Source organism: Phascolarctos cinereus, unplaced genomic scaffold (assembly GCF_003287225.1).
Source record: "Phascolarctos cinereus isolate Bilbo 61053 unplaced genomic scaffold, phaCin_HiC Scaffold_726;HRSCAF=1367, whole genome shotgun sequence".
NCBI lineage: Eukaryota > Metazoa > Chordata > Mammalia > Diprotodontia > Phascolarctidae > Phascolarctos > Phascolarctos cinereus.
In genome coordinates, this window is record NW_027556098.1 from 349,348,010 (window position 1) to 349,408,957 (window position 60,948).

The following is a 60,948-nucleotide window of genomic DNA, read 5'->3' on the forward strand; positions in this document are numbered from 1 at the left end:
GTGACATGATCGATACAGCATTGAAGTGGATCAAAGGTGGTTAAGCAGATATCAAAGAGACTCTCCCGTCTGCTCTGCCATATCCAAAAGTACTGTGAATATTACATAGAAACTGTTATAAAGTTCAGTCCATTCTCCCTAGAGACAGAAGTAGTATGGGGGAAAGTGTTTCCCCTCAGATGCTGGGGAAAAACGTTTGTATACTTCTGTTCTTCCTATAACTTTTCAGTAAATATCTCTTTGTAAAAACTAGCTGTTGGTAGTTGATTATAGGAAACTGGAATGTTAATCACTAGCACTTGATATTGGGGAAAACATTGGAATGAGGGCTTGAGCCATTGTCATTAGAGAAGAATTACTCAGTCCTGCAGCCCAACCTTACTGATAATGGGAGAAAGGAGATACAGCCTTGCCAAGGACCCAACTAACCTTTGAAAGTGGAAGTTGAGATATGGATACCCAGAATTCATTAAGGGTATACTAACTGCTTCACATATAGGATAGTTTTTTCCAGGAAAGGATGAAGTCACAGGGATGTCAAATGGAGACACAAGGCAATGGAAGCCTTGACTTGGAGGAAGAGGTAGAAAATCAGGGTCAGAGTTAGCGCTGCTGAGATTTAGTGAGCCATCACTAATCAGCACAGCTTCAGGATAGAAGATAAGATTGGGATAGTGCATATCAGGAGGCATGAGCAATGCCCTGGAAAGACAGAATGGTTAGGTGGAGCTAAATGGTTAGCTCACCATTTAGCATGACCTCAGGGTTGTAGGTTGTATCGGGAGAATACAGTAGCAGGAGTGGATCCCTGTGTTGCATAGCAAGAAGATGAAGCAGTTGGATGTCTTCTTTTTGTCTTGAAATCTTACTAATCTTCTAGCATCTCACTTGATAAGGCAAATACCATGGAATGGGTTATCTTTAAAAATATATTCACTCACTCCCTAACTGGGGAGGTAGGGGGAAAATACCTGGAAAGTAGCTGGCATTTGTTCTGTCTCCGGTTTTATTTCATTTCAATAAAGACAAACTTTGCTTTTAATCAGACTATTCAGTGGTGTCTATATATCTGATTGGTATTTTTGAATGATAGTAAAGATTGAAGCTTTATCCTAAAGTTTCAGCACATCCCTTAGGAGATTGAAATATGTATTGAGTTTGAATCTTTTTTTGTTTGTTTGTTGGTGATTGTGAATTGAACAAAGGTATTCTTTTATGTCAAGGGGAACTCTTGCATAACATAGAAAAAAATGAAAATTCTTTGTTGATGAAAAAACATTCAGAAAGTTTTCTATCAATTCTGGTACACCACAATTAATAGAAGTTAACTTCAGTGACTCATCAGTACAATCCAGTGTGATCAGTTAAGTATCTACAAAATGGAAAGCAAAGTGGACAAAACTTCACATAGCTCGATCTAAACTTTATTGAATTAGTGCTGTATTAAGCATATCTCAGGCAGATGTTGAGGAAGGACAAAAAGCTAGTTGCTGACATGACTCTGAGATGAGACTCCATTGCTTTTGATAATATGCACATTGCTTTCTATGGTTCCAATTTTCTCTTTCTAGGAAAAAAATCATCTTTTCAATCATTCTTTGTTCTTGTTGACACTTCATGGTTGTGGATCATGGAATATAATATCTCAGAATTAAAATGGAAAACACAAAAGCCAATGAAAAAACTCAGAGTCTGTATATGCAAGCAGTACCATGTACCAATGATGACTCATGTTAGAATTGGCAAATGTGACATTATTGTGTATGTATTTGACTATAATAGAAGACAGCCTGGTAAGGCAGTAAAAGTGATTCACCTGTTAATCTCTTTTCTGTTACATAAGTAACTAGTAATTTCAGTGCCTGGAGCAAATATCACAGGATTAGCAAGTGAAGAAATAGAGACTGGCACACTATAAGTTTCTAACTGGGGTAGAAGTAGGTTAGACAGTTCATGGGAGGAGTTTACCTAGGGCTCTGGAAAGCCTTTGGATCCTACCTTACCTGGAATGTACCAACACTGATGGTTCTAAATGGTGACTTCTGAGCAAATACCTGACCTATACAATCCAATGTGGAAGGTTCTGTCCTGGGCATGGTAGTTGTGGTAGGTAAGTGGGTTATTCCTTGAGATTCAGGCCTGTGCTCTTAACCTCCTAATTCCTGGAAGATGTAGTATGAAGCAACAGTAGGCAAGGTAACATGAGCAGTGAGGAGAAGAGAAGTGTTCATCTCCTTTATCCCATGACATGACATAAATGTCCCACTGAAGCCTGCTTTTGGTTAGCTACCAGGCCCGGGGAGAGAGGGGCAGTGCCCTGGCAGGACAAGTGATTGTTGAGCCACAGATAGTGTTGTGTGTGCAAGGCTGGCAGTGGCCCTCAAAGTAGGGCAACATGCTGCAGGGGAAGAGAGTTTCACCCTTCTAAGCTTTAGTTCTTTGGACAAAAAATTCTGATCCCTCAGCCCTATTTATACTAATCAGTCAGTATACATTTATTAAACTCTTACTCTATGCCACAAACTGTGAAAAACATTGGTGATACAAAGAAAGGCAAAAGAAGTTGTTTTTTTCTAATCAACTCTCAGACCAATGGGGGAGACAACAGGCAAACAACTATGAAAAAAAGTTACAGGATAAATTGGAAATAATCAACAGAGGGAAGTCACTAGAATTAAGAAGGATCTGGAAAGGCTCCTTCCAGAAGGGTAGGTGGTAAATTGGTGCCCTTGAGATAAAATAATAAGAGAGAGGCCTTAAATGTACTGTCAGTCATCTATGGAGGATTTATGGGGAAAGAAACCACAAGTAAGATCCAACCAAATGAGAAGTTATGGAGTAACTGGAAGTTCAGGGTGTAGAGAGAATGCCCACACACCAATAAAATCATGATATCCTCAAAAATATTTAAATTAAAAGAAATAGCATTTAAAAGCATGTTAAGTGACAGGTTGTAAAACCCTAGGGGTGCTACTAAACATATCATTTCAAAGAGATCAATTGTATCCCAAATTCAACCTATTTAATAGGAAATTCCCAAGGTGGGTTACTGATTTCTGGAAAAGTTCTGGTTGAAAAAGTACAGTCTTAGGGATTCCACCTATGGGCATGCCAACACTTTGACTCTGAGCTACCTTTGCATTTTCTCTCCTCAGCTCTGTTCCAAAGAGAGGAAGAGGGAAGAAAACCCAGAGAGACAAATGTACCATTTTCTTGGAAGTTGTGAGATATGTTAGGATATGCCCTTTCCCTGCCTCACAGAAGGAAGGTATCAATGAGCTCTGGGAAAACAGGAGAAAGCAGACACTCCAAGGGAAAGGATCTGGAGTTGCATGCCTGATGTTGGGCTCTCAGCAGCCTTACTGTAAAGGCAATCAAAGTGCCAGTACAATGCAGATGAGTGAGTTTGACTCATCAAATGAAGAGCTAGTTGAAAATGAACAGGCACCATTTCAGGTGTCATGGCTACTCTTATCCCTTGTGAATTGTTCTCAGTTCTAGGTTGATGTTTTCTTCCAGGTTGTAAATTTAAATATGTTAGGAGAAATCTCCAAAAGGACATGGAAGAACTAAAGAACTATGGTACACAAGATATATTGTGTTCTATACGAGAGGAGAGCTGTCAAAATATCAGGTAACAAACCTCTTAGACTTCTATCAGAAGCATGGAATCATCATTCACTACCATCCCATCCCATATGGAGATACTCATGACATAGACCAATGCTGTGGAATCCTGCAGGAGCTTGGGAAAACCTTAGTACATTGTTATGGAGGAGTTGAGTGATGTTGTCTTGTGGCAGCTTGCTTCCTACTGATCCAGTATCTAATCCAGTATCACATCAGGCAATTGACAGCCTTGGGGATTTAAGAAGATTTGGGGCACACAGACCATAAAGCAATATATTTACTCCATGATTCCTGAGGCAAACTGACTGCACATCTATGAGCAAGACTCAGTATCGAGATCTGTATCTAGACAAAGATATCAATTTACTACACATAAATAAGATCCTTTTTGAAATTTGGTTTAGTCATCAGAAACGGCTACTAGTGTAATCAATTCAAATGAAAACATGCCTATGCAGATATATCCCTAAAGTCTTTTTTTTTGACAATTTTCATTTTGCATTCTTATTTGAGAGTATTAGATGCATAAAAACATTCTTCCTGCAACTGGCCATTTGTCTATTTTATGTTATACTGTATGTATGATTACAGTCAACATCATTTAGATTTTTGTCATGACCCCTATTTAGTGCTAATTAGTAAAAAGAATAGAAACTACCCTGGTCCTTGACATCACTATGTAGTGCTTGACTATGGGAAGACTGGAAATTCCTCTGGGTTCCTTAGTTCTTGATTTTTATTGACCCTGGTTTACTTGCTTTTAATGGTGTGCATCCTGACTGCTAAAGAATTCATCTGGTTTTTTTTTTTTTTGTATGTACTGCCTCATCTGAATTCCTTTCACTTACTTTTATATTTTTAACCTTTAAAATTATATGGATATCAGTTTTCTTTAAAAATCTTAACTCTAATTGCCTATTGTGGATTTTAACAACTGTGATTCAATCTCATACATGAAGACTCAACTAAATTAAGAAAATCTAACCTAATTTAACATCCCTTCTTAAACCAATGTATTAAAGTGGTAACCTGTTTTCAATCATGCTCCTGGGAATACCAAAAACTCTCACATGAACTTTAGATGAGGAAGGCAGCAATATTTAAGATCATTTATATTTATTTGGCTATAGGCAGTGATACCATACTGTATAGGGTATTTATGTGTCTCCAAAGCATAATTAGTTTCCATTGTACTTTACCACTGAGAAACTCCAAAAGAAATCTTTGTCTATCAAATAGTTCAACTACTAAAGCACATCTTGCTATTGGAATAATTGTAGTACTTTAAAAAATTGCTTCACAATGATTATCAGTATTTTCAAGAACAATAAACCACAGAACCTGTTCCATGACACAAAACACATTATATTAATGTCATTTTAGTTAAATAGAAAGTTAACTTATAATAGTAATAAGGAATATATAAAATAATTTGTATCCCATTAATATCCAAGCACAAAGTCTTGGGAACTTATATATCTCAAATCATAAATGCCAATACACATTACTAAAAGCAAGGGCATTTTTGAACAGTGAAGTTCAGGAGTACTCAAATAGTGCAGAAATTTCATGAGAAATCATATTCTGCAATTTTAATAAAAGCAGAACCTAAAAAAATTCTAACATCAAACAGTTATAAATCTTGATTTTGCTTTCACATGTTAGAAATTACGCTGTCACCTCTTCTACCATTGGGTAACCAAAGTTACCTAAATATTCACTGTTATATCTAACTTTCCATTTGAATGCCATTTTTATACTTATTAACACGTAAAAGCCACTTAACTAAATTATTTTAAACAGCAAGGAAACATAATTTTCTGTATAATAGAAACACAAAACAGTGAAATTCACTGCTCCAAATACTGCAAGGAAATGTAGTTAGTGTATAACATGATAGTTGGAGAAATATTTTCTCTGCCTAATCTGGAGTGAAGAAGTTTATTATTAATGACACACCCCATGGTTGGGTAGGGATATGGGGAGAGAAGAGAAAATAACATGAAAGAGTTTGATAATCCACAAACAAAATAAGAAGTAGCTGTATTTTAAATTAATAGTTAATGTACCAACTTAGTATGACATTAACATAAATCACACAAACACAAATACTTTGTGATAGTTTTATTAAACATACAAATGCAGAATAAATCCATTAAGCTACAAGGAATATTTTAAAGTGTATTTTCTTTGATCACATATAAAATCTTGAAAGGTTAAAACTTGATAATTTTAGGGGCAGCTAGGTGGTATAGTGGATAGAACACCAGCCCTGAATTCAGAAGGACCTGAGTTCAAATCCGGCCTCAGACACATAGCACTTACTAGCTGTGTGACCCTGGGCAAGTCACTTAACCCCATTGCCTAGCCAAAAAAATAAAAAAAAACTTGATAATTTTAAGAAAACAAGCAAAATGCCAAAATAAACTGTATTTTGTTTGTCTTCTTAGTCTTAATGTCTAGATTTATCTCTTGTTACTTAATCATACCATTACTTCCAGTAGAGAGGACAAGAAAATTGTAACCAAGGAAAAGTAGATTGCATATAGAAAAAAATAACCTGACAATTTAAACTTAAAATCTGAAATGCCAATTCTGAAATACATCAAGATGTTTTCTAAATAGATGTACAGTTATACAATGAATATTACTAAAAACACTAGTGCTTCTGAAGTGACACCATTACTACATTATGGCAGCACAACATATATATTACTGTTTTCTAGCTCCCAACAAACCAAATGCAAGAGACAAAATTTGGTGATTAAAGCTATATCCTTAGTCTAACTAAAACAGTATCTTTTATAAGTACGGTCACCTCAGACAGTAATAGCTTTAAAAGCAGAAGAACCCTGCTTTTTCCTCAATGCAAGCTATTATTATTTACTGATTCACTGGAATTTATTGATACCAAAGTATTCTTTGCATAGTACTAAACAAGTACAATACTAATACTAAAGAGTTTCTTTCTGGTAAAAATAACAATACAAATTATTTCACTTTTAACAACTGATGTAAAAAAGTTGCAAAAAATAAGAATGATTATCTTACATACTAATGGTACAGTTATTAAGATTTTCTTCCCCACTGAAACGATTATTGCTATGTCAAAATGCAGTTCTTGTTCACCAGTGCTTCTGAATAACTTGTAGTTATACTGTACAATTTTTTGCCAGATGCACAATGTTTATGGAAAAGCTTATGAAAAGATCAGAGATACCACATAAATGCATTTGCATTTTGAAACATTTCTTGGTACAAAATGTCCAAACCAAGTGAAAATCTTCTACTGTATATAGGATTCTACTGTATATAGGTATACTCTAATGTTAACTTACATAAAAACTGATGCTCAACAAACACTGCATTTGCAGACAGCCAAAGGGGAAGGGATGATATTTTGTTTGCTCCAAGCCAACAGTACCTAAGTAGGGATTATATTTTTATATTTGTATTTCAATTTAATTGTATTTGATTGAAACATCAAAAATTTGACATTAAAAAAGAAGTTATGAGATGACAAATAAAGGTGCACTCCACTAGATTTTGAACCTGAGGTCATAAGGGATCCATGGGATAGATTTCAGGTGATCCATGTTATTGAAAAACTTTAGTCTGAGGAGTCTGTAGACTTGATCAGGCTGTCAAAGGAGTCCATAACACAAAAAAGTTAAGTGCCCTGCACTCGAGAGAGCTAGTTTACCAAGGCTAAAGGACACAGCTAGTGAGGGTTTTTTATGCCCAGCTAATCTGAAATAGTGTCCATACTGTAAAGATGGAGACAGTAATGCTCGTATTGTCAGTTTCATAGGGTTGCTGCATAGAAAATGTAAACATTAAAGCAACGTAGAAATGTTGAACTCTGATTATTATGATATTTGGGATAGTGTTTCCAATCTCTCTGAAAAGAAGTCTCCTAAGTGTTACTCAGTTTTGCCACATTCTTTCTCTCCATTCTTCTCCTTTCATTTCCCTCCTCTCCATTCTGGCTCAGCAATAGTCATGTTTTAGACCCAGCCATAACCCTTATCACTTTTTTCACTTGATAGAAAGGCTTTCACTTGATAGGTAGGCTCCCCTAATATCTTCTCCTATCTCCTCACTTCTCTGCTACATCTGCCAATAATCAATGCCCAAACTTCTGTGAACCTAGTTCCAGAATCACCAGATCTGTTTCAACCATCCCTCTCTTTCATTGAATTCAGTTTCATTTAATTGAATAAACATTTACTAAACACATGCTATATGCCAGCACTGTATACTAGGTATTGAGGATACAAAGAATAAAATAGTTTTTTTTTTCCCTCAATGAACCTTCATTCTATTGGAGGAGAGGTGGGAAATCACATGTACACCATCAATCAACCAATAAAGATTTATTAAGGACCTACTATGTGCCAGATACTGTGCTCAGCACAGGAGATTTAAAAAAGAGGTACAGGATAGTTCCTTCTCTCAAGGACGTTGCAATCTAATGGAAATGATACTTCATGGTTGTGAATTATGGAACACCATGATCTCAGAGCTAAAATGGAAAATCCAAAAGCCAATGAGACAACTCACAATCTGTATAAACAAGAATTACCATGTTACCAAGGATGATTTGTGTTAGAATTGGCAAATGCGACGTGCAAATATGTTATACACACATATGCAAACATATATATGTATGTACATATATACACACATGGCCCTGGAAGGACTTGAGTTCAATCTGGCCTCAGACACCTCCTAGATCTGTGACCCTGGGCAAGTCACTTAACCCTGTTTGCCTCAGTTCTTCATTGTATAATGAGCTGGAGGAAGAAATAACAAACCACTCCAGTATTTTTCTCAGGAAAGCCCCAAATGGAGTCACAGAGAGTCAAAAATGACTGAAAGGACCCCAACAACAATAACAAAGCAAGCACCATGCAGTAATTAACAGAGAGAAGGCACTAGAATCAAGAAAGGTTGGAAAGGTTTCCAGTAAACAACGAATTGTAGTCAGGACTTAAAAAAAGTTAGGGAAATCAGTAGGGTAGAGCATAAGATGGAAAGCATTCCAGATAAATGTACACAGTTGAATGTAACACCAATTTTAATACCTATTCCACTTCCTGAGATTATGGATACCATTACTATACATATTTATTTTTTGTTCTTTTTTAAAAAAAAATTATTTTCTTCAATTACAGTAAAAAAATTAAAATTTGTTTTTAAAACTTAGAATTCCAAATTCCCTCCTTCCTTCCCCACCCCCTTAATTAAGAAGGCAAGCAATTCAATATGTATTATACATGAATAGTCATGCAAAATATATCTCCATATTAGTCACACTGTGAAAGACAGCATAGACCAAAAAAACAAAACTTCAAGAAAAATAAAGTAAAAAAATATGTTTCAGTCTGTATTCAGACACCATCTATTCTTTGAGGATGGATAGCATTTTTCATTATAAGTTCTTCAGCATTGTCTTGGATCATTGTATTGTTGAGACTAGCAAGGACATTCACAGCTTACAATATTGCTGTTACTTTGTACAGAGTACATTTCACTTTGCATCAGCTCATGTGAGTCTTTGCAGATTTTTGTGAGAGCATACCGCTCATCATTTCTTATAGCATAATAATATATTCTATCACAATCACATAGCAGAATTTGTTTAGCCAATCCCAATTGATATGCAGCCTTCCAATTTCCAACTCCCTGCCAACAGAAAAGAACTGCTATAAATATATATTTTTTATAAATATAGTTCCCTTTCCTTTTTTTTTTTCCTTTTGGGATACAGACCTAGTAGTGGTATTGCTAGGTCTAATGGTATGCATGGTTTTATAGCCCTTTGGACATAGTTCCAAATTGCTCTAAAGAATGTTTGAATCAGTTCACAACTCCACCGACAGTGAATTAATGTCTCATTTTTCCCACATTCCCTCCAACATTTGCCATTCTTCTTTTCTGTCCTATAGGCCAATCTAATAGATATGAGGTAGTAACTCAGAGTTTTTAAAATTTGCATTCCTCCAATCAATAGCAATTTAGAGCAGCTTCTCACATGGCTATAGATGGCTTTGATTATTTCATCTGAAATTGTTCATATCTCTTGATCATTTACCAATTGAGTAATGGCTCCTATTTTTATAAATTTGACTCAGTTGCCAAATATTTGAGAAATGAGGCCTTTATCAAAGAAACTATCTTAATTTTTTTCACAATCACTATTGCTAATTGTATTTCCCTCCATGCTATTCTACCCCATTTGTTCTATTCTCTCTCTCCTTTCACCCTGTCCTTCCTCAAAAGTGTTCTGCTTCTGAACCCAATATGCCCTCCCTTCTATCACCCCCACTTCTCTTATCCCCTTCCCCATCCCCTTTCATGTAGGGTAAGATAGATTTCTGCACCCAGTTGAGTGATGCAAGTAAGGTTCACTCATCCCCTGCCACCTCCCTCATTTTCCCTTCCACTGTAGAAGATTTTTCTTGTGTCTTACGCCATTCTACCCTTCTCTTTCCCTTTCTTCCAGTACATTTCTGCTTCTCACCCCTTAATTTTACTTTTTTAGATATCATCCTTGCACATTCAACTCACCCCATGCCTTCTGTCTACATATACTCCTTCTAACTACCCTAATAATGAGAATGTTTTTATGAGTTACAAGTATCATCTTCCTATGTAGGAATGTAAACAATTTAACCTTATTAAGCCTCTTATGATTTTCCTTTCCTGTTTACCTTTTTATACTTCTCTTGAGTCCTATATTTGAAAGTCAAATCTTCTATTCAGCTCTGGTCTTTTCATAAAAAATGCTTGAAAGTCCTCTATTTCACTGTATGTCTGTTTCCCTCCTGAAGGATTATGCTCATTTGTGCTGGACAGGTGATTCTTGGTTGTAATCCTAACTCCTTGGTCCTTTGGAATATCATATTCCATGCCCTCTGATCCTATCATGTAGAAGCTGCTAAATCTTCTGTTATCCTGACTGTGGCTCCACAGTACTTGAATTGTTGCTTTTATGGCTACTTGCAGTATTTTCTCCTTGATCTGGGGGTTCTGGAATTTGGCTATAATATTCCTGGAAGTTTTTGTTTTGGGATCTCTTTCAGGAGGTGATTGGTAGATTCTTTCAATTTCTATTTTACCCTCTGCTTCTGGAATATAAGGGCAGTTTTCCTTGATCATTTCTTGAAAGAGAATTTCTAGGCTCTTTTTTTTTTTTATCATGGCCTTATATTACCATCAATTCTTGGTCTTTCCAGGTTTTTCTGACAGCATTTTACTAATCATTTTTTTAATTGAATCTTTATTTCTTTTTAAATATAAATTTATTTATTTTTAGTTTTCAATGTTTATTTCCACAAGATTTTGAGTTCCAAATTTTCACCCCATCTCTCCCCTCCCTCCCACCCCAAGATGGCATGTATTCTGAATATCCCTTCCCCTAGTCTGCCCTCTCTTCTATCTCTCCCCCACTTCTCTTATCCCCTTCCCCTTCTATTTTCCTGTAGGGCAGGATAGACTTCTGTATCCCATTTCCTATATTTCTTATTTCCCAGTTGCATGTGAAAACATTTTTTAAACATATGTTTTTAAACTTTGGATTCCAAATTTTCTCCTTTCCTCCCTCCCCACCTACCCTCATTGAAAAGGCAAGCAACTCAATATAGGTTATACATGTGCAGTTATGCAAAACACTTCCATAGTAGTCATGTTGTGAAAAACTAACTCATTTCCCTTAATCCTATCCTGCCCTCCCATTTATTCCATTCTTTCTTCTGACCCTGTGCCTTCTCAGAAGTATTTGCTTCTGATTACCCCTTTTCCCAATCTGCCCTCCTCTCTATCATCTCCCTGCTCTCTTGTCCCCTTCTCCTCCTATTTTCCTGTAGGGTAAGACAGATTTCCATACCCAATTGAATGTGTATGTTATTCCCTCCATAAGCCAAATCCTATGAGAATAAGATTCACTCATTCCCTCTCACCTTCCCCCATTTCCCCTCCACTGTAAGAGCCTTTTCTTTTCTGTTTTTTTTGTGAGATAATTTACCCCATTCTACCTCTCCTTTTCTTATTCTCCTAGTACAATCCTCTCTCATCCCTTAATTTTATTCTCTGTATATGACCCCTTAATCTTCAACTGACCTGTGCACTCTATCTATCTATCTATCTATCTATCTATCTATCTGTCTGTCTGTCTGTCTGTCTGTCTGTCTGTCTGTCTGTCTATCTGTCTGTCTGTCTGTCTATCTCTTTATCTATCTATACAAACATATAATTTTTCCCCTTCAACTACCCTAATACTGACAGAGGTCACGTGAATTATAAACATCATCTTTCCATGCAGGAATGTAAACAGTTCAACCTTAATAAGTCTCTTATGATTTCTCTTTCCTGTTTACCTCTTCATGTTCCACTTGAGTCTTGTATTTGAAAGTCAAATTTTCTATTCAGCTCTGGTCTTTTCATCAAGAATGCTTGAAAATCCTCTAGTTCACTGAATGACCATTTTTTCCCCTGAAAGATTATACTCAGTTTTGCTGAGTAGGTGATTCTTGGCTGTAATCCTATCTCTTTTGCCCTCTGGAATATTATATTCCATGCCCTGTGGTCCTTTAATGTAGAAGCTGCTAATTCTTGTGTTATCCTGATTGTATTTCCACAATACTTGAATTGCTTCTTTCTGGCAACTTGTAATATTTTCTCCTTGACCTGGGAACTCTGGAATTTGGCTAAATATTCCTAGGAATTTTCCTTTGGGGATCTCTTTCAGGAGGAGATCAGTAGATTCTCTCAATTTCTATTTTGCCCTCAGGTTCTAAAATATCAGGGCAGTTTTCCTTGATAATTTTTTGAAAGATGATGTTTAGGCTCTTTGTTTTTGGTCATGGCTTTCAGATAGTCCAATAATTTTTAAATTCTCTCTCCTGGATCTATTTTCGAGGTCAGTTGTTTTTCCAATGAGATATTTCACATTGTCTTCTATTTTTTCATTCTTTTGGATTTGTTTTACAGTGTCTTGATTTCTCATAAAGTTATTAGCTTCCAATTGCTCTATTCTAATTTTTAACGAAGTATTTTCTTCAGTAAGCTTTTGTACTTCTTTTTCCATTTGGCCAGTTTTGCTTTTTAGGGCATTCTTCTCCTCTTTGGCTTTTTGGACCTCTTTTGCCATTTAGGTTAGGCTATTTTTTAAGGTGTTATTTTCTTCAGTATTTTTTTGGGTCTCCTTTAGCAAGCTGTTGACTTGTTTTTCATGATTTTCTTGTCACCAAAGCAAAATAATATAGTCTGACTCTTTTCGCACTGCTTGCTCATGATCCCAGCCAATTACTTGAGTTTTAAAGTCTTTGTTGAGGTAAGAGTCTGCTTCCAATGTGGAGAATGTACTGTCCCAAGCTTTGGGGGTTTGCACAGCTGCTTTCAGAGATACTTGTAGGGACCTACAAATTTTCAGTTCTTCCAAGGTGGTATGATAAGGGGCGAGGTGTTTACTCCTTTCCTGGACTGTACTGTGGTCTATTAGTGACCACAAGCCCTCCTTTCTGACGTGTAAGTGTGAGGAGGGTTTCTTCTACACCACCACTACAAGCTCCACCATGCCAGTGCTCCTCCTTTCCCCAGGACCGCCTCCCCAGAACTGTGACCCAGATCCAAGCACAGGGAAAGGAAGAGATTACTGCCTCAGCACTGCAAAGAGATCCCTGCAATCCCTGTCTGATCAGCCACCAGATTCCCCTTCAGTCTGTGGTCCAGAAGCTCAGGAGGTAGCTGCCCCCCCTGGGCCTCGCTCTTGGGGAACTGGATCTGAGACCCCTTGCTTCTCTCTCAGCGCTGCAGAAACAGACTTTTCCCACTGATCTTTTAAATTGTCTTTGGAGTTGCTGGGTTGAGAAGTCTGGAAACAGACTGCCTGGGATTCAGTCCTCTGAGGCCTGCTCCAGGTTCTCTGTGGCCTGTGTGGCTACGCTGCAATGTGCTCCGCTACCAGCCTTGCGTGATATACCTTTCTGATCAATCATCCAGGTTGTCTTGGGCTGGAAATTTGTTTCACTCTGTCTTTTTGTGGGTTCTGCTGCTTTAGAATTTGTTTAGAGTCATTTTTTATAGGTATTTGGAGGGGTTTAGGGGAGAGCTCAAGCAAGTCACTGCTTTCACTCTGCCATCTTGGCTCCAACCCCAACTCATCATTCTTTATAAGCATAATAGTATTTCATTGCAATCATATACCACGAGTTTTTCATCCATGCCCCAATTAATGGGCATACACCTCAATTTCTGGTTCTTTGCCACAAGAAAAGAGATGCTACAAATATTTTTGTACGTATGTCCTGTTCCTTTTTTATCTCTTTTGGGATACAAACCAAGTGGTGGTATTGCTAAATCAAAGGGTACGGATGATTTTATTGCCCTTTGGGTATAGTTCCAAAATTTCAAATGAGGTAATGAATCAAGTAGAAGTCTGTGAAAGAGGTGGGTGGGTAGTGGGTGGGAACATGTTTTAGTGTTATTGTTGACTAGCAAAATATACCATGAAGTGTGCTTGACCCCATCTAAGATACACATGTGGTTTTGGCCCACAAATCTAATTTCTTAAGTTAAAGGAAAATAAGTAAATACAAAGCAATTCTGAGTGTTTGTGTTTGGGAAGGTGTATTTATGTGTGTCCAGTGATATCAGGAAAGGCCTTTGTAGAAGTTAGCATTTTAGCTGAGCCTTAATGGAAGCTAGAGATTTTAAGACGTGTAATTGAAAGGAAGAATAGTTTATATATAAGATAGAGTCTTTTCAAAAGGAATGGAGATGGGAAATAGAATGTTGTATATTAGGGAAAGTGATTAGGCTAGTTTCAACTGGAACCTAGAGTGTGTGAGGGAGAGTCGTGAGAAATCTGTCTGGAAAGAATTGTTGCAGCTAGATTGTGAAGGTCTTTAAATGCCCAAAAGAGGAGTTTGTATTTTATCCTTAAGTGATATGGGTCCCTGAAGCTTCCTCAAATACACATCAAGTCCTAAACTGAAGTACGTAAAATTTGTTACCTTAGAGAATTCATTCCTCACATTCCATGCAGCTCTGTGCAGTCTACTTTGACTGAGTAGCCACCAAGTTTATAACCATTTAATTAACTCTTATATGTGAATTTGTTGCCATTACATCCCGAACTTCTTAAAGTCTCTCTATTCTGTTGTAAATAATATTTCCTTGTTCTATGACTTACTTCCTACTTCATTTACATTGAATACAATATAATACAAAAAAAACTCATTAGTAAGCCCCTGTTATGTGCCAGACACTGTGCTTAGTGATGGGAACATTAATAGGAAAAAGAAAGACAGTCTCTGCCCTCCAGAAGCTCACAAATTAATGGGGGTAAACTATACTCAAACAGAAGCTGAAAATTTGGGGAGGTGAGATGCAAAAGGTACCTGACAATGATGGTGGAGTTGAAACAAGGACTACAACTGGTGGAAAAGGAAGAGTTGGCTAGATTTCTGAGCCGTCTTTAAATGGGGGCTTTCAGAGGAGTTTTTAGCCTCCAGCCCTCTACTTCCTCAATTTCCTCATTTCCCATGACCCACTCCTTCACTTTACCTCAGCCACACAAAGAGATGGTCATACCCTTGATCTTAACATCAGCTACAAGTATTTCCCTTCCCATGTTCATGAACTCTGAAATTTTCTTATCTGATCACAGCCTATTTTCATTCCACCTCCCCTCTGTCTTGCAGCCTCAAAGCCCTTTTCTTCCTCTTCACCATGATCAGCAGTACCTCAACCCCTCAATTCTTTCTCCATGTTTTCCTCTTGGTGAAAGAGTTCAACTCTATGGTGTCTTTTCTTGAGTGTCTTGCCCTCTTATCCTATTGCCAGCCTTGTCCTACCAAGTCTCAACTTTGGATTACTATAAATACCTATTACCTCTGCCTTCATTTATGCTAAATGAAGCTGGAGAAAATAATGAAAACATCTTGATCAAGTCCACTAAAATTTTGTTCCATAATCTCAACTGAGTTCTCACCATAGAAACGCAATCCTTTTACCAGCCTTAATTGATTCACTATCCCACTGCTTACAGTACCCTTTATGTGCTTTTTCATTTCTTTTCAAATCTCCCATTACTTCCCTTTCATCCATCTTTTCATTTAGGAATCATGCCAAGAACTCTGGATGTCCCTCAAGGCTATGTCCTCCTCATTCTTCCCCAGGCTTCTATCAATAAGAAAAAAATGTCCCCATATACTCCCAAAATATTTATAGCAACACTTTTTGTGATAGCTAAGAATTGGTAGATGCCCATCATTTGGGGAATGGTTGAACAAACTGTGATACATGAATGAAATACTACTGTGCTGTAATAAATTATGTGTGATGAATACAGAGAAGCATGGAAAGATCTATATGAAATGATAGAGAGTGAAATAAGCAGAAGCAAGAAAACAATATACACAATAACTAAAACAATGTAAATGGAAAGAACCACCCACCATAAAATTAAAAGTAAATGTAACAAAATTATAAAGATGAACTGGGATTTGAATGAAGAAATATGAGAAGAAATCCCTAACCTATCATCAGTGGAAATGAGAGGTCTACAAGTGTTACATATTACACATTTTCAGACATTGTCAATATACAAACCAGTTGTGCTGATGTTTTTTTCTCTCTTAACAATACTATTTGTATATGGTATTACTCTTGGGGAAGTAAGGGAGAGAGATTCATATGATACAATGGTTGTATAACAAACAGAAAACATCAATACAATTTATTTTTAAAAAGTCTTCTTCAGGCTGCTTTGCTGACTCATCTCCACAGGACTTTGTCTACCATGCCTTAGAATCTTCTTCACTGTTAAAACTTACTCCTCTACTGGACTACTTCTAGTGGAAGTACTCTCCAACCCTTAGGCCTCACTTTCTGATAGACTGATTCCTCCTAGAACCTCCAATTTAAGAAGGGATTCCAGTCTAACAGTATCTTCATTCTTCTCTAGGCTGTACTGATGACACATTCCACAGGACTTTATTTACTAGGGGCTTATCTACTAGGACCATGAGTATGGGCCAAAGCTATGTTTTGAGCAAAGAACAAGTAAACCAGCTGTGTTGCTCTGATCCCAGGAGCTGAGCAGGAACATGCTTATCACCTCCAGCTCAGCATGGAAGCCTACAGTGGAATAACCAGGGCTGTGGTATCAGACCAAAGTTAAACCTGCAGTTCATTTCATTTGAACCTGCAGAGCCTTCCAGTGGGCTAGTGGTGGTGAAGACCAGAAACTGTCTCTTTGAATTCCCAGCTACCACCAAGTGAAAAGATCCAAACTTGGGTGAAGAACTTGCAAAGATCAAACTAGGAGGCCAGTGAGCAATACTTGCCCTGGATGACATCACTTTGGGAGAACTGAAAGCCTTTCTTGTACTCAGCCTCCTCTGAAAACAATAAAAGACCTAAGATGAAAGAAGTTCAGGCTTCTTTCCCCTCCCCAAAGTAAACAGAGCCCATGACTAACAAATTAGAGATTGATGTGCTAAAGCATGTGTGGGGTCCTGGTGTCAGCATTTGCCTTCTCATCTGGGGCTGCACTGTGGCTCAAGGGCTCCCTCTGGCTTCCTAAGGCAGGGCCTGTTGCTGGTTTGCTGGGATGCTTCCTGTCCTAGGATATGCTCCCCTTTTACCCAAGTGAGACAGACATTTCCTGATGACCTTCCAAGTTTCTTGGGCTAGAATATTGTTTCACCCTATCTTTTTTTTTCTGGTTCTATTGTTCTATAATTCTTTGTGGGCACTATTTTATAGTTGTTTGGAGGTGAATATGGGAGAGTTCAAGCAATTTCCTGCTTACTCCTTCATAGTGGCTTTCTAAAGTACAAAAAAAGTCAAAGGAATCCTACTAAATTGCCTTTATGACAGAAATATAGTTTTGAAACCTAAACCAGAGAGAGCAAAAACAGAGAAAAAAAATTCCAGACCAACTGTTTAATGAATATCAATGCAAAAATTTGAAATAAAATACTAGCAAGGAGATCATAGCAATATATCACAAATACCACACACTATGACCAGGTGGGATTTATACAATGAATGCATGGCTGGTTCCATATTAAAAAAACTATAAGGATAACTGACCATATCAATAACAAAAGCAAACAAAATCATGCAATTATCTCAATATATGAAGAAAAGACATTTGACAAAATACAGTACCCATTCCTATTGAAAATACTAGAAATCACAGGAATAAATGGAGGTTTTCTTAAAATTATAAGTAGTATCTATTTAAAACCAAGAACAGCATTATCTGTAATGGGCATAAGCTTGAAGACTTCCCAATAAAATGAAAGGTAAAGTAAGATTGTCTATTATAATCACTGTATTCACTATTGTATTACAAAGGCTAGCTATAGCAATAAAGCCAAAAAAGAAATTGAAATAGTAAGTACCTAGAAAACAAAATTCTTACTCTTTGTGGATAATATGATGGTATACTTACAGAACCTTAGAGTATCAACTAAAAAAAGTAGATGAAATAATGAATAACTTGAAATCCTTTTAAAATGTTTTTACTGTTATTTGTACATAAAAGAAATGACTGTTGGTCTTATATTCCACATGTGCATTATATAGTATACAGACTTTTATCAGAAATATTTGTTGCATAATTATGAGCTATTTTGGTTAATTATATGCTACTAAAACTGACATTATATGTGAAGTGGATGAATATCATTAACATCTGTATACACTACCAACAAAACATAGCAGGAAGAGATGAAAATGGAAGTTATATTTAAAATAACTTCAGACAATATAAAATATTTGGGGATCTAATTGCTAAAATAAATCCAGGGGCTATATGAACACAATTACAAAACTTTTTCTTTAATGCAATGAAGGAAAGAACTAAACAACTGAAGAAATATTGATTGTTAATAGATTGGCTAAACAGTATTTAAAAAAATCAAAATTCTACTTGAATTAATTTACATATCCAGTGCCATACCAAGCAGACTATCAAAGGACTACTTTATAGATTTAGAAAAAAAAATAATAACAAATTCCTCTGGAAGAACCAAAGGTCATGACTATCAAGAAAATCAATGAAAAAAATGTGAAGAAAGTGGCCTAGCAGTATTAAATTTCACACTATATTACAAATAGATAATCATAGTTTAGAAACAGAGTGGTGGATCAGTAGAATAGAATTCCTACAATACATTCTAGGAAATGACTGCAGTTATCTCGTGTTTAATAAACCCAAAGATCCAAGCTTTGGAGACTAAGAACTCACCATTAGACAAAGATTGCTGGAAAAGCTAGAAATCAGTCTGGCAGAAACTAGATACAGACCAGTATCTCACACTATATAACAAGAGAAGGTCAAAATAGATATACATTTAAACATAAACTGTGATATCGTAAAGGATGAATGGAAAAACAAATGTGTCAGATAGATGGATAAGGGAAGATTTTGTGACCAAAGAGAAGTAGAGAGGATCATGTGAAGTAAAATAGATAATTCTGATTACATGAAATTAACTAATTTATGAATTGAAAACTAGAACCCAAGACAGGAAACTGAGAAAAAATATAGTAAATTTCCCTGAAAAAGACCTCATTTCTCAAATATGTAGGGAACTGAGAAAATTATAAAAATGTGAGCCATTCCCCAACTGTTTCAGTTGGTTGAAAGATACAAACAGGCAGTTTTCAGAAGAACAAATGAAAGCTCTTAATAGACACATTAAACGCTATAAATCAGTACTGATTAGAGAAATGCACATTAGAAGAACTCTGAGATACCATTTCACACCTATATGATTGGCTTACATGACAGAAAAGAAAAATAACAAAAGATGGAGGGTATGTGGGAAAACTGAGATACTAATGCACTGTTGGTGGAGTTATGAACTGGTTCAACCATTCTAGAGAACAAAAATCAAGAAAAATAAAGAAAGTAAAAAAAAAAGTATGCTTCATTCTATATTGACACCATTAGTTCTTTTTTTGGGGATAGAGAGCATTTTTCATCATAAGTCATTCAGAGATGTATTGGATCATTATGTTGCTGAGAATAGGAAGTCATTCATAGCTGATCATTTTACAATATTGCTATCACTTTGTACATAGTACATTTCACTTTGCATCAGCTCATATAAGTCTTTCCAGGTTTTTGTGAGAGCATCCTGCTCATCATTTCTTATAGCACAGTATTCCATCATAATCATATACCATAATTTGTACAGCTATTCCCCAGTTGATTGACATCCCCTCAATTTCCAATTCTTTGCACCAGAAAAGAGTGGATATAAATATTTTTGTACCTATTGCTCCTTTTCCTTTTCTTATCTCTTTTGGGATACAGACCTAGTAGTGGTATTGCTAAGTCAAAGGGTATGCATGGTTTTATAGCCCTTTGGGCATAGTTCCAAATTGCTCTATAGAATGGTCAATTCAGTTCATGACTCTGGAGAATTATTTGAAACTAGGTCTAGAGAACTGTGCAAAACCTTTGACCAAACAGTAACAGCACAAGGTCTGTTTCTTAAAGAGATCAAAAGAAAGGGGAAGGGGGAGACCTTGTTATTACTGTTCAGTTGTTTTTCAGGAGTGTCCAACTCTTCATGACCCCATTTAAAGTTAAATTTATAAGCAAAAGAGCCATTCCCCAATTGATAGATGATAAAAAAAAAAGATGTGTACAGTTTTCAGACGAAGTATTCAAAGCTATCTATGGCCATATTAAAAAAAATGCTCTAACTCACTATTGCTTGGATAAATTCAAATCAAAACAATTCTGAGGTACAACCTTATACCTATTAAAGTGGCTAATAAGACAGAAAAGGAAAATGACAAATGTTGTAGGGGATGTGGGAAAAATGAGACATTAGTGCATTGTTGGTGGAGTTGTGAACTGATTCAAACATTCTTTAGAGCAATTTGGAACTATACCCAAAGGGCTATAAAACCATGCATACCCTTTGACCTAGCAGTGCCACTACTAGGTCTATATCCCAAAACAAGATTAAAAAAATAAAAAAGGAAAAGGACCTGTATGCATGTAAATATTTATAGCAGCTCTTTTCTGTTGGCAAGGAGTTGGAAATTGGAAGGATGATTGTCAATTGGGATTGGCTAAATAAATTGTGCTATGTGATTGTGATGGAATATTATTGTGCTATAAGAAGTGATGAGCAGGATGCTCTTACAAAAACCTGGAAAGACTTACATGATCCAAGACAACTCTGAAGGACTTATGATGAAAAATGCTATCCACCCTCAAAGAAAGAACTGATGATTGAATATAGATTTAATCATACCTTTTAAACTTTATTTTTCTAGAGTTTTTTTCTGTTTTCTTTCACAACATGACTAATGTGGAAATGGTTTTCATGACTACAAATTTATAACCTATATTGAATTGCTTGTCTTCTCATTAAGGAAGATGGTGACAGAGGAAGGGACAGAATCTGGAACTCAAAATTTTAAAAATGAATGTTAAAATTATTTTTACATTTAACTGGTAAAAATAAAATACAAAAGAAAGAAAGAGAGAAAGGAAAGAAAGAAAGAAAGAAAGAAAGAAAGAAAGAAAGAAAGAAAGAAAAAGGAAGGAAGGAAGGAAGGAGAAAGAAAGAAAGAAAGAAAGAAAGAAAGAAAAAGAAGGAAGGAAGGAAAGAAAGAAAGAAAGAAAGAAAAAAGAAAGAAAAAAGAAAGAGAGAAAGAAAGAAAGAAAGAAATTCCCTTCTGCTCAGCCTTGGGTGGAGGATAAATTCTTTGAATAGATTACCTAAGGCTGGGGGTAACTTAGAAGTAAATGACATAGCCAAAGTTAATTAAAATAGGTCCAACTTATCATTGTAACATTCATTCTCTCATTACTTTTTAATTAGAGTTTATTGCCACCCTCTTGAATACCCACCTTTGTAAAAGCATATAAGCTATGAGTCTGCCATCATGATTGCCTTTGGCATTCTAGAGTGTCACCGACCTTTTACTAAAAATGATGGCATTATTAATAAAATGATTAAATTACCCAGAAATTATGTTTCTCAAATTTTTTAAACACCATGATAGAGAAGACCTAGGTTCAAACTTATATGACAATGAAATCAAAATATCTATTTCTATATCAAACAAAAATATAAAAAACTCACAAGCCTAATAGAGTTCTTGAAAGAACTTTTAAAGAAGATTATAAAAATCCAACAAGAGAGGGTGAGGAAAAATTAGGAAAAAATAGCATAATGCAAGAATATCAAGAAAAGCATGAAAAAAATAACTAGTTCAGAAAAGATATCTAAAAACTTCTGGAAGAAAATATCTCTTAAAAATTAGAAACCAAGAAATAAAACAAAATAAAAAAGAAAGAAAAAAATGTGAAACATCTTAGAAAAAAGAACTTACCTGGAAAACAAATAGAAGAGAGACAATATAAGAATTGTTGGACTATTTGAAAGTTATGATTAAAAAAAGAGTCTAGGCATTATACTTCAAGAATTTATAAAGCAAAATTGCCCTGAAGTTTTAGAACTAAAGGATAAACTAGAAATTGAAAAAAAGATTCCACTTATCACCACCTGAAAAAAAAAGATCCCAAGATGCAAACTGACAGAAAAATTACAGTTAAATTTTGAAGCTCCCAGGTCAAAGGAAAAACACTACCAGAAACTAAAAAAAAAAAAAAATTTAATTTTTGAGCTACAGTCAGAATAATGCAAGATTTAATAGCTTCTACATTAAAAGACTGGAGGTCATGAAATAGGATATTCAGAAGAGCAAAGGAGGTGGGTTTGCTACCAAAAATAACTTACCCAGCAAAGTTGAGTGTAATCCTTCATGAAAAAGGATATTTAATGAATTAAGGGACTTTTGGGTCTTCTTAAGAAAAAGACCAGAATTGAATGGAAAATTTAACCTACAAGAATCAGGAAGAATATAAGAAGGTAAACATGAAAGATCAATTAGAGTGATTTAATAAGGTCAAACTTTTTATTTCATATATAGGAAAATGTGTTCTGTAACTCTTAAGAATTTTATCATTAAAAGGGTAGTTCGAAAGTATACACCCACACACACACACATTTGAGTTTGAGTTGAATATGATAGGATAATCCTAAAAAATAAAACTGAGTACCAAGCGGTAAAATGGAGTAATTATCTCATATAGATAAGGAGTAAATGGAAGAATTGTTATAGTGGAGGTCAGAAGGGGGTAGGGTTATTCTCATCAGAACTGGTTTAAAGAGGGAATAACATATACATCTTGAAGAGTATACAAGTCTTAACTTACAAAGAAGCAGCAGGGTTAGGGGATGTGATAAAGGAGGGACTCTTAGAAGGGAATACATATTAAGAAATAAGAGGGAAAGGGAAGAACATAAGGGAGGGACTCTTAGAAAGGATGCAGCTTAGAGAGTCAGCAGTCAGAAGTAAATTAGATATCTGAGGAATAATAGGATAAAAGAGTGAGAAAAGGATAAACAGTGCGGAAAATAGGAGTGAGGAAAATACATAACTAGTAATTATAACTTTGAATGTATTCTTTTGAATTTTTCATTATTTTCATTGTAATATTTCTCACTGTCTCATGTAGTCATTGCTGTCAGTTGGACTATTTCTCATTTTCATTTCTTAGATAATGTTAACCATTTGTTTACTAATGTTTACCAATTTGTTTACCAATGTTTACCATTATGTTACCATAATTGATTATCTATTTTTTAGTCAATGTTTACCATGTAATGCTTGAAACTATCAATTCTCCTTCCATATTTTTCTTCATAGTTCATGTTTGACTAAAAACTACAGTTTTATTACTTGTTTCATTTCTAACATATACCATTATAGCCGTTGTTGTCAAACCATTCTTTCCTTTTAGGCTTTACTTGTGGAATTATTCCTTTCTGAGTTTATCTCTTGTTCTTCTCTCAATCATTGTCTTCAGCATTTTCTTTTGCTTACTCCTATCTTCAGTTTCAGTTAATGGATTAAGACTTTGTATTTAAGTCATACTTTGCTTAACTCCTATACACTTGTATGGGATGGGCAGGTTCTTTTTAGTTCTACATATTGTGGCTAATAGTAGACTGTGAACTTTGAAGATGAACTTGTATAAAAAATTTCACAGTTATGATTACTATTTCATTCTATCCTATTCCACTCCCCTGTTTATTCTACTCTGTTTCTCCTTTCACCCTATCCCTCCACAAAAATGTTTTGCTTCTGACTACTGCCTCCTCCAATCCACCCTCTCTTCTATCACCATCACTCCTTATCTTATCCATTTCCCCTCCTCTTTTCCTTTTGGGTAAGAGAGTTGTATATACCCAACTGAGTATATATGTAATCCCCTCTTTGAGACAATTCCAATGAGAATTCAAGCATCCCTCCTATGCCTCCATCTTCCTCTCCACTGTCAAAGCTTTCATGCCTCTTTTATTTGAGATAATTTCCCCTCATTCTACCTCTCCCTTACCCCTTCTCCCAGTGCATTCCTCTTCCTTACACCTTAATTTTATTTTTTAAAACTTATCCCATCATATTCACCTTAATGCCCATGCCCTCTGCCTATGTATACTCCTTTTAACTGCTCTCATAATGATAAAATACTTAGGAGTTATAAGTATCATCTCCTCATGTAGGAATGTAACAATTTTGACATTACTGAATCTTTCATGCTTTCCCTTTCCTGTTTACCTTTTTATTCTCCTCTTGAGTCTTACATTTGAAAGTCAAATTTTCTATTCATCTCAGGTCTTTTCATCAAGAACGCTTAAAAGCCCTCTATTTCATTGAATATTCATTTTCCCCTGAATGAATATATTCATTTTTGCTGGATAGGTGATTTTTTTTTTTACTGGAATCCTAGCTCCTTTGCCTTCCAGAATATCATATTCTAAGCCCTCTAATTCTTTAATGTAGAAGCTGCTAAATATTGTCTTTCCTGATTGTGGTTGCATCATATTTGGATAATTTCTTTCTGGCTTTATTCAATGTTTTCTTCTTGATCTGGGAGCACTGAAATTTGGCTAAAATATTGCTAAAATATAATTTTGGGATCTCTTTCAGGAGATGATGGTAGATTCTTTCAATGTCAATGGTTCTATGATATCAGGACAGTTTCCATTGATAATATCTTGAAGGATGATGTCTAACCCTTTTAGATTATGGCTTTCAGATAATCCAATAATTCTAACATTGTTTCTCCTCTATCTATTTTCCAGGTCAGTTGTTTTTTTTTCTGATGAAATATTTCATATTTTCTTCTACTTTTCCATTCTTTTGACTTTGTATTATTACAGCATCATGCCAGGAAACTGAAGAGCTTCCACTTGAATTGTCTTAGAAAGATTCTCAAGATCACTTGGCAGAATAAAATACCAGACACTGAGGTCCTATCTTGAGCTAAACTGTCAAGCATTTAAGCTCTACTGCAAGAGCAAAAACTTTATGGGCTGGCCACATTGTTCAAATTCCAAATGTACTCTTGCCAAAAAGACTATTTTATGAAAAATTCACACAAAGCAAGAACTCACATGGTGGTCAGAAGAAGTGATAAAAGAACACTTTCAAAGGCTCTCTTAAGAACTTTGGAATTGATTGCACAATATGGAAGACATTAGCACAAGACTGCCTAGCATGATGTGCCCTCATCAGAGAAGGTGCTGTGCTTTATAAGCAAAGCAAAATTGAAGTAGCTCAAAAGAAATGTGAGATGTGAAAGTTCAGAGAATCCACCCCCAAGAATCACATTTATATCTAACCTGTGGTAGAGCATTCTGAACTCGTATTGGTCTGATTAGCCACGGTCAGACGCACTGTAACTTGACTCTAACAAGATGATGCTATTTTGGTCCTCTTTCAGAATGAAGGACAACAACCAACCATTGTTTCTTGATGCTTCATGGAATCATTAGTTCCACTTGCACAATTGTAATTTTTAAGGATTTATTTTCCCCAATGAACTTTTGAAACTTTTTTTTCCATTTGGCCAATTCTGCTTTTCAAGAAATTTTTGATTGGGATTTTTGTGTCTCTTTTATCCTTGACCTATTTCTGTTTTTAAGGTGTTTTCTTCACTATTTTCTGTGCCTCCTTGACCAAGCTGTTGACTCTTTTTCATGATTTTTCTTGCATCACTGCAATTTCTTTTCCCAATTTTTCCTCTATTTGTCTTATTTAATTTTTAAATTGTTTTTGAGCTCTTCTGGGAATTCTTTTTGGGCCTGAGACCAACTCCATTTTTTCTTTGAGCCTTTTGAAGTGGCAGTTTTGACTTTGTTGTCTTCTTCTGATTTTGTATTTTCATCTTCCCTGTCATCATAGTAATGTTCTTTGGTTAAGTCATTTTCTTGATGTTTGCTCATTCTTTCAGTCTTCTTATTGACATTTAACTTTATGTTAAAGTTGTGTTTTGCTCCTAGGGTAGATGGGGAATTATCCCAAACATCAGGTTTTTCTGTTCAGCTATTTTTAGAGATGGTCCTGGAGATATGTAAGTTTTCAGTTCTTCCAAGGTGGTATGCTTTAATAAAAGGTGTGGTCACTGCTCTCTTGGATTGTACTTTGGTTTGTGAGTGAACACAAGCACTCTTTTCTGCTTTGGCATTGTGATCATGGTCCTCCCTCACCTGTGGCTACAAGCCTTGGTGTGCTGTGCTCCTCCTTGCCCTGCAACTGCAACTCAGGACTTCACCCTGAGTCCACACATGGGCAATGCAACAGAGTCCTGCGCGTAGTGTCAACAAAGGAACCTCTATAATCTTCTTCTGACCTATCATCCAACCCCATTACTGTCTGTGGGCTGAGAACTCCAGAAGTTGTTGCTGCTGATTCAGTTGCCCCCCAAGGCTTGCTGCTGGTCTGCTGTGGGGATGGGGTCCTCTCATCCCTGCTATTTTGCAGGAGTGTTGCCTCTGCTGGACTGAGCTCCATTCTCACCCCAGTGTCACAGATGCTTCCTGTTGACCTTCTAAGTTGTCTTGGGATCAAGAATTGAAGCACCCCATACTTTTGTGAGTTCTGCCGTTCCAGAATTTGTTTTGAGGCATAATTTTAAAGTTGTTTATAGAGGAAATGGGGAGAGCTCAGGGGAGTTCCTGTCTTGTTGCCACCATCTTGACTCTGCCCTCTCAAAAACAGCAAGTTTATGGAGAAATTCCTTTAAGAATTCTTTTTAGCAGAAGTAGCACAGTGGAAGAGGACTTGAACAGGAGTCAGAAAGACCCACGTTCAAATCAGGCCTCAGACATTTTTTGCCTGACCTTGGGCAAGTTTTATATCCCTGGGCAAGTTATTTGACCTCTGCTTGCCTCAATATCTTCATATTTAAAGTGGGCAAAACAAGGGCACATACTTCCCAGAATTGTTGTGAGGATCAAATGAGATAATATTTCTAAAGTGCTTATCATAGTTCCTGGCATGTAGTAGGCGCTATAAAAATATTGTTATTTATTAATTAGAGCAGTGTGTTGTGTGTGTGTGTGTGTGTATGTGTGTGTGTGTATACACAAAAATTCTACTTTGTATTTGCTTTGGAATTAGCAGACCTGAGTTCCTGTACCAGCCCTGATCCTAAGTCAGTCTCTTGTATTCCAAAGAGAGGCACCAGCCACTACACGAGTTAGGTTTCTCTCTACTTGCTTGGTGTTTCAGTACTGTACCCTGATGCTCTTTTTTCTCCTTTTCAATGGGAGAAGACTGAGAAGATACTTACTGTTTTTCAATCACTTGAGAATTTTAATAGGGAGGGTGAGATGAAGCAACTTGAGTATCGTTTTTTTTTTTCATTTCTTCCCTTCTTTGAAGTCTAATCATCTTGGAGGAGGCAGAGAAGAAAGCAGAACTGCAGAATGAAGACTCCACTTCCTACTCTCTAGTTCCTCAGGCCACAAAGGTCTATCCCCACACTTTCCCTGATTAAGGAATTTCAAAATTAGCCCCTGAGGAAGAAAGGGGCAATACTTCAGTCACTAGCAGGAACTCTTCTGGGACTTGGAGAGGTTCCTAGTGATTAGCAGTGGAGCTATACTGTGCGGAGATGGATGTCTCCTCACTTCTCTCTCCAACTCTGAATTCTCAGGGCTCTCCCTCCTCTACTTAATCAGTCCCAAGGGGCTTAACCTAGGAGCCCAATAGTATAACTGGTTAATACTGGAAGATGTCCTAGAAATCATGTAATCTGTCCCAAACTCTGACTTTATGGAGATGAAAACTGAGACCTAGAGTGATGAATGGGTCCCCAAGTATGAGGGCCAGGATTAGAACCTGGGTCTCTTGACTCTCTGTCCAGAGTTCTTTCCATCTTACTACCCAGTTTCTGTTAATTTCTTGGACTCCAGGGAGAAAGGGAGAGCTAAACTCTAGGGAGTCATATTTGGAAGGCATGGCTTTGTTGCTATTCTAGGGGATGGTGATTGGGCTGTCTGGGGACAAGGGAACTTGGGATAGCAGTTTGGAGAAAGGGTCTCCCAAGAGTGGCTACATGTTACACAAAGAGCAAACCTCCTAGATGGAGATTTCTCTAAAAGTAAGGAGTACAGATTCTGTCTCTGTTCCACTCATCCCTCACCCCACCCTAATACTATGTGGAAGGATTATATAAATCTTCCTTCACACAGAGTGGACCAGAATGTCCTAAAAAGAGTCTGTAGGAGACCCCTCTTTACAGAAAGGTGGGGCAGGACAATGAGTGAGGTGGGTACCTCTGCTGAGGATAAGGTTAAATACACTTAGGGGTGGGTTGAACTGTTATCTCCCAAGAGAGCTCTTACAGTCATAGATGAAGATCTGAAAATGGTCTTAAAGGTCATCTAATCTGATGCTTTCATTGTACAGATGAGGAAATTAAAGCTGAGAGATGAGGTAATTTGTCCAGTGTCACATAAGTAGTGAGAAGGAGATCTAGGTTTCAAACCCAGGTTCTTTTATTCTAATTCCAATACTTTGTGAATGTAGGTTCTCCAGAAAAATGTTTGGAGACCCAGGGAAAGAATAGCTATTACAGTGTAAGAAGGAATGAGTTTTTATTAAATAAAGAGGACTGGTGATAACCTCAATTTTCCCAACTGAAAAATGAGAGGTTTGGACTAGATTGCCCTTTCAGCTCTGAGAATTGATTTATGATAAACAGGGAACAATTAGCAGCCATAATGCCTTTAGGCAAGTCACTTTCCTTTTGAGTTTCAGTTTCCTCAGTCACACAATGAAGGTTTTAGAGCAGTAAGTCATAGAGTTTAATAGCCTTGTAAACTTGGCCAAATCTCCTGATTCTTTACCCCTTGCCACAGATCTCTATGTGGAAAGGAATTTGGAAAGCATTTAAATGTAACTTTCCACTTTCCCCCCTAGGAATCCTCCCTTCTCTCACACCCACCACATACTTTCCCTGATCATACCCTTTCAGGCTGTTTGAATACTTCCATTGATGGGAAGCTCATTCTCACAAGGTGACTTTTTCATTATCAGACAAGTCTATTTATTAGAGCGAATATTTCCTTTTAAGGAACTGAAAAATCTCTCCCTGTAACTTTCCCCATTGGATCTATTTCTGCCTTCTGAAGCTAAAAAGGGAGAACATGGTAATCTGTATTTAGATGCTTGAAAGGGTAAGGATAATCCATGTGGTCTAGAGAAGTGATGACAATAGTCAGGTGAACAACATGCTCAGTTCCACTTCCTGTTTTATATGTTAGGAAAGGTGTCCTGGCTATGAGGGTCTTTAGACTTTGTTCACAGAGTTGTTCACCTTATTTTCCCATTTTTGTTCAATGAAATTTATATTGACCAGAATGAAAACCATTCAACCACTTTTATTACTTCTGTTTTACTCAATGACAAGCTTCTTGACAATGCCAAGTCCAGACTGGTACAGTTAGAAGGGTTCATTTGGAAAGAAAAAAAAATTGTATACCAGGCATGTAGGAAGTAAAGGAATGGGGAGTGAGAAGGGGTCATAGAATGAGTCAAAGTCACAAAACAGCTGGAGAGGAAGGTGTTTTATTTACCACTGGATTTGGAGGCAAAAGATCTCTGTTTGAGTCTCTGGTATATCATTTCAGCTGTATGACTTTGAGCATGAAATTTAATCTCAGAGTCTTATAAGCATTATAAGTGCTTGTTCACTGGCCAGATAGTTCAAGTGCTTTTATAGCGATCAGCTCATCTGAATAATTGTCCTCTGAATTGCTATTTATCTCTTACAACTTTTATGTAACTAATGTAAAGATTCTCCATCTTAGAATATACTTGGCTGACTTTGCATTGCTCCTTTCCTGCTGCTCACTAAGTACAACTAACCTTCCTTCAGGTGGATGTGTGACTGTGACCAGTAGCTTTAATGTATTGTCTTAGAAGGCTCCCCATTTTCTAGTCAATTTGCCAACCTAGAAAAAAATTCCAATCTTTGACTTACATGATATCTGATGACTTTCTCCTGGTACACTAATTTACATGTTTCTAAGACATCTTGGGGGTAATTTGCTCCTTTGGTGAATATATTTCTATTACAACTGTCTTGATCTGAGACTCTAGGCAGGTGGTTGACCTCCTTCAGCTAACTGACATACTGGTCTTTGAGTTTCTCATTCTTTTTCATCTTGTGAGACTCTAAAGCCTACCAATATACAGATGAAATGGCTACACAACCTGTTAGCAGGTGTGGTAACAGCCTGTAACATCACTTCTGGTGGCATTGTATGTAACTTAAAAATTCTTGAGTTTTGACTCCATGGCCTTTTGTTTAGGCCTCAGTGTGTCTACACTACATGTTCAGCAATGTACAGTTGAAATGCTCAGTCTTTAGATCTTTCTGTAGGTGGTAAAGTTGAACTACCATTTTCTTGATTGCTACCAATGCTGTCATATCCTTCTATTCTTTGCTTACATGTCTCTGATTTGATCAGATTTAATCCTTGTAGTGAATCTGTATGCAAGGACATATGTTTCTTATTATATTTTTGCAACTGGGGGAAACTTCTAGTTCTTGTCTGCTTATGCATATTTCATGAAATGCTATATTAACACTAGAATATTGCTTATGTTTGTTTTTCCTGCTTCCTCCCAGAAATAATATATCAACAAGGAGAGATAATATATCAATAAGCATCTTCTATATGCTAGTGTCTGATCTAAGATCTGGAGATTTAAAGACAGAAGTGAAAAAGGTCCTGCCTTCAAAGAACTTATATTCTAATAGAGGAAACAAACTGTACATATGTACATATATATAAGATACATGAAACAATAATAACAATAATGATAATAATAATCAGCATTTATACAATGCTTCAAGATGTGCATATGTTAACTCCTTGGATCCTCATAATGACCCTGCGAAGTAGGTACTATTATAATCCCCATTTTATAGATGAAAATATTGAGAAAGATTTTCCTAGGGTTACAAGGCTAACAAGTGCCTGAGGCAGGATTTTGAACTCAGGTTTGATAAGTCCATACCCAATGCCCTATTCATCTGTCTCTAGATAGAAAGTAACCTTAGAGGGGAAGACATTAACAGATTGGGGATGGAAGTGGGGCTGAGGAAAAGCCTCTTGCAGGAAGTGGCTTTTGAGCTGAGTATTAAAGGAAACCAGGTATTCCAAGAGGTGGAATGAATTCCAGGTAAAGGGAACAAAGTTTCAGAGAAGGGAGACAGAATAAATATCACATGTGAAGAATGATAAGCAGGCCAGTATAACTTGATTATAGGGTCTATAGAGAGGAGTAATGTATGAGAAGACTAGAGAGATAGGAAAGGGCCAAGTTGTGAAAAAGCTTTGAATGACATGTGATTTTATATTTTATTCTAGCTGTGATATGATAGGAAACAATTGTAGTTTATTGATTACATGTGTGTGCAGAAGAGAGGGTTTGACACAGGCAGATCATTGCTAAAGGAACATCACCTTGGCAACTGTGTGGAGGACAGAATAGAGAGGGGAGAGACCCTAGGGAGAAGGGAGATCGTCTAGGAGCATATTGCCATAGTCTAGTTGAAAGGCAATGAGTATGTGGACTAAGATAGAGGCTACACCAATAGAGAGAAAGGCACTGACTATATTAGAGATGTTATGAAGCTAGAAATGAAAAGATTTGGCAACTGAAAAAATATGTTTATACATCCAAACGCAAATACGGATAGATTTTGTCACTCAGCTCATAGAAGCCTAGCTCTTTTATTGTCTCTAGTGGTATCTTTAGCAAATGTTCACAAAATGACCAAAAGACAATTATCACTTGAGATCCAGCTCAGCAAGAAATTCTGTGTCTTCAATCCTTACTCTCATTGCTTCAAGTAGCCTTATAATTTCAAAGAAAAGTGAGGTTAACAGGAACTAATTTAGTATCTTTAAGGCCTTTGGCTATCCTCCCACCCTTCCTGACTGACCCCATCTTCATTTTCTGAAACTCTTCTGAGTCCTTCAGCTTCTGATTACCTAACACTGGATGTTCACTGGTGGACTCAGTACATGTGTTGCCATTTAGGACTCCTTTATAAAATAAGGTAACTTTTCCTTTTCTGTTCTTGATACTCGGGCATTTGACTGCTGTAATCTCCACTTGCAGGACTCTTTGTCTTTCGGCAAGCAGTTCTACCACAGTCCTGTATCTCAGCAAATTTCCCTTTAGCTTTGTACAAATGGGGGCAGGATGGGGTCAGAGGCCTGGGGTAGAGGAAGGTGAGGTGCCTTGCTTCTGAAGCCCACAAATGAGAACGTACTTTGGAAGGCAGCTTTCCCTATTTAGAACTCTGTTCCTGCAAACTGTTTAATCTTCGAATAATATTATTGTATCTAGTTGGTTGTTGTCCTTTGCTCTAGAAGAGGACCAAAATGCCATTGCTATGCTAGTGTCACGTTTCAGGGTGTCTCACTGTGGCTGATCGGACCAATATGAGCTCAGAATGTTCTACCACAGGTCAGCCACAAATAGTCCATGTGAACATTTGGGATGGATTCTTTAAATTTTCGTATCGTGTGGGTTTTTTTTTTTACTTATTTCAATTCTGCTTTGCTCATAGAGCACAGCACCTTCTCTGTTGTGGATATGCCATACTGAGTGGTCCTGTGCCAGTGTCTCCCATGTCACACAATCAATTCCAAAGTTTTGAAGAGAGACCTTGAGAGATTTTTTGTATCACTTCTTCTGACCACCATGTGAGGGTTTGCCCTGTGTGAATTCTCCATTTTGCACTTGAACAACATGGCCAGCACATCAGAACTGTGCTTTCTGAAACAGAGTCTGAATGCTTAGCAGTTTAGTTAAAGAAAGGACCTTAGTGTCTGGTACCTTAGACTGCCAGGTGATCTTCAGAATCTTCCTAAGAGAATTCAAATAGAAGCAATTCAGTTTCCTGGAATGTGTCTGGTATACTGTCCAGGCTTTACAGGCATACAACAATGAGGTCAGCACAACGGCTCTGTAGACCTTCAGTTTGATAGTTAGTCTAATACCTCCTCTCTCTCATACTTTCCTTTGGAGCCTCCCAAACACTGATCTAGCTCTGGCAATGTATGTGTCAACCTCATGATCGATGTGTGCATCAATGGAAAGTACACTACTAAGTAAGTGAACTTATCCATAGCATTCAAAACTTCTCCATTTGTGGTAACTGATGGTTCCACCTATGGGTGACGTGGTGCTGGCTGATCGAGGACTTGTGTTTTGGGGTGTAAGGTATGTTCAGGGAAGACTAGTACCTCTGATGTGAAGGTTGCTGAGCCCTTTTCAGGGCTGCTTTCCACCCTTGGTGTCCACCTGTTCCACTTAACTCTCACCTGTGGCTCCAAGAAGCTGCAGCATGCACAGTGGCTAAACCCTGGTAAACCATTTTGGTTGTATTAATTAAAGACTAGATATAAAACACCTACCTGCCCCTATGCTAAAGAATACTTCAGTTTTGTGTCCAAGGTAAAGAACTTTGCACTGATTCCCAGGTACCTTTTCCAGGCCCTGGATTGACTAATCTAAAGCATTTCAAAATACCAGCTATAGGCTAGTCTCAGGAAATATAAAAACCAGACTGTCATATCTAATAAGGTAATGGATTTCTATTAGATCTTACATTTGTCTATAAGGAAGACCACAGCATATAATGTCTTTTCTTTGGAGCCATTCCTATAACACTCAAAAGTCTTCAGTGATCTTCTTCTACTTTTTCTTTATGAGCTATTTTTCACTGCCTGGAAGAGTTTACAATGCTGGTCAGTGAGTACCCTGTACAGCATCTTTTTAGATAACTCCACTTTTCTTGTTCACTGTAATAATTTGCATTTGTGTCAAAATAACTTAACTTTTGAGAGTTTCCATTTTCTCTTACACTGACCTCATTTGAAAACATTTAGATTTTTCCTTTGTGTTATTTATGGACTTTGATATGAAAGCCAGGCAGAGTCTGAAATTTCCAAATGCAAGGGTTAATCTTGTGTATAGTGTTCTAAGACAGATATTTACAAAATCAATAATAAGCCAGAATATGTACAGTGGTAGCAAAGGAAGGATTGTTTCCTTACATTATTTCTCTAGGCACTATTGACTTCTATGGCTTTATTAATAGGAAAGAAATCTCCTCAATGATGTTACGATTACACTTCAACCAAACATCATTACCTCCTGCTACCTTCTTCCTCATGGGTATCCCAGGACTCGAGGAGACTCACCTGTGGCTAGCAGCCCTCCTCAGCACCATGTGTACTATGGTCCTTGTGGGAAACAGCCTCATCATGACCGTGATCTGGGTGGACCCCGCACTGCATGAACCCATGTACTATTTCCTGTGTGTCTTGGCTTGTGTGGACATCATCATGGCAACATCTGTGACCCCAAAGATGTTGAGTGTCTTCTGGTCAGGGAATGGCATCATTGGCTTCACCGCCTGCTTCACCCAGATGTACATTGTCCATACTGCCACAGTTGTGGAGTCAGGGCTTCTGCTAGCCATGGCTTTTGACCGTTATGTGGCCATCTGCAAACCCTTGCACTATAATGTCATCCTTACACCATGGAAAATTCTGGGCATCAATGTGGCAACTGTGGCAAGAGCTACCATTGGTTTGACCCCACTGAGCTGGATGGTGAGCCATTTGCCATATTGTAGCTCACATGCAGTCCCTCATTCCTATTGTGAGCATATGGCTGTGGCCAATTTGGTATGTGCTGACCATACACTTAGTAATCTCTATACATTGTTAGGATCCTCTGCTGTTGTAGGAATGGATGTGACATTCATCTCTGCCTCCTACAGTCTAATCCTTCAGGCAGTATTTAATCTTTCCTCTAAAAATGCTAGGCACAAGGCGCTTAGTACGTGTGGTTCCCATGTAGGAGTCATGACACTTTTCTATCTACCTGGGTTGATATCTGTCTATGTGGATAGTTGGGGTGAGGATATGCTTCCTGTGCATACTCAGGTTCTGTTGGCCGATTTATACCTTGTCATCCCACCCACTCTGAATCCACTCATCTATGGACTGAGACCTAAGAAGATATGTCAGGGTGTATGGAACACAATGGCCACCAGCCTGCTGTGTCACCACTGTGTGAACTCCAAAAAGGAAAGAAGAGAGTTTGTTACGGTTGACATTAGACCTACACGTGAGATTTGACCATTGGGTAAGTAGAAATATTAAAATTAGGTCATTCCTGACATAAAAGTTATCAGTAGAACTGGGCTGGTCTTGGTAAGTTATAGTTAGTATAGATTCAGGGTTGCTGCAAAGGGTTACGTCTCATTTCCTGACAGTTTCTGAAATTCCAACATTAAATATGAATGAATAAGCATTTAGTAAGCATCTATGTGTCAGTCACTGTTAAATGCTATGATATACAAAGGCAAAAAAACAGAAATCTCTTCCCTCAAGGGGCTAACATTCTAGTGTAATGGGGAACTGGGATTGGCAATGAGCTTAGTCCTTGACAGTATGATCAATCTGCTCTGGTGACATCACCCCATGTGAACTTCAGAGCAAGCACAGATACTGTTACTGGTCTCCTCATGCAAAAGAGGAGGAGCCTTTTGTTTGAATGCTGAGCCAATACTGAGCTTGCTGATGCAGGCATTAGCTAAATGATTGAGATCTCTTCCATGCCTGGCTACATTTAAATCAGGAGTGCTATAAGCATCTGGGTGTACAGAGAGGCCCCGGGCCTTCATCTCCCCTCTTATGTTGCCTCCATGTAGCCTATGTGTACCTGGTCCTGTTATTGCTTCTGTCTCTGTTTTATGTATTTTTAAAAAATTCTTCGGTGAAGTATTGAACTAAGTTGTGGTTTTGAAAGCCTTGAAAAGTCAGAAAAGTGATCTGCCATGTTTGTGTGAAATGGAATTCATGCCAGATTTAATATGCTGTTCAGCCTGGTAAGGATTGAAGTGACCTGCTTAACACAGCGTTGAAGTGGAGCCAAGGTGGTCAAGAGAGAATCACAGAGACTCTCCCGCCAGATTCGAAAGTACTGTAGATGTGATATAGAAACTGTAATAAAGTTCAGTCCACTCTCCCTACAGACTGAAGTGGTATGAGGGAAAGTGTTTTCCTTCAGGTATGGGGGAAAATGTTTGTATACTTCTGTTCTTCATATGTCTTTTCAGCAAATGTCCCTTTTCAAAAAAAAATAATTGATGTTAATTGATTACTTGAAACTGGGGTGCTAATCATTTGCACTTTATATTGGGGAAATATTGGAATGAAGGCTTGAGCCATTGCCATTAGAGAAGAATCACTCAGTCCTGCAGCACAGCCCTACAGATAATGTGAGAGATGATTTGTAGCCTCACCAAGGACCTGAGCAGCCCATGAAAGTGATGGAATAAGGATTCCCAGAATTCATAAAGGGTATACTAACTGTCCCACATGTAGGGTAGTTGTTGCCAGAAAAAGGATGAAGTCACACAGATGTCAAATGGAGACACAAAGCAATAGTAGCTCTGACTTGGAAGAAAAGGTAGAAAATCAGGGTCAGAGTTAGAACTGCTGAGATTCAGTGAGTGATTTATTGATCAGCATGGCCTCAGGATGGGAGATCAGATTGAAATAGTGCATATCAGGAGGCAAAAGAAATGTGCCGGTAAGACATGGTAGTTAGACAGCTGTAGCTGGTTCAGTGTAGTAAGCTTATGTTTTAATTACTACTTTATAGCATAATTACATATCTGATAATAATATGCCCCCTTTCTCATTTTTGTCTTTCATTGTTACTGCTATAATTATTTTTAAAAGATTTTATTGATGTCTTTTGTTTTTTATATCTCTGTAATTTTCCTCAGTATCCTCCTTACCTTTCCTCAAGAGCTATCTCACAAAATGAATAACATTTTTAAGGCAAAAAAGAAGGAAAAATCAGCTAACCTATCAACACAGTGAAAAAGTATGAAAAACATGTGCAATGAACACCCCTCACTTCCATGAAGAGGTGTTTTGGGAGCATCATATCATTTATTTCATGCCATGCTTTAATCTTTATTATTTTTCTATGTTCACATTTGATTGTGTGTAGGGCATGCATGTATTGTTCTTTCCATTTACATTGTTATACTTATTGTGTATATGTTTTCTTGGGTTTGGTTACTTCACTTTGTATCAGTTCATGTTTATCATTCAATGCTTCTCACTATTCATTCCATTCATCATTTCTTACAGCACACTAAAAATCAATGACAGTCATATGCCACGATTTGAGTAGCCATTCCTCAGTCAATGAGCATCTTCTTATTTCCCAATTCTTTGCTATCACAAAAAGGGCTACTATAAATATCTCTGTGTTTATGAAGACTTTCTTCTTGTCAGTGGAATCCTTGAGATATAAATTCATCTTACTCTTCCTTCTTTGGGAATAAGCTTAGTGTATACTTTCATAGCCTTTAGTTTTGATTTTGTTGTTGGCATTGTTTTTCTTTCTATTACCTGGTTATAAATGGGTATTAATTTTCTCATCTTATTTACTTCAACATTTCAACAATTCATTCAAGTCTTCTTATGATACTGTTTATTCCTCATAGTCATCATTTCATGCAATGCAGGAATACTTCCTTGAATTTATGTAGTATGAGAAGCAGCATGGTGTAGTGGTTAGAGGACCTGAGTTCAAGTTCCTCTACATACTGACAGTGTGACCTTGGACAAGACATTTAATGTCTTAGATAGTTGCCTAAAATAGTACAAGGTTAAGTGGCAGAGAAGATACTGACATGTAGGCCATTTTCTCACTAAAGGGAACGTTGTATCAGTGAAAACACAGGTCTGGTTCCTAGTTTTCAGTCCTTTCCATGGAGTGCAATTTAGTCTGAAAAGGATTCAGTAAGCCCATCAACAATCACTTATCACACACTTAGTATGTACCAGGCATTGAGCTAAACACTGGTTATATGAAGAAGGGCCAACACAGTATCTGCCTTCAAATAACTTATATTCCAATGAGGGAAAGAAATGTAAATATAACTAGGAGGTTACTATACACACACACACACACACACACACACACACATGTATACACACATACATATATGTACACATACATATATACATATATACATATATATACATATATATATGTATATATACATATATATATATATATATATATAATAGATGAAAAGTAATCTCTTAAGGGAAAGCATTAACAACTTAAGAGACAACAAAGGTCTTTTGCATAAGACAGGTTTTGAGCTGAATTGTTACAGAAGCCAGCGTAACCAGGAGCTAGACAAAAAACATTTTAGGTATGGGGGACAGACTGTGCAAAATTATTTGTGACAAGAGACAGAATGTCTTGTATGTGGAATGGCAAGTAGCCTAATAAAATGTATGCAAGGGAGTAAAGTATAAAAAACTGGAAACTCAAGAAAGAGACGTGTTGTGAAGAGCTTTAAATGCCAAATAGAGGAATTTATATAATTAATCCTAGACATAATGAAGAACCACTGGAATTGATTGAGTAGGGGGATGACAAGATCAGATCTACCTTAAGGAAAATCATTTTGGCAGTTGAATGGAAGAATTGCAGTAGGAAAAGACACGAGACAGGGAGACCAATTAGAATGCAACTTCAATATTCCAGAGGTAGTGAGGGCCTGAACTGAGGTGGTACTCATGTGAGTGTAGAGATGAGAGCATACATGGGAAGTGATGTGAAGGTAGAAATGACAAGTGTCAACAGATTCCAGATGTAGGGTGAGTGTGAATGAGAATTTGAGGATGCCATCATAAGCCTGGATGGCTGAAAATATTGGGCAGAGGAGGTAGGAAGAAAAAGTTGGTAAGAGAAGGAGATTTGGAGAAGGAGGAAGATAACAAGTTCTCTTCTGGACCACTTCCACTGTGCAATTTGGAATGCCTGCTCTGTGGTTATTAAACTTGATTTCATTAAAACCTTTTCTTTCCCCAGTTCTTTGCACTTTTTGTTCTTATTGAAAACTGGCTCCCATGTGATGACAACTTCCTTAACTACCCCCTGAAGCACTTTTCCTCATACCCCCTGACTCACTCACTGGTCATGGTGAGGGAGTTGCAATATTCCTTGCTCTCCATTGCCATTTCCAGACTCTCCTTTCTAAAACCATTGCTGTATCTTCTCCTTCTTTAAGGTTTACTCAATCCATGTTTAAAATCTAATCAAGATGCTTGTAGCTGTTATCTATCAATCCTGAAGACACTCTTCTTTGCTCACCATGTTTACTGCATGTGTGCAGTCTTTCTTTTCTCCATAATTCTTACTCTCAGTGTACATATTGAGTTACTTCCTCAGATACCCTAAATTACCAGTTCATCAATTCACCATGATCTACTCAGCCACGCAAAGAGTTGGTCATACCCTTGATTTTACTGTTACCTACAAGTTTTGCATTTCCCATGTTCATGAACTCTGAAATTTCCTTATCTGGTCATGTGTCTATTTTTATTTCACCTCCCCCTCTGTCTTGCACCCTCAAAATGCTTTTCTTCCTCTTCACCATAATCAGGAATATCTCACTCCCTCAGTTCTTTTCCTGAACATCATCTCATGCACTGGCTACCCTCTTTCCCCTTCTCGATCTTTTTCTCCCTTAGTCAAAGAGTTCAACTTTATACTGTTTTCTATTCAGTGTCTTACCCCTTTATCCTATTGCCAGTCTTGTCCTGCCAATTCTTGACTTTGGATTACTATCAACAATACTTATTGCCTTTGCTTTCATTTGTACTAAATGAAGCTAGAGAAAATCATAAACCCATGTTGAATGAGTCCGCCAAAAATTTGTTCATAATCTCAGTGTGTCCTTACTGTAGCAAGGCAATCCTTTTACACAATCCTTAATTGATTCATTATCCCACTTTCCACAGCACCCTTTATATACTTTTTTGTTCCTTCTCAAATCTCTCATCGCTTCCCTTTCCTCTATCTTTTCAGCTAGAAACCATGTTCCCCAAGGCTGTGTCTCCTCATTCTTCCCCAGGTTGCTATCAATAAGAAAAACATCCCTATATACTCCCAAAATATTTAGCAACATTTTTTGTGATAGCTAAAAATTGGTATATACCCATCATTTTGGGAATGGTTAAACAAATTGTGGTACGTGAATATAATAGAATACTACTGTGCTCTAAGTAATTATGTGTGTGTTGAATACAGAGAAGCATGGGAAGATCATATGAATTGATGCAGTGAAGTAAGAAGAACCATGAAAACAAATATACAGTAACTAAAACAGTGCAAATAGAAAGAACCACACACCAAAAGAACAAATCAAAAGCAAATGCAAAAGTAAATGTAACAAAATTATAAAGATCAAGTGGGATTTGAAGAAAGAAATATGAGAAGAAACCCCATCCTGCCCCTCTCTGAAAACGAGAAGTCCACAGGTGTTACACATTGCACATGTTTTCAGACATTCTCAATATATTTATCGGTTGTGCTGACTTTTTATTTCTCTCTTAACAATACTATTTGTATATGGCATGACTCTTGGTGAGGGAGAAGGATACATGAGATACTGTTATGATATGGAAAACAGAAAACATTAATAACATTTATATTTTTTTAAAAAAATAGTCATCTCCAGACTGCATTATCTACAGACTTATCTACATAGGACTTTGTCTACTATGTCTTAGAGTTTTCTTTCCTCTGGAAATTCACTCCACTCCTGGACTGATTCTCCCAGTGGAAGTACTCTCCACCCCAGATGCCTCACCTTCTGATGAACTGGTTCCTCCTAAAATCTTCAACTTAAGGAGGAGGCTCAGTATAACAACATCTCCATTCTTCTCTAGGCTGTGCTGAGGGGTTTATCTACTATGGTCATGAGCATGGGTAAGAAAAATATATATTAGTACTGAGCAAGGAACATGTTCTAGAAGCAAACTAGCTGTGTGGCTCTGATCCCAGAAGCAGAACAGAAACATACTTAAACCACCAGCTCAGCATGGAAGCATGCAATGGAATAACCAGGGCAGAAATCCCAGACCAAAGATGAGTCTGCAGTTCAGTCCCTCTGAAGTTGTAAAGCCTTCCAGTGGGCTAACAGTGGCTGCAACAGTCCAACAACGATCTCTTGAAACTCTGAGATACCACCAAGTCAAAAGATCCAAACCTGGGTAAGAAATTGCTGAGCTCAGACCAGGAGACCAATAAGCAATCCTTATCACTGATCACATCACTTTAGGAGAACTGAAAGCTTGAAGGGACCCAGACTCAGGTGTAAAAACAGTAAAAAGACTCAAGAAGATGGAAGCTCGTGCTAGCTTCCCCCCACCCCCACAAAGCAAACAGAGACCATGACTAAATAACTGGGGGTTGCTTTCCCCTTTCCCCATCCTACACCTGCTTTTTAGCTCCTTTTTTATGTATTATCTTCCCCTGTTAGAATGTAAGCTCTCTGAGTATAGGATCTACCTACTTCTACTTATGTTTGTACCCCCAATGTTTAACATAGTGCTTGTTACATAGTGAGGCCTTAATAAATGATTGTTTGGTCCTTGAGTCTTTTTTTCTTCTCTCTATACTATTTCTCTTAGTGATCTTATTAGCTCCCATAGGTTCAATTGTCATCTCTATTCTGATGATTCCCAGATCCACCTGCCTACCTTTAATTTCTCTCATGTTCTCCTATGTCACATCCCCAACTAATTATTTGGCATATCTTTTTAAAAAAATATAAATTTATTTATTTTTAGTTTTCGACATTTACTTCCACAAGATTTTGAGTTCCAAATTTTCTCCCCAACTTGTCCTCCCCCCACCCCAAGATAGCATGCATTCTGAATAACCCTTCCCCTAGTCTGCCCTCTCTATCTCTCCCCCCTTCTCTTATCCCCTTCCCCTCCTATTTTCCTGTAGGCAGGATAGACTTCTGTACCCCATTTCCTGTATTTCTCATTTGCCAGTTGCATGTGAAAACATTTTTTTTAAGCATGTGTTTTTAAAACTTTGGGTTCCAAATTTTCTCCCTTCCTCCCTCCCCACCCACCTCCATTGAAAAGGCAAGCAACTCAATGTAGGTTGTACATGTGCAGTTATGCAAAACACTTCCATAGTAGACATGTAAAAAACTAACTCTATTTCCCTTAATCCTATCCTGTCACACCATTTATTCTATTCTTTCTTTGAATCCTGTCCCTCCTCAGAAGTATTTGCTTCTGATTACCCCTTTCCAATCTGCCCTCCTCTCTATCATCCCCCTGCTCTCTTGTCCCCTTCTCCCCCATTTTCCTGTAGGGTAAGACAGATTTCCATACCAATTGAATGTGTATGTTATTCCTCCTTAAGCCAAATCCTATGAGAATAAATTCACTCATTCCCCTCACCTTCCCCATTTCCCCTCCACTGTAAGAGCCTTTTCTTTTCTGTTTTTTTTTGAGATAATTTACCATGTTCTACCTCTGCCTTTCTTCTTCTTCTAGTATAATCCTCTCTCATCCCTTAATTTTATTCTCCAGATATGACCCCTTAAACTTCATCTCACCTTGTGCCATCTATCTATCTATCTATCTATCTATCTATCTATCTATCTATCTATCTATCATACATATAATTTTTTTCCCTCCAACTACCCTAATACTGACAAAGGTCTCATGAGTTATAAATATCATCTTTCCATGCAGGAATGTAAACAGTTCAACCTTAATAAGTCTCTTATGATTTCTCTTTCTTGTTTACCTCTTCATGTTCCACTTGAGTCTTGTATTTGAAAGTCAAATTTTCTATTCAGCTCTGGTCTTTTCATCAAGAATGCTTGAAAGTCCTCTATTTCACTGAATGACCATTTTTTCCCCTGAAGGATTATACACAATTTTGCTGGGTAGGTGATTCTTGGTTGTAATCCCATCTTCTTTGCCCTTCAGAATATTATATTCCATGCCCTGTGGTCCTTTAATGTAGAAGCTGCTAAATCTTGTGTTAGCCTGATTGTGTTTCCACAATACTTGAATTGTTTCTTTCTGGCAGCTTGTAATATTTCTCCTTGACCTGGGAACTCTGGAATTTGGCTACACTATTCCTAGGAGTTTTCCTTTGGGGATCTCTTTCAGGAGGAGATTGTGGATTCTTTCAATTTCTATTTTGCCCTCTGGTTCTAAATATCAGGGCAGTTTTCCTTGATAATTTCTTGAAAGATGATGTCTAGGCTCTTTTTTTGATCGTGGCTTTTAGATAGTCCAATAATTTTTAAATTCTCTCTCCTGCATCTATTTTCCAGGTCAGTTGTTTTTCCAATGAGATATTTCACATTGTTTTCTATTTTTCATTCTTTTGGATTTGTTTTATGTCTTGATTTCTCATAAGTCACTAGCTTCCAATTGCTCTATTCTAATTTTTAAGGAAGTATTTTCTTCAGTAATCTTTTGGACTTCCTTTTCCATTTGGCCAATTTTTCTTTTTAGGGCATTTCTCCTCATTGGCTTTTTGGACCTCTTTTGCCATTTGGGTTAGGCATTTTTTAAGGTGTTATTCTTCAGTATTTTTTTGGGTCTCCTTTAGCAAGCTGTTGACTTGTTTTTCATGATTTTTTTTGCATCACTCTCATTTCTCTTCCCAGTTTTTCCTCTACTTCTTACTTGCTTCTCAAAATCCCTTTTGAGCTCTTCCAAGGCCTGGGACTGATTCATATTTTTCTTGGAGGCTTTGGATGTAGGAGCTCTGACTTTGTTGTCTTCTTCTGGTTATATGTTTTGATCTTCTTTGTCACCAACGTAAGATAATATAGTCTGACTCTTTCTGTGCTGTTTGCTCATGATCCCAGCCAATTACTTGAGTTTTAAAGTCTTTGTTAAGGTAAGAGTCTGCTTCCAATGTGGAGAATGTACTTTCCCAAGCTTTGGGGGTTTGTACAGCTGTTTTCAGAGATACTTGTAGGGCCCTGTAAATTTTCAGTTCTTCCAAGGTGGTATAAGGGATGAGGTATTTACTCCTTTCTTGGCCTGTGCTCTGTTCTATTAGTGACCACAAGCACTCCTTTCTATCCTGGAACTGTGAGGAGGGTTTTCTCTCACAGCCACTACAAGCTCCACCATGCTAGCACTCCTCCTTGCCCCAGAACTGCCACCCAGAACTGTGACCCAGATCCAAGCACGGGCAAAGCAAAAGATTCCTGCGTCAGCCCTGGCAAAGAGATCTCTGCAATCCCCTCTGATCAGCCACTTGATTCCCCCTCAGTTTGTGAGCCAGAAGCTCAGGAGGCAGCCACTGCCCCTGGGCCTCACTCTTGGGGAACTGGACCTGAGACCTCATGCTCTTCTCTCAGCGCCGCAAAAACAAACTTTTCCCACAGACCTTCTCAGTTGTCTTTGGTGTTTGTGGGTTGAGAGGTCTGGAAACTGCCACAGCTTCCTGTGATTCAGTCCTCTGAGGCCTGTTCCATGTTTGCTGCAGCCTGTGGGCCCATGCCACACTGCCCTCCTCTCCCCAGCAGGTGTGATATACCTTTCTGATCAACCATCCAGGTTGTCTTGGGCTGGAAATTTGCTTCACTCTGTCTTTTTGTGGGTTTTGCTGCTTTAGAATTTGTTTAGAGCCATTTTTTTACAGGTATTTGGAGGGGTTTGGAGGAGAGCTCAAGCAAGTCACTGCTTTCACTCTGCCATCTTAGCTCTGCCCCACTATTTGGCATCTTAAACTGATTTTCTGCTGACATTTTAAGCTCAACATACCCAGATTATCATCTTTCCTTCCAAACTTTCCCCTCTTCCTAATTTTCTCATTACTGTTGAGGGAACCACTGTTCATCCAGTCAACTAGGCTCATAATCTAAGGATCCTTAGTGCTTAGCACATTTCTCAGAACATAATAAACATGTTATGAATGTTTCCTAAAAGACTGAATGAGCACATTGAGTTTGGTATGCCTAAGAGACATCCATTTTGACACATCCGAAAGCTATGTGGGACTGTTTAGGTCAGGAGACAGGCTAGTGATGGAGATGTATCCTTAGTCTTTGTCTTGAGCTATTCAGTATGTGCAGAGAGATAAATGAACCATCTGCATAGAGGTGATAACTTTTGCACAATTTAGTCATTCCTCGATTAATGGGCATCTACTTTCCACTTCTATGCTACTGTAAATTGCTACTATAAATCTATTTGTTTCATAAAAGGATTTTCTTAGGATCCATTCTTTCCCTATTATTTAATATTTTCAATATTAGGAATAATTAGTCTTTAAATGTTTGATAGAATTCACTTATAAATCTACCTGGTTCTGGTTCTTTTTACTGTTCAATTTATTTTTCTGAAATATGCCCATTTAGATATTCTATTTCCTCTTCTGTTAATCAAGGCAGTTTTTTCTTGTAAATATTTTTCATCTCATTTAAATTGTTAAATTTATTGGCATATAATTAAGCAAAATAACTCCTCATGATTGCTTTTATTTCATTTTTCTTCTCTCTTTTTAAAAATCATAGTATTCAATGGTTTGTCTATCACAGTTTTTTTCCCATAAAACCTACTCCTAGTTTTATTTATTATTTCAATGTTATTTATACTCAATTTTATTAAACTCACCCTTAATTTTTAGTGTTTCCATTTTACTATTTGAGAATTTTTAGTTTATTCTCTTCTTAGTTTTTTTAATTGCATACCCAATTCATTGATATGTTCTTTCTCTTTTTTTTAATTGATGTAAGCATTTAGAGACATATGCATTTTTCTCTGATTAATGTTTTTGCTATATTCCATAGGCTTTGATGTGTTGTTTCATTATTGCCATTCTCTTTAATGAAAGTATTGATTATTATGATTTATTCTTTAACCCCCTCATTCTTTAAGATTGGGTTGTTTAGTCTTTTTAGTTTTTAATCTATATTTCTATGGTCCCTTATTAAATATAATTTGTATTGCATTATGATCTGAAAAGTATGCTTTTAATATTTCTGCTTTTTTGGTATTTAACTATAAAATTTTTATGCCTTAATGTATGGTCAGCCTTTGTAAAGGTGCTGAGCAAAAGATCTATTCTGTTCTGTTCCTATTGAATTCTCTCCAGATATCTATCATATCTAGCTTGTCTCTTTTTGAAGGTAGCATGAACTGCTAAGAAAATGTGTATTCTGTTCTATTCCCATTTGGTTCTCTACAAATATCTATCATATCTAGCTTATGTAAAATTTTATTCATTTCCTTGACTTCTCTCTTATGTATTTTTGGTTAGATTAATTTAGTTCTGTGAAGGGAAGATTAAAGTCTCCCAATATTATAGTACTACCATCTACTTCCACTTAAAATTCAATTAACTTTTCTTTTTAAAATTTAAATGCTATATTATTTGGTTCATATAGATTTAGCATTAATATTGCCTATGGTACCTTCATTGTCTATGGTACCTTTTATTAAAATGTAGTTACCTTGTTTATCTCTTTTAATTAAATCTATTTTAGCTTTAATTTTGAGCTCATCATTGCTACCCCTGGTTTTTTTTGCATCACCTGAAACATAATAAATTCTACTCCAACCCTCTATTTTAACTCTGTACATATCTCTCATTTTAAAATGTTTTTCTTGTAAATAACATATTGTTGGATCTAAGTTTTAATCCATTTCACTATGTGTTTCTATTTTGAGTTCATTTCATTCATATTCAAAGTTATAATTACTATTTGTGTATTTCCCTCCATCCTATATTTCCTCACTATTGTCCTTCTGAGCCTCTTTTTTTTTTGCCCTATCCCCTCCTCACATGTCTAGTTTACTTCTAAATACTACCTCCATAGTCCACACTTTAAAAAAAGAATCCCTTCCTTATCCTCTCCCCTTACCCTCCTATTGCTTTTTCTACCAACCCTCTAAGAGTCCTTCCTTTATCCTCTCCCCCCACCTTCCTAAATCTTAATCAACACACCCTAGATTACTATAAATATTTTAGTATATATTGGACCTTTCTTTTTGTAATAGATATACTTGGGGTATATGTCTAGCAGTGGATCTCTGAGGCAATGAGTATGGATGTTTTAGGCAATTTCCTAGCATATTTTCAAATTGCTTACCAGAACAGTTGGAATAATTTATAGTTTCATTGACATTTTATTTTTAATAAGCCTGTCATAGGATCATAGATTGAAAGTTGAAATGGACTTTAGTTTATTAACCCCTTATTTTTTAACAGAAGAAAGTGAGACCCAATGAAGATGTAACTTATCCAGGCTAACAAAGCTAATAAGTGTCTAATATAGGATTTAAATGTAGCTCTTCTAGCTACTAGTTTAAGAGCTATATCTATTACACCATGACAACTCTCGTGTTTTCTTATTAACTTTGCTGATTTGCTAGGTGTGTGGTAAAATATCTGATTAATATGTTCTTTTTAAAAGAAGTGCTTTGTTTGTTTTTCCATTGTATTAGCTTATAGTTTTAAATATATACTTTCCTATCATATTTTTGGGAAAAACATTTCTTTTTATATATATGCATATATATACACATATATAATCATTTCAACATAAATCAATACTATATTTTATGACTTTCTTGCATCTCACAAAATGCTTATTTAATTTTTCTTTTTATCTTATTAATGAAATTTATTATCTAACCATATATTACATATTATCACATGGATTATTTCCTTTCTATTAAGGGCCATAGAATCATAAATTTAGGCTTGGAAGGAATTTCAGCAGTCATGTGGTCCAACCCTTTCACTTTACAGTTAAGGAAACTCGGTCTTGGGGAAATGAAGCCACATCCTCCAAGATCACACAAGTAGTTCTTATGTCCCATTCATAAATCCTGCTTAATTATGAGAGATAATGTGTTAGATATACTTTCATGAAGCATTTTTGTGCTAACATTCATTAATATATTTGTCTATTTCTGAGATTTACATTTGTTCATTTTGTGAATTTAAAATACTTTTTTAACTTTAGAAAGATTTGGGTAAGCTGATTGTCTTTTTATTTCATTTGCAAACCTGTCTGGGTCTGATGTCTTTTTACAGAATCACAGAATTTGAAGGTAGGAAAGTAATTCCCACTATAATATGCCTGACAAGTGATTATCCAGGCTATACTTGAAGATTTTTCAGAAAGGAGAACACATCACTTTTGGAGGTAAGGAATGTCAATGGAACCCATTCCACTTTGGGTGACCTCTAATTGTTAGAGTGTATTTCCTGCTATCAAGGATAACTTGATCTGTTTGTAATTTCCTCTCACTTCAACTGGCTCTTCCTTTCATGGCAAATAAAACATTCTAATTGCTCCTCCTTATGACAGCCCTTCAAACACTTGAAGACAGCTATCATATCTCTCCTTCTTCTCTTATCCAAGCCAACCATATCCAAATCCTTCAAGCTCATCTCAGGTGACATGGACTGAAGGACCTTCAGTTTGACTTCCTCTCAACATTCTCCAGCTTAGTGATTTCCTTCTCTGAACACAATTATTCCAGATGAGGTCTAACAAAGGCAGAATACAGTCAGACTATCTCTTCCTTATTCTTATAATTCTCTATTCTTCCTCATATTGAAGCCCAACATGAAATTAACCTTTTTAACTTCTATATTATACTGTTGACTCATATTGAACTTGACATGCACAAAATCCCCAGATTTTTTTTAGAACTGTTGTTAAACATGCCTCAGTCATGGTTTTATTTTAAATATCTTTAGAGGAACAATGGGAAAGAGGCCGCCTGCTAGGAAGAAGGTATCTGTCTCAGCCATTCAGTGGCATAGGTCACAGAAATCAGTCTGTTGTCTCAGCTGCATCAATGCAGCCATTTCCCAATGAGGCCTTAGGACAGAGGAGAGATGCTGCCAGTCAATAGAGCTGCCTCATTGGGCATACAAGAAAGATATTGGGGCCAGAAAGATACAGGCTCATTATTGATGACTCTAACATTACCTTACCTTTACTCTTAATGCTCAAAGCTCTTTTTGTCCTTAGCTTAATCAGTCCCAATGAGATCAGTCTGGGATCCCAGCCTTATGAGAACTTTGAGTCAGAGGGCCCCTTAGAGACCATCTAGTCCAACTCCCTCATTTTACAGATGAAGAATGGGGCCCAAAGCAGGAAGGGTACTTGCCTAATGTCAATGACAGAGCTGAGGCAGAGCTCAGGCATGCCACCTCTTATGTTTGTTTCTTGGCCAACAGGGAGAAAAGGGGAATATGAGTCCAGGGGAAGTTCCAGCTTTTGGATGCCATCATGGTGTTTGGGTTGTAAGGGATAGTAATTGGTCTTTTGGGGGGTAGAGGCAGGTGGGAGAAGTGGGCAGGATGCCTTAGGGACAAAGGAAGGACAAAGTACAAGGAGGGGGATCAGATCTGGGAAACATTACGTAAATGCCCCAGACTATTTCTCTCCATTTCCCCTTCCTCCCCTCTTCCTACCTGCCATTTTCCCTGTAAAATCCTAAACTCCTTCACTTAGACCAGAGTAGAAAGTCTGTGTCTGTGTCATGGAGTGTCTGTGAGGGGCTGCTTTGGAGAGCTTGTGAAGGCTGCCCAAGAAAGTAGGTAGCGGACTAGCAGATAGAACTAATGTGGATTCTGGCTTAGAGACAATCAGAGAGGAGAGTTGAGATCCCCAGTTGCCTTCTCAGGGAGAGGCCGTAAGTCCAGGGAAGAAGGGTGTGCTTTAGTGTAAAGAAGCAAGGGCCTTCTGATACAGCCAGGGAACTTCTGGTTATAGGACCATGGGATCATCAGACCTTAAAAATGGAAGGGGGTCGTAGGAATCATCTTGTCCATTCCCTCACAACACTGTATAAGATTCAACCTCTTTAACAGCTAGAGAGATACATATTAGTTATGGACTTATAGGATTTTAGAGACAGGAGGGCCTTAGCCATGTTATGGGGCAATTTCCATATTGGGTTGGAAGTAGGACTAGCTAACCCCTGAGTAGCAATAATCCTGCAATTGCTTGACTACTTGTTTTCAGGGGGAACTTATTCTATTTCTAGGCAATGCCTTACATTATCTGACATCAATAGGGAGGCTTCAACTGTGCAGATCTAACCTTCTCATCTGGTAAAAATTTTGTCCATATTTCCACATAAATTTTTCATAGTGTATCAATATTCAGTACTGAAAACTTCCTTCTGCCCTTCAGTAGTATGTGGGCCAAGGATTGCCTACCTATTATCCTTCTCTCACAATAAATAACTCATCCACCCCTTTTTCCTGATCATTGCCCAATAACTCTATTTCATATCAGGAAGAGCTTCTTGTTGAACTGAAATCTCTCTCCTGTTACCCTTCTAAATGCTCCTCTTGCCTACTAAACATAAGGTTACATAGAGTCTTAGTCATCTCATCTTCAGAATTCTATGTGTGAAAAATTAGACTTACTTTCCCAATTCCTATTAATGTCTTATACATTAGCAAGCTGGGTCTTAATTATTAGCGTCCCTAGACCTTGGAACACCTTATCTGGGAGGGTTGTGACTTCGAAGAGGACAGTCACTATTTCCTGCATCTCTGATTTTTCCTTTAAGAAAAAAGATTCAGTTTAGACACCATATTGTCTATGGCTTTTGTTCATCTGAGTATGTCTTACATGATGATGCCAGCTGTGAAATAAGACAGTGAGAAATGTCCATCCGGGTGAGTAAAAAGATAGAGTGGGCATAATGTAATAGTAAGTGAAAACAGTTTGGGAAAAACTTTGTTTCATGGAAAAATATGAGGTTTGAAAAGCAATTGGGGAAAAAGAGATTATCTATTGTGACTCTACATTCTAGCCAAGACCCTTCTCTAATCTAACTTGACAGGTGGCAGATCCAGCAACTGAATCTTAGGTACATACAGTGACATGTCGCAGTATACCTAGCTAGTATGTAGGTGGAGAGGACTCAAAGCTAGGAATTTAAAGCCCCTAGTTAAGTTTCTTATCCACTGATCCATCTTACCTTCCTCCAGACTCACCAGTGATTTGAAAGCCTACTTATAAAAGCATTTTTTCCTGCTTCGAGGAGGAGAACTGTACAGGCCACTAAGGTTCCTAGCAGAGAGGGCTTACAACTAATTCCTCACCTCTTACCGCATAAGAGATATTGTAGCATGTACAAATACTACTATGTGGAAAGGAGAGATTTTCATAGGCTCAGCGTTAGAAGACAGACCAACTATTACTTTTTTGTTATTATATGGTTTCAGTTCCAAATCTCCATGACCCCATTTGGGGGTTTTCTTGGCAAAGATACTGGAGTGATTTGCCATTTTCTTCTTCAGCTCATTTTGCAGATGAGGAACTGAGGAAAACAGGGTTAAGTGACTTGCTCAGGGTCACACGGTTGTCTCATAACCAAATCCTCTATGCAACATGCTTGAGAAGTAGTCATTCAGCCTTTGTTAAAGATCTGCAGTGAGGGGGAACCCAGCTCCTCCTGAAGTAATCCTTCTCACTTCGGGATGGCTGCTACCATGGGAAACTGGTTTTTTTTTTCCTATTGAGCCCACATCTGTTTTCCTTTAACTTCTTCTGAGTCCCAGTTCTTCTCTCTGTACCTCATGGAATAACTCAGTGAGGTGAGCTGGAGGGAGATTGTAAGTATTCTCTACCCGTTAGTGGCTAGTGTATGTCTACAATGCCTTTTGTCACTTTTTTGTGGAGTTCCTGCCTTTTGATATTTTTCCAAAAAGGAGAAGATGGAGGAAATTCATGACAATAGGTTTGAAAGTCTAAACCAAAGTTTCTGAGGAGGAGAATAATCAGTATATGGGGTGGGCAGGGGAGGCCAGTGCAGTGACTGCAATGTACTTGATTAGACAATATTTCTCCTCGTTTAAGCTTGCTTGGTACTGCAGTGTACAGCACTCAGCCTGGAGTCAGGAAGATTTGAATTCAAATCATGCATCAGCTTATTCCTAGCTGTATGACCCTGAGTCACTCACTTAACCTCTACTTCCATTTCCTCATCTGCAAAAAAGGGATCACCTTCAAATGCTATCTACTGTTGTTATTATTATTGCTTTCCTTACCATATCCAGTGAATGGTTTCTAGACAATTTTAGTTATCCTAACTTTTATTAAAGGTTCTACTCACCTCCCTATGATTAAAGTGAGACTCACCGGTCAGCCACCTCCCAGAATTCTATCACACAACAGACACCATTTTATAGCACTATGCATTATTAACATGACCTCTATTGAAAAGAAGAGTTACTATTGCGTGTGTGTGTGACAAATGAGATTAAGTGATTTGCCCAGTGTCACACAAATAGTAAGCCTGAGGCTAGATTTGAACTTAGGTCTTCCTGATTCCGGGCCATTGTGCTATCCACTGCATCACCTAGCTTCCCCAAGAGTTTCCATCTCTGTTATCAGGCTTTGCATGTTGATATCCGTGAATCCATCTATCCAAGAATACATCCATCCTCTTCCTCTTCCTCTTCCTCTTCCTCTCTCTCTCTCTCTCTCTTCTCTCTCTCTCTCTCTCTCTCTCTCTCTCTCTCTCCCTTTTCATTTATTCAATAAATATTTAGGAAATTTATATATGGAGCTTTGTGTAAGGTGGTGGAGCAGAAACAAAGCTTAAATAATATAAAGATCCTTGTCTCATTGAATTCAAGGTCCAGCAGGTTAATAAAGCAATATACAGGGTTTGTACCTCTGCAATTAATTTAGCATGTAATAGAATACTATCTGAGGTGGAAAGTTCTTTTTGGGATGGGGAATCAGGAAAAGTGAAACAGGTGATATTTGAGCTGGACTTTATAGGATGAGTTGGTCGAAGAGAGGGAAGAAAGGGCACAGCATGTGTCTATAGACACAGAGAGAAGACCAGTTTGTTTAGGAAAAAGAGAGGAGGATGAGAAGTAAAAAAGAGACAGTGCAGTAGGTGGGTTGTATGTTTGGAGTGGGGGAAATAACATGAGCAAATATCCAGAAGGAACTATAGAATTTGAGGAAGATAGGGAGCAGAGTGATGATTGCTTACGAGCTGGATACTTAATATCATATCTCTTCTGATCCAATTGAGATATTAGACTCAATGCTTCGCCTCTGGAGCTTCTGACTCATTTGCTGTTGGACACTTGAAAGGAAGAATTTATTCATTCTCCTCCTTGGGTAATGATAGCCATGCCTCATGTAACAGTGCTTCCCTACCTAGAATTCCCCATTTCCAAAATTATCTAAATGGCATTATTTAAATTGAAGATGGTAATAATAATGAAAGGTATATGGAATACCAGCCAGGCTGCTCATTTTGGAACCAGGATGACCAAGGTTCAACTCTCACCTCTGATAGTTACTAGCTGCCATTTAGCTGGGCAAGTCATTTAACCTCTATATGGTTCAAGCTGCTTTCTAGGATTTGTCTACTAAGTCATAGATAGTTATCTATCTGCTGTGGTGGAGGGAGAGCCTTACCAATAACACTCCATCATGCCAGTTTTCTTATATTTGTATTATGATCATTACTACAACTTGCATCAAGCACTTTGCAGTGCTTGCAGTGTCCTTTACACACATTACTTAATCATCATGAGGCTCTGTGAGATACACTGTATCCTATCGGCATGTGTTCCTATTTCACAGATCAGGCAATTGTGGCTTAGACAGATTAGTAAACTCGCCCATTATCACATAGCTATATGGGAATCAGAGGCCAGATTTGAATGAATCAATATCTTTCCTCGTTCTAAGTTCAAAGTCCACTTTGAAAAAAAAATGAGAATAGATGTATAAGAAATGGTAAAGAATATGCTGCTACATGTTGTCATTTTCTCATCTGTAAAATGAGAGTGTGAATCTTATACAGCTAGACCACAGTTGTGAAAAAAAAATCTAGGAATCTTAGTGGACTTCAAGCTCAATATGCTTTAACAGTGTGAAGTAGCTATTTTAGATTGCATTGATAGAATCAAGCTATCCAGAAGGAGCATATACTTTCTTACAAGAGGCAACAGAGGGATATTGTACAAAGTAAACTCACTGTTTAAAATATAGGGTACAAGTCTCTAAAAAAGTCTTTATTTTGTCTATAATTTCAAATCAAGTTAGAGAAAGGTATAAATCTGCAAATAGAGAAGAAGGGTGCTTTTATGGGGCACGTGTATTTCTGGACAAGAGGCATTTCCCAATTGTACTTATAATATATAGCAATCATTAATCATTCTGAGTTCGAAATGAGTCAGCTTCTAGTCTTGGGAGGCAGTTTATTCTGTTCTGTTGCTACAGGGTGGGTAAAGACTGTTTAGCCTACTATTGAATCATTGGCTTTAGGGTCCAAGAAATTGTGCCCTCTGTCTCTGGTTGTCTTATGTTAGTTCTGGGCCAAAGGAAGGTGAAAAATAGAGATTGAACATGACTGCCTATCTACACTGAAATAGTCTCATGGTGAAATGTAGTTACTAATTTCAAGAGAGGGAAAATCTCTGACACCATAGGCATTGAAGTCTGGGAATTGCAATCTTAGAAAATGTATTGGAAAAACTAAAGTACATATAGAGAATGTCAGGTTGTGTGGAGAGAGAAATTAATGCCATGCCATATGGGGAATTTTAAAAGGACCTGGGAATGTTTATCTTAAAGGAGGAAATATTTATAACAGATAGGATAATTATTTTAAAATATGTGAAGGGATATCACGTGAAAGATTGACTAAGCCAAACAATAAAGGCAGGACTGGTGAGTATCAGATGTAAAGCGTCAGATTTCAGCTTCTTTTAAAGATCAAAGTTCATAATGATTACAACTCTTCATCATTAGAATGTGCTATCTCATAAGGTGCTATCTTTGGAAGTCTTCAAACAGGGTCTGGTATGATAAGTTGTCAGAGATGCTACAAAGAGGATTTTTCTTTGGATTTCAGCTCCATTATATGGTTTCTGAGAGTCTTTCCATCTCTGAGACCTTATTATCATCATCAGCTCTTTCAAGTTGTTCCCATAACACCACTGATGTGTTCTGCCCCATCCCCCCAAAAAATCTCACACATTTTGTAGTCCTTTGTTTTAAGGTTAACTCCCTACTAATCCCTCCTCGACTATTACTTAAATCTTTAACAAGGTAAATATGTCATTGTCTCTTTAGATTAACATGACTTCATGAAAAGAAACCTGCATGAAAATGTTTGTTACAAGCCATTTGGTTTCAGTGATTTCATCTCTATCTTCTTTTTTAGATTGATGCTAATGGTGACCTCAGAGAATTCTTACATTCAAAGGAACATGAAGGAAAAATTGTGGGAACCTTTGTATAACCCGGTTTTACAGATAAATGTCCTCTAGCACTTTGTCTAATATCTATCTAATTCATAAAAAAAGGTTGAAGAAGCAGTAAGTACCATGTCCTTCTGGGACAAGTTGATAAGATGTATGATGTAATGAGGGGCAGTGTCATTATGTTCTAACGCATATGATAGATAGAAAACTCCCTAGGGATTATCTATTGAGTTATAAAAGGTCAAAGTGATCCATGTTAATGGAAGGAGTTCCCTGTTCTGATAAAATCATAGTTCCTTCATTAATTTTCACATGTGACATGGTTTCTGTCAGGAAATCATGACTCACTGATGTGTTTGTAATTTTGCTACATGGATCCTGGGGAACCAGTGGAGGTAGCCTTCATATTTCTAAAAAGCTTTGATCAAGATTAAATATTTTAATGATATTTTTGCATGTGAAATCACTATGAAACCATGTGGGACAATTCAGGTGCATTTCTTGTGTCTTCTGAGGATAAAAATTTGTCAACAACACACCCATTTCTGTTTTATGCAATGAGTTTTTTTCTTCTTCAGTCCCTGGGGACATTTCATATCACTTTAAGCTTTTTTAAATGACTTATAGTATATGATATACAAGAATATCTCCAAGTTTTTCTAGGTCAAGCCAGGTCTGGTATTATTTGAGAATTCAAAGTGAAGAGACAAGTACTGGAATGGTAAAAAGTTGGTCAATAGCCTTCCTTTCACATCAGCATGTGTAGGAAGTAAATTGATAGAATAATATTCCAAATGATGCCTAAAATTGTTGACTTTTGATGCTTAATGCCTGAGACAACTCTGTAAGAATATGCATTGTAGAGTAGGTGATATTTGCATTGGTAGACACAATTTCTTACCTAGGGTTTCCCTACATCATTGAAATTATAGGTGTTCTGTCTCTGGCCACCTACTTCTTCCAAAATGTGTCACTTACCATGCTAGATGCTGAGAATATAAAGACAAAAAGGACAAGAGTACCTGTCCTCAAGGAAGTTCAGTGGAACCTAGTAAGGTGAGGAAAATTACATGTATACAGATTAGTAAATATTTGTGCATATGCTCATCAAGTTACCTAATGGATAAAGCAATATAAATTGCTTTAAAAGTTTAGCAAGCTGGAAATCCACTAACTGAAATGACAATCACAGAGATTTCTACTGTTGGGTGTAAAAGGCTTGGCCATTCACTCTCTTTCCTCTTCCTTCTCTCTTTATCAAAGCCTTGGGGAGAATTAGGAAACAGGAAACTGGACAGATAAACATGGCCTTTTCTTTCATTTAATTCTAGACTTCACTAAGGTAAAAATAATGTCTATTATTAAGCATCCCATTTTTTTTTCAAAACTAGCTTTTCTTGATTCCTGCCCCTCCCCACTGTGTTATCTTGTTGACTCTAATCCACACAGGAAGCAGAAATCCCACCTGAAATTTTCTAATCTTAATTTTCTCTATCTTTGCACAGAAGATTGAGGAGAATTGAGGAGGTGCCAAGAAGGAACCGTGACACAGAGATATCCTCCCCTATTTGACTGAAAGTACACCATTAGAGTTTAATTTGAGCATCTTTAAGAGTGATATCATAAAATGCTGACAACTGGGGAAGGAAATAGACTTAGAGTTATAAGAGACCTTAGAGATGATCTCTCCAAACTTTTCATTTTATAGGTGTTGAAAATGAAATCCAGCAAGTAATTTGTTCAAGAGATACACAGGTAGGATGCAAGCAGCAGAGGAAATATTTGAACTCTGGTCACTAGATTTCAAATACACCACTCTTTTCACTATACTGTGGGGCCCACATAACCCTTTGCTAGTCAGTTAGGAAGCATTTATTAAATGCTTACTATGGGCTAGGCCCTATGCTAAACTCTGGGAATATAAAGAAAATCAAAAACATGGTTTATGTCCCCAAGAAGCTCACATTATGTAGAGGGACTCAACATGCAAATATATATATATACATATATATGTATATGTATATATATATATACATACATATGTATGTGTATATATATACATATACATATATATGTATATATATATATATATATATATATAATCTGTGTGTGTGTGTGTGTGTGTTATATACCTCATAGGGTTAATCTCAGAGGGAAAACATGGAAGGAAGAAGTGAGGCAAAGAGGATACTATGAAAGGCCTTCTGTAGAAGGTGGAATTGAATTAGGCCAGGAAAACTGAGAGGTAGAAGCAAGAAAGAAAATTTATTCCTATTCTGCAGGACAGTGAGTGAAAAATAACAGAGATAGAAGATGGAGTGTTATATTTGAGGAACAGCAGATAAGTAAGAGGATTTATACCATAAAGCACATGGAGAATAGTAAAATGAAAGAAGACTATAATGGTAAGAAGAGATCAGGTTGTGAACAGTTTTAAATTCCAAATAGAGAACTTTCATTTTGGTTCAGGAGGTAATAAGGACCCACTGATATTTACTGAGTTGAGTAGAGACATGGGCAGACTTATTATTCTTGAGGAAAATCACGTGGCAACCATATGGAGGATAGCTGTGAATGGAAAAAGTCTTGACAGGGAGACCAATTAGAAGACTATTTCAGTAGTTCAGGCAAGAGGGGATAATGGCCTGAACTAGGATGATGTATTGTGAGTGGAGAGCAGGTGATATATAGGAGAGTTGCTGTGAAGGTAAAAATGACAAGATTTGTTAATTACTTGAATATGTGGAGAGAGCAGAACTAAGGATGACACTGAGGTTTGGTGCTTGGGTGACTAATGGTAGAATACTTGATAATAATAGGGAAGTTAGGAATGCAGAGAGGGTTTAGAGAGAAAAATAATGAGTTCAATTTTGGATATGCAGTTTGAGATGTCAACGAAACATCCAGTTCAAGAGATTGAATTAGTAGTTGGTGATATGGACCTGGGGCTCAGGAAAGATTATAAAGGTAGGGACAAAAATCTGTGGAATCACATGTATATATACACAAACACACACATATGTGTGTATATATATATGTACTTATATATGTATATGTATATGTATATATATATATATATATATATATATATATGTAAGTATATTGATAATAGGTATATAATATGCATGGTCTAATTATCTACCAAATATCAAATGAGACTGTATAGTGGAAAAGAGAAGAGCACCAACGGCAGCCTTAGGAGACACTTGTAGTTAGTAGGAATAACATAGATTGAAATTCATCAAAGTTGAATGAAGGGTGGCCAGAGAGGTAGGAGGAGAATCAAGGGAGACCATTGTCACCAAAACCTGAAGACAGAATGTCCAGAGGAAGGTGATCTGAAACATGAAATGCTTGGAGATAAGTAAAAAAAGGTTGAGGATTGTGAAAAGACCATAATATCTGGCAATTAAGAGATCATTGGCAAAGAGAATGATTTCAGAAAAACCTGGAAAGACTTACATGAACTGATGCATAATGAAGTGAACAGAACCAGGAGAAAATTGTACACAGTAACAGCAATATTGTTCAATGAAGAACTGTGAATGCCTCAGCTATTCTCAGCAATTCCAAGAATCCCAAAGAACTAATGATGAAGCATACTATCTGCCTCTAGAGAAAGAAGTGATATTGACTGAATGCAGACTGAAGCATGATAATTTTCACTTTCTTTCTTTCATTTTTTCTTCTTTCATTCGAGTCATCTTGTACAAAATGACTAATACAGAAATGTTTTGCATAATTGCACATGTATGACCTATCTGTTTACTATCTCTGAGAGGGAGGAAGGGAGAGAGGGAGGAATAAAATTTGGAGCTAAAAACTTTAAATAAAAATGTTAAAAAAAATTGGTTAAGAAAGAGATCATTGGTAACTTTGGATAGAGCAGTTTCAGTGGAATAATGAGGTCAGAAGACATCCTGAAGAGGGTTTGGAAGTAGATGATAAAACAAATATTACTGGCAACATGTTAGGAAGAGAGCAAAATCCTGAGAGGATGGAACGGGTAATTAGTTAGGTGGTATGGGGTGGAGAAAGGTATATGTAGAAGTGACATTTCCCCTTTCCCCCATTCTCTGGCCCCACCAGGTAGTTTTGCAGGAGAGCTGAGCTAGAAAACGGAACATGCCTCAGTCAATAGTTACTGATGGAGGCATACAAGTCAGGGGCAGGAGTCCGGAACTATTCTTGTTCTTAGGCTGCCTACATGGGCCAGGGTCCCAGAGTAACCAGAAGGAAGTCAGACAAAATTAGGTGGTTATAAAGAGGATCTGTGCTATTTCCCAAGACTACACTCAAACTATTTTCTCTAGCTTTTGATCTCTGATGAACTTTCTCTTTCTAGTCACAGAATTCTCTCTTGTGATGCTGGGCTCTCCCTCCAATCAAACATCACCAAATGCTGCTGCTTTCATCCTTGTGGGTGTCCCAGGACTGGAGACAATCCACCTTTGGCTGGCAGTTCCACTGAGTGTCATACTTACTGTGGCCCTACTTGGGAACATCCTTATCCTAACTGTGATCTGGGCAGACCCAGGCCTACATGAGCCCATGTACTATTTCCTATGTGTCTTAGCTGCTGTGGATATTATCATGTCAACCTCTGTGGCCCCCAAAATGCTGACTATTTTCTTTTCAGGCAATGGTGTCATTGGCTTTGCTGCATGCTTCATTCAGATGTACATTGTCCATGCAGCAACAGCTGTGGAGACAGGGTTGCTTCTGTCAATGGCCTTTGATCGCTATGTGGCCATCTGCAAACCTTTGCACTACCAGACCATCCTCACCCCCTGGACAATGCTGGGCATTGGTGTGGCCATTATTGTGAGAGCAATTATGGTCATGACACCACTGAGCTGGTTGGTAGTCCATCTGCCATATTGCAGTTCCCATGTAGTCCTTCATTCCTATTGTGAGCACATGGCTGTAGCCAAATTAGCATGTGCTGACCATATGCCCAGCAGTCTCTATAGCTTGGTTGCTTCCTTTATAATTGTGGGCTTTGATGTGACTTTTATAGCTACTTCTTACAGTCTGATCCTCCAGGCTGTGTTCAACCTCTCCTCCCAGGATGCTCGGTTCAAGGCACTCAGTACATGTGGTTCCCATGTGAGTGTAATGGTCCTTTACTACCTACCTGCTATGGTATCCATCTACATGGCTTGGTTGGGGCAGGACATGGTGCCCCTGCATACTCAGGTGCTGCTGGCTGATTTTTACTTGGTTATCCCTCCTATGCTGAATCCTCTCATCTACGGCCTGAAGACAAAGAGGATCCGGGAGCGGGTGTGGAATGCCATGGCCATCACCCTTACAGGTTCTAATTGTCTGAATCCCAAGAAAGAGAAAAGACCTAAGCAGGTGTTTGCTTTAGGACATAGTGAATCCACATCAGAGGCACAGGAACAAGAGTAAATTGGAACACTGAAATGTTACCTTAATGACCAATATCTACATTCTTTGCCAACTGAATCCAGATAAGTGCTACAATCATTCCTAAATTGTTGGGTTTTTTTTTTCACACTAACGATGACATTTCTAGACACTGAGATAACTAGATTTATTGTCTTGGATGTTGAATGCTTTTTAGTCTTCAAACATCTACTTCTAGTCCCTTTTGAATTGCAAATACTCCTAGGAGGGGTTTAGTAATTATTGTCTATCACCATTCCAACCCTCCTATATTTCACTTCTGAGAACAATCACAGGAGGCTTGGCTGGAGTTCATTTAAATTGTTACTTAATCACAGTGTGTCATAGATTTCA

At 37.4% G+C, this 60,948-nt stretch overlaps 2 protein-coding genes and 1 pseudogene across 2 annotated transcripts; all 3 read left to right on the forward strand.

Moving 5' to 3' along the window:
- The first annotated feature begins 3,339 nt into the window (after window positions 1-3,339).
- On the forward strand, window positions 3,340-3,935 carry LOC110195143 (cyclin-dependent kinase inhibitor 3 pseudogene; annotated as a pseudogene).
- A 29,207-nt stretch (window positions 3,936-33,142) lies between these two features.
- LOC110195142 (olfactory receptor 52I1-like) lies at window positions 33,143-35,213 on the forward strand. The gene is made up of 2 exons (XM_020967774.1): window positions 33,143-33,173; window positions 34,135-35,213. Exons 1-2 carry the CDS (start codon window positions 33,143-33,145, stop codon window positions 35,211-35,213), a joined length of 1,110 nt encoding a protein of 369 aa, XP_020823433.1.
- A 22,845-nt stretch (window positions 35,214-58,058) lies between these two features.
- On the forward strand, window positions 58,059-60,597 carry LOC110195141 (olfactory receptor 52I1-like). The gene is made up of 2 exons (XM_020967773.2): window positions 58,059-58,149; window positions 59,528-60,597. Exons 1-2 carry the CDS (start codon window positions 58,059-58,061, stop codon window positions 60,595-60,597), a joined length of 1,161 nt encoding a protein of 386 aa, XP_020823432.2.
- Window positions 60,598-60,948: the final 351 nt, after the last annotated feature.

Coding starts and splice junctions, on each gene's coding strand:
- LOC110195142 (XM_020967774.1), top strand. CDS start 33,143: ATGTGTGCATCAATGGAAAGTACACTACTAA. Junction 33,174..34,134: donor AATGGAAAGTACACTACTAA/GTAAGTGAACTT, acceptor TTATTTCTCTAG/GCACTATTGACTTCTATGGC.
- LOC110195141 (XM_020967773.2), top strand. CDS start 58,059: ATGCAGTTTGAGATGTCAACGAAACATCCAGTTCAAGAGATTGAATTA. Junction 58,150..59,527: donor GCTCAGGAAAGATTATAAAG/GTAGGGACAAAA, acceptor TTCTCTTTCTAG/TCACAGAATTCTCTCTTGTG.